Below are 72,089 nucleotides of genomic sequence, written 5' to 3'. Positions count from 1 at the left end.
TGCAGAAGGTGTTGGAGTGATGGCTGCTGGAAATGGGGCCTGTCTAGATCTGATAAAAAATAACTTTTTTCAAATAGTGATGGGCTGTTTTTTACATCAGTAATGTCCTGACTATACTTTGTGATTAGTTGAATGCACCATTGGTGAATTATAGTACCAATTTCCTTCCGAAACACCAAAATCAGTGCATTATTCCAAACTTTTGGCCGCCAGTGTAAGTTTTCATTACTTTCGACTCGTCTTTCCTTCTCCCTCTTTCTTTCTTTTCTCTCTCTCTCTCTCTCCCTCTCTCTCTGTCACACACATATTCAGACACATAGTCACACCTGGTCTTCATCATTTAGTGTGCTCTTCAAAGAGTGGATAATGCCCAAGACTAGGAGAAAAAACACAGACCTAGACAATCTGGCATCCAACAGATTTCTCTCAGGTTGGCACAGAGGTGAAAGGTTTAGAGGCTTAGACAGATCTTCTCTCTGGACTACTTTGTGTGTGCGTGTGTGTGTGTGTGTGTGTGTGTGTGTGCATGCTTGTGTTTGTTCCTGGTTTCATGTAGGATACATTAGGCATATTAGGGTATGTGATCTGCTTCCTCCAGTGTAATCATGTTAGGACCTCAGGAAAGTAGTTATTAAAGGTCACGGGAGTGGTTGATCGATATTCGGACCCCTAGGGCTTAAGGGGCTCCCTGAACTCAGTGTTAAATTTTGTATGTCTTACTTTTTCTACTTATTTATGTTTTCTTGTTTGTAATTGATTTTACAATAAACTTTTATGTATCTAGTATTTTCTTTATAATTTCCATGTTAAGCACTTTGAATTACCACTGTGTATGAAATTTTCTATATAAATAAACTCACCTTGCCTTTCCTAATCTACATTATCTCTGCAAAGGATATGATTTGAGCTTGCATGTCCTACAGTACATATCCAGTTTGTTGTGGATGACCAAATACATGCAATGAAGGTTCAGAAATTAAATATGACACAGATAAAAAAAAAATCACACTTCCTTAAAATGACAAAGAAAAAGGCCCCTGTGAATTCCTCCCATATAAAAAAAGATATCAACTAATTTATTTTCAGATAGATTTATAATTAGATATATTAAATATGATTAGCTTTTCTAAGAATAACATATAGTTCAATAGTTCAATTACATTAATGCCAAAGAAAATAATGTATAGTTGCTTTGTCATTTAACAAACATGGTTTATACAAAGCAAAACAAGTTTTTAAAGTTCAAACTCCTTATATTTATTCTGAATTCATAATATGTACACTATTTAAAGATCACTCAGTTGATGGGCATTTGTCATACAATTGATATACATTTTTTAAACTGAATTTTTGTATTAATAAACAACAACAGAAAAAGACTGAAATATATATTTGTGTGTATCTATTTATGGGTTTAGTTGCAAACAGAGAGTTTTGTAAAAACAAATCTGTATTTTAAGGGCAAAAGAATAAAAATGCTACAGTAAAAAAACATTAATTTGTTAATGGGTAGTTACCTTAACATATCCACCTTATTTTGCAACATGGAAGTAACAGCGGCTGCATTTCTGGTGAATGTGAGAAAGTTCTGCTGGCATTGACCGCAGTGTAAATGACTAGAAGGTTATAATACCAGAATTAGTGATCTGAGCTTATAAACTATCACACAACCACAAGACGTACAGCAGAATTATGTTCCAATGTCGGATAATTTTCTAACGTCAGCATTTATAGTAAAAGACTAGGTAAATCATTCACTTGTTGCTGTGTGTTGTTGTATTGAAGAGACGGTAATAAAATCTGCTTCCTTCTTTACCGAGATTATGATGATCCAGTTCTTTCTCTGTTCATATGTAACTGCATAACCTCTGATGATACCTTTATTTATTTATTTCCTAGGCGATGTTTCATAAGCCATGCTGAATGTTTGATCTGTGTGTCTGTTTACTATACACTGCTAAGAAAGAGAGAATGCTCTCTGACAAGAACAGAGAGTAAAATGCATTTTTTATTTTGCCAAGATGAAACAAGATGCAGTTTGGTGCAAAGAAAGTTGAAGCAGCATTTTTCCAGCATCTTTCTTATCTCTGCTGGTTGTGTAAAGTTTGTGGGAGGCATGTCAGACAGCGCCCAGGACTATCTGTGTCAGTGTGTCATGGTCTCGGTGAGTCCGCTGGTTTTTTCCATTTGTGTTTATGTTCTCTTTCTGTGTTCCAGGTGCCACTGGAATGTAGAATCAGCATTTCCATAGGAACCCTGATTGTTTCTATGGGAACGCTGATTATGCCAACTTTCAGCTGACAAGCGTCATCTGATCGTGATTTGTTTTCTGTCTATATGTTTTCGTGTTCATTGCCAGATTGTTGTTGTGTGTTTAGTTACTCACCACTATCTCTCTCTGCCCTAGTCGGTCCAGTTGCATGTTCCCCTTCTGTCACTTACTCAATGGGTCTTCCTTGGGAGAATCGCGTACCTATGAACTTGAGAAAAGGCCAATGAGAATAAATAAAGGGAAACGGCGTGCGTCTGTCAGTCAGATTTTTTCTTTGGAGCCGAGCGGTTGTTTAGCAGCTAGCTGAAGTCTCACCACTGTTCCACTCACCTCGCAAGAAGCACTGCTGTTGGAACCTACGGCGTATTTCCAGCGGCGTTCTCTCTCTGCACCTCATGGCCAGCCTGCATTCTCCCTTGAGCCCCTGGAACTGGTTGAGGACATTGCCGCTGCATCGGAGAGCATTCAGGCATCTGATGCAGAGGACTCGACTGGGCTGCCAACATCGGGTCAGCTCGCCCAGTCTGAGGCCGACGCGCAGATGGCCAACATGCTTGCCCGGGCTGCCGTGAGAGTGGGCTTGGACTGGAACCCTCCGTCCTCCCCACACCCTTCACGGCTCGACGATTGGTACCTCGGATCAGGGCGCCACTCCCAGCCACACCCCCCTCTGGTACCTTTCTTCCCGGAGGTGCATGACGAGTTGACGAGGTTATGGAGGGCACCTTTTTATGTCCGAAACCGAACCCCTCACTCATTCACTCTCACTACCCTTGACAGTGGGGCGGCCCATGGGTAAACGGAGGTCCCCCGTGTGGATAGAGCAGCTGCGATCCACCCGTGTCCCAAAAACACCACCACCAGGCGGGATCGCCCGGTACTCCCCTCCAAGGCCTCAGGGGTGCTGGAAACTTAAGGTCTGTATATGACACCTTTTTCTAGGGGCGTTGGGGAGGGTTGACTTCCTGTCAACTCACAATCTATCACATTGCTGTTTCAGTGTGCTAACACAGCAACCTCCACCCCCCCACCATCACCAGTTGAGTCCCATCCTGCATGGGGGTAGGCTCCTCGCCCCTACCTCCTATCTCTGGCAGGATATGACAGTTCCGAGCCGATACAGTTGCTTCTAGCACGCAGTAGCCTGCTTGCACCTCTGTCAGCAGATCACGTAACACGGTATAGTGCATGGTGCTTTTGAACGGGACCCGTTGTGTCACTTCATTCGACACAATGTTGAGTGAGTGACAGAAGGGGAATGTCACGGTTACTGTTGTAACCTCTGTTCTCCGAGGGAGGGGACGAGACGTTGTGTCCCTTCTGCCACGACACTAGACCTACCAATGTAAACGGCCGTACCTTATTCTCGGCTCCTCAATGCAAAAACCTGACTGACTAACAGACAGCTTCCCTTTATACCCGTATGTCCGGGGGCGGGATATACAAATTCTGTCTGCCAATTTCTCATTCGCCTTTTCTCAAGTTCAGAGGTACATGAGGCTCCCAAGAAAGACCACTTGTATCACTTCATTCGACACAATATCTCGTTCCTTCCCTCAGGGTGATGTAACCGTGATGTTTTCTGTTTTGTTCGCCAGCCTTGCCTTAGTGCCCTGATTGTGGTTACCATCCTGTTGGTTGCATCGAAGACTTGACGCTTCACCTGAGTATTCCTCATCAGTTATCTCTCTACACTGGATCTGCTCTTCACACTACTAAGACACACACAAACCTACAAATACACTATCCTCCAGAGGATTGCTGTGTTACATACATATTAAATAAAGTCTGTTACTGTGCCTCTGCACTTGGATCTCTGGTCTCATTTGTGACACGGTGCCTGATTTTATGAATTCTGCCAGTGCAACAGTGTGTGATTAAACAATGGCAAAATGCAAAAAAGAGTTTATGAAAATTTTAATTAATGATAATAAAATGTCAACATTTATTTCCAGCCTGTAATATAAAGCAGCATAAAGTATTATTTTTTACAGCTAAAATAGCTGGAAGTGGTTTATACCAGAAGTGGTCCAAATTCATGGTTGATAATGGCGTCGCACAAGTTTTGCTGAAAAATAAAATGTATGAGGTAAAAATTATAATATATTTAACAAGAGTATACATTTACTTTTTTGTAAACTATTGTTAAAAATGACAACTGGGGTGTTCCCAGAAGTCCCTGAGTGACCTATTACATTTCATTATATTTTATGGGAATAAATATAATGATTTTGAATATCAGTTATGTACTTTGTGGTGTTCTGAGTTATTTTTTATGTAGTTTAGTTAATGTTTATTGCATTATTTTAGTGTCACATGATGGTGTTTTGTGTAACACTGTGCACTATCTCTACATGTGCATTAATTATTGTTCCTTGATAAATTTTAAGTCATCATGTGGCCATTTGTGGTTAATTTGGTGATTAACAATACATTTTAAAGTGAAAAGCAGACTTTTATAGTTCCAAAAGGTTAGTATAATAAGTTTATATAATTTAATCATATTATTGGTAGTAAACCATAAAATTTTTACAGGCATCATAATGACATCCCATAAAGCATGAAACATTGCCACCGTATTTCTTACAGTAAGTTTCTGGCAACCACAGCTGCCAGTATTTGACCGTAAATGCAACCCAAAAAATGTTACAATGCGTAGAGGTCAGATATCTCTGTATTCGCTGTCTCCGAGGTGAGTTTTGTTGAAAGTGTAGCTCATATCAAGTTTTTTTTTAAATGTTTTTAAGCTTTATTTCCAACTTTTTGTTCATTTGGTTTGACTTTATATATTACAGACATTATTGTTTCATTAATTGTGGGGTAATTACCATGCATGTTGAAAGAATTTAAATATTAAAGGGTGAGAGGAGATAACGCCCAGTAAGGTCTACCACTATCTTGTTCATCATAATTACAATGATTCGGTTGAAAGTAATCAGATCTTATTCTCAACCTCTTTTTTGTGGCTCTTTATATCATTCAATCTTTCCTTTTTTATCTAAGTGAGTCAATATGCATTCATGAAAAGTGAAATGGGGAGTTTTAAAACAGTCCGCTGAGAGAAGCTCTGGGGGGAAAGGGAGAGAAAGGGAGAAAAGGAATCAGTGAAAGAAAGACAGAGAGAGCACTGAGAGATGTGTACTTTGTGTTTTGCCAATAAAAAGCTCTAATCCCTATACAGTCCACCCTCATCAGGCCTACAGCCTTTGCATCTCCGACTATTGTTGCTCAAAGAGCAAGAGACAGAGCTAAGGAGGGAGAGAGAGACTAAGACCAAAAGAAAGATTTGGGGCTGAGTTTGCTTCATTGTCAGCCTCCTACCGTTTTCTGTCTGACATAGTTTATTTAGAGCTTATCTCTGTTCTTTCACTGTCTTTCTTTCTCTCTCTCTCTCTCTCTCTCTCTCTCTCTCTCTCTCTCTGTTTCTCACACACTCTCTGCCTCCCTCTTTTTCTCATGTTGTGGGGTTAGAGGTTGTTTGGACAGTCACAACGGTTGTTGGACTCATTTAAAATGAGGTTCTGATGAGCTCTTTGACATGAATCAGTCAAAATAAAGTTACCAAATGGTGAAACAAACAGATTTTGAATTAATGGAAACATATTTTTGTACTCAGTGGTGAGTACTAAACAGTTGCACCACTTTTGCGTGCAGTATTTCAGTGCAAAAACCTGTGTAGAAAAATTCAGTTTGACCAGGCGCCAAATGCACTGGAAATGTAAGTGCAGCGTAGTTCCAGCGGGAAGGCTAGTGGCTGTACATCATCGCACCATTAGCTGGGTAATTCCCAGCCAATCACATGTAAGCCATTGCTTTATAAGTCAACTCACAATCTATCACATTGCTGTTTCAGTGTGCTAACACAGCAACCTCCACCCCCCCACCATCACCAGTTGAGTCCCATCCTGCATGGGGGTAGGCTCCTCGCCCCTACCTCCTATCTCTGGCAGGATATGACAGTTCCGAGTACAACTTTTTTGATGCCAAAGAAAGACATTACTTTTCTGTTTTATATTCATCAAATAATTGTCATCTTAAATTTCACGCAAGTCTGTGAGTCTTCCTGATAGAATATATCTTTACGCTGTGAGTATTACATTTGCAAGGGCAAACGTCTCTTATTTATGTAAATTGGCTTATTAAAGGATGCAACATATTTACAGAAGTCAGTACTATTTGCCAGGTGCAAGTAGCGTTGCACTATTACCACACACAGAAAGCAGGCAGTAAATGGATATATTTTAAATATGTCTGTGCATATTTCTTTGTGACCATAGCAGTAGTTATTCATTAAATGATGATCAAATAATGGAGAAGAGTGTTATAACAGGAGAAATCTCCATACGAGTGTTCTAGTTGAGCACACTTTCAGCAACTTAAAGAGATAATTATGATACTTGGACCGAGGCATGTTTGTGTTATTACCTGTTTTTGTCATGGTCCTGTCATTCTGTCAATCTGGGTTTTGGTCTGAAAGGACAGTGGCATTATCTGCCCATGTCTGTCTTTGTGTGAGCATGCAGCCTCTATTTTATTCCCTGCTGCACGATCTTCAGTCTGTTGTGTTTCATGTCTGGAGCGTGGTGTCTAGGTCCTGACTTCCTGTCAAGTTTGTTTTGGACTGTGTTGGGACCCAGACATTCATACTCCTTGTCTGTCTGTTATTGACATGGGTGCATCACACTTGTGTCATCTTGGCTGCATGCACTCACGTCAATAATCTATGTCTTTGTCTATGTCTTTAAGTAATAATCTTTGTCGTGACCGCACACACGTGTTGCGCCCGGGTAGCAAGCAGTCTTCATGTTTGTCCTGAGGTTCGGTCACTTCAGTAAAGGTGTCGGGGGCAGGGGCCTGGGTAGCTCAGCGAGTACTGATGCTGACTACCACCCCTGGAGTCACAAGATCGAATCCAGGGTGTGCTTAGTGACTCCAGCCAGGATTCCTAAGCAACCAAATTGGCCCAGTTGTTAGGGAGGGTAGAGTCACATAGGGTAACCTCCTCATGGTCGCAATGAAGTGATTCTCACTCTCAATGTGGCACGTGGTAAGTTGTGCGTTGATCGCGGAGAGTAACATGCACCTCCACAAGTGGAGTCTCTGCGGTGTCATGCACAACGAGCCACACTGTACATAATGACCAAACTCTCACACAAGTGTCTTCTCTCATCTTGTTTGTCGATTGGCTTAAAATTTACAGTTTATATCGCCTCATAGGTTTGGCGATGTGCGGTCAGGCCATTTGGTTGTTTCGCCTTTTTGTGAGAACACTCAGCTTTATTATTGTTTCTGTATTGCCCCGTGCTTCTCTGTCTTATGTCACACCCCGCCTCCTTGTTTGCTTATTATAGATTCATTAGTAATATCTGCCCTAAATTAACCCACTTGATTTCTCTCCCTATTTTAGTCTCCTTATGTTTGCTGTCTAGTACCAGTTCGTCTTGTTATCTGTCGGACCTGTTTGTGTTTCCCAGTGTTCTTGTCGGTCCTGATCACCTTCCTGGTTCCAGTTTGGCCCGGTTGGTACTGTTCCCTGTTTCACAGCAACAAATGTGACAGATTTGCATAATTTCTTTAATAAATCATGTGCTTAAATAACACAGAGAGCAAGAGTAAATAAACAACACTATCAGTGGACAAAATTATTTTAAGGGAATTCCCCACATGGACTGTTGGAGTGCTGGACAAGGTGCATCATCTAAACCACATGTTTTTTAAACCAATTGGATCAAACAAACTCTCAATTACAAGATAGCTCCTCTTTATTAAATCATCATATCCATGTGTGTAATTGGTAAATAAATAGGGGAGGCAATGGGGTGATGGTAACTTTGTGAGTAAAAAACAGAGAATGAGAGACATAAAATGTGGCTCTCTATTCGCCCCCTCAGTCATTAGAAGTGAGAGAAGTTCTCTCTTACCACCTTAATTTTAGTCTGTTTCATCTAACTCCCTCTCTCCTTTTCTCTCTCTCTCCCTCTCGCTTTTTCTCTCTCTACTCTCCTGAAAGCAGCAGATTGCATGTCACTTTTCTGTTCTCTCTCTCTTTCTCTCTCACTCACCCTCTCTCTTTTATCACAATTTCTTTTTGATGTTGGCCTGATCAGTGATGTTTGAACTGAAAAATCCAACAACTAAAAATAGACCTTGAACAGGCTGAAAATCTTTAATCTGCTGCTGTTTCATAAAGAGTGTGTGTGTGTGTGTGTGTGTGTGTGTGTGTGTGTGTGTGTGTGTGTGTGTGTGTGTGTGTGTGTGTGTGTGTGTGTTAAAGTACATTAGGAATCCTAGTGTGTAAACATGCATAATAATCACAGATTAATTCTGGCTGAGACAAGGTTAGAGTCAAAGGTTATGAGTTTACATAAACGACAATAATAACTCTCATCTGTCTAGTGGAGGAGCCAAGATTCTCTGTCTCTTTCATAACCATGAAAATTAATCATTCAACATTAGCAGCATGCAGGATATGTGGTAGCAGTAGAAGCTGGATTCATGAGAATGACATCTAAAGCATCAGAACTATCCAGATACATTATACTGTATAACTGCAGCAACATCTAATATATTCAAGCAACAGAGTATGAGAAAATAAAATTAGTGAATTCTGCAACAGAAGAACAAGGAATCACAGAAGCAGTGTATAATGTAACAGCATCAGAATGAGTGTGTACAACAGCAGTAATGTATGCTAAAAGCAGCTAAATGTGCATATATAAATCTTTTGGATACAACAAGTGAACAGCTGGTAGACTCGCAGGGAAACCTCAAATCAAATCTTCCTCCTCCCACCATCTAGGCAAAGCATTTATCATTTCAAATCAAACTATAGGATACACTGTACATGACATTCACCCTCAAGAATTTATACACCTCAAGGCCCCTGGTTGACTCTTCTTCAAAGAAAAACACATTCACAAGGACATAAATCTCACACACAATCATGCTTACAAACAAAGTACTTGTCTATGCAAAAATTGTAAACACTGTATGTAGTGCAGTTTAGAGTTGCATTTACTTTCTGCCACGTGATTCACTGTAAGTTCATTTGCAGTATTTCTGATGGCCATTCATCTTAGTTTTACTGTACATCACACCCTTGAGGCCTTTGCACACCAAACACCAATTTTCGCTGCAGTTTTGTTACGACAAACATTTATAATAGAAACAATGGATTCTTATTAAGCCAACACTGAAAAAAGTGCGGTTTACTTAAAAAAACCTAGGAAACAATTTACACACAGAAATTGTTAGTAAATTTAACTGACCATATTTAAGAAATGGCAACACACAATTCTTGGTGACTTTAATCGGAATTTCTCAAATAAAGTTTACTTAATGTTCCAAGTAAACTATACTTTTATTTTTTTTATATATATTTTACTGAAGCAATGTACCACTGAATTAATGGAGAAAGAAACAAGATCCAGAGATGTGCACGCAGACTTCAACACTGTTGTCAACACAATGATGTCACAATCAATAAACATATTTTTTGATCATGAACGGGTCATTTTGGGTAGAAAACGAACTTCAGTCTTCACTAAATAAGACGTTTCTAAAGTGACTACAAAATCCAAAATAAAAACGGTGTAAATCAACTTGCAAAATTTGAATCAGTGCAAGCTCATTAACTATTCAAGCCTGGTGCATGCCAGAAACACCAACTTCGAACAGTAAAGCAAAATTTACTTATTTAGTGTAACTGTAAAATTTACTCAAATAAATATGACAACATTTTCTACTTTAGAATTGGTACATGATGATGCATTGGAAAGATAACAAACAATCATAAATAGTATTTACTTATAAGCTAGAGCATTACTTTTAACATGTTTGAATTGAGTGCAAAAGTAGAATTTACTTTATATTTTCAAGTTCACACTTTAACTTATTCAAAAAGTTTTTCTGCTATATTTACTTCATCACAAAATATATTTTTTTCAGTAAATTTACACCTGGTGCAAACATTTGTGTGCTGTCAGAGAGAGGTTAAGTGTTTTCTTGCCAAATATTATTAATATTAATACTATGCTGTGACTTGCAGTGCACTCTGTGTGCCAATGTATACCAAAAACGTGATGGTTTCTTCACAAAAGTATGTTATCGTTATTGCTGTGCTGTTGTTACCAGTAAAATAATGGGTCAGACTGAAGACGGGTTTTGTGTTTAAATGTCATAATGTTTAAGTGAATGGATTTTAAACAAATGTCCATTATATAGATTCTTGGAGTGTTTAGATGTTGTCATGTTTAATATGTAACATGTAGGGTTTTGAACAAATGTATAAGACAAGTTGATTTACATGGCAATAAGATCAGTATTGTTCCAATTGACAACATTTGTTTCAACAGTTATTATCTGTGTGCATGACGCAGTGATTTTAAACCTTCAGACTGTGTCTACATGATAACACTGTCAGTCAACTTGTCCAGCAGGTGAATTGCAATAGTTTGTGAAAGTGTCTCACATTTTTTCTTCTTCATTGAGCAAATCAACCACACACTCATCACGAAAGCTGCTGCAACTTGTAGAGAGATGCGTTTATATTATCGATTGTAACACTAGAGAACTCGTTTTGCATGTTTTTCATATTGTGACTATATTCCATGATAGTTATTTTAATTTGTGATGAGCAAAGGGCAGACCAGCTGAAAGGTGCTTTGTGCTACCTAACGTACTGGGATAAAATTGCTGCCGATTGGCACCACCTATTGTTAAGGCGTGAATTTGCTAATGGTGAATATTCACCTAGCTTTTAATGTGTCCTCTGCGATTCATTTTACATTACCCTGTCGCCTCTGGTGTGCAAAGGCCTTTATTCAATATACCTGGCACCAGTGGTGCAGTAGTGTCTGAAGAGGTGGGCATACTGTGAATTTATGAAAGACCTAATCAAAATAAGAAAGATAGGTGTGCATACGACGTATACCTGCGTATGCCCTAGATTACACTACTGCCTGATCCACAGTACTGTTTGGAGCAATACAACACAATATATGCACACACATGCATAATCTTATGCATACAACCAGAAATATACACACGCTTCAAGCATATATGGTTGTAGCAGTCATGGAGTGTTCTTACCACTCACTGCCAACAAGCCAGTAAAATATACATACACTTCAAGCTCTGTTTAAGAAAGTCATTTGCACCAAGTCATTAGAATCTTGGCTCAATCACAGATGTAAGATATTTTGAGCAGCAAATTCAAATTTTAATGGTTTTAATCTCTCTCTCTCCATGTTGTGGCAGTTTTTTGTCATGCTCTTTTAAGACTGAGCACTATTGTGTACAGTGGGGTCTATAGAGTCTGGCCAGTAATACGGTTCTCTCTCAAGGCTCAGTCTGAATCTCAATAGGAATGTAGGGGGCAGATTTAGTCCTAAATCCGTTGGTAAACATCACACCAACGCTGCTCTCTGAGTACCAACAGGTCTCTTATAATTGTTCTCTCTGTGTACTTGTGTGTGTCAGTGTGTGTATACAGCGGAGGGTGTTTCTTTGTTTGTTCTGGTGACTCACAGTTCTTGGCCAACTTGCTAATTGAGTTAGGTGCTAAGGAGAAAAGAGCACATAGAGAAATGGATTCATTCTGATTTTTGATCAGTCAAATTATGTGAACCTTTAAAATAATGTGCAAATACCATGGTACAGTGATGGTATCAGATGGTACAACCATGATATGTTATATGATGTATTGAATGATGCATGGTACTTCAACGGTATTTCAACGAATACCAAAGTATTTCCATGGTACATTTCTAACCGATGATTATAATTCCACTGCACTTTGAAATGTGCCACTGAATGATTACCATATTGGTAGTTACACTTCAGGGTACTTCAAAGAATACCATAGTATTACCAAGGCACATTCCCTAAACATGGTAACACCATGGTACTTTTTGGTAGTTTTTGGATAGTGGATGCTTTGTTAGCAGGTCTGCAAATGATTTTCCCACTTGCCACATATTAAATGATAGTGCATAGGCATTCTCTTGTATACCATAAGAAAGAATAGAAGCTTCAGGAAGCAGTTAAATCATCAAACGACTTAACATTGCAACCTGCAATGAAACCAGCATGGCTTTGACACGCATTCACATGTGAAAGCCACAGTCAAGCTGATAAATAAGCTCTAATGGTATCTCAGACATTGAGCTACAATCACAAGCCATAGACGCATAACATGTCTGTTAGCCATCAATGCTGTGTATGTCCGATGTCTCAGAGACATGTATTAAACTCTTATCAGTGGAGAATGTGGCATTAATTTAGGGTGTCTGAGGGGGAGATTAGGAGGAGATAGAGTTGGGCTTTAGGGTGAGCGAGAGCAGGGGAGGGGTGCAGAGGGCAATGGAGGGCAGAAATTCCAAGGATGCCTGCTGGATCAGGGATGAGGGCTGCTGTGTTTGGATATGGATCAACAGCAGTTGCACAGACCTGGGACATGTGTCCATATGCTGCTTCATATGTGTCTTCTTCAGATGAACAGCTTTTAGAGGGACAGTTCACCCAAAAATGATAAATTACTCTCATGATGTTCCAAACTCGTATGACTTCCTTTCTTCTGTGGAACACAAAGGGAGATGTTAGGCAGAATGTTGGCCTCAGTCACCATGCACTTTTATTACATGGGGGAAAGATGATTGAAGATAAAGATTCTGCGGATGTTTTACAGATTTTTCATTTTTGGGTGAACTATCCCTTTAATTACAGCCCATCACCAGGCATGACGATGCATATCGTATTATTGTACTGTAGTTAAATCTGAATATATTTCAATTATTTGTAATTAGAGTCTTCTCTGTGACTCTTGATGTGTTTCATTTTAATTAAATTGAAGGTGGCATCATTGTGATCTCCCCCTGCATTTTGTAGGTTGCTTTGGTATTGCTTGTCTCAATGACAGATTTATAGCCATATCCTTGCACGAATGCGTCCTCAAAGAAGACACATGTATACATACATACAAATTCAGGGGGATCTCTGTTAGATGAGTGGACACTGTCTCTTAGAAGGTTAATGGAAACAGGAATGGGAAAAGATGCTGATAGGAGATTATATCTGGAGCATAAATATGGGCTCTCAGGTATATGCCATGAAATCATTTCTGCTCTTGTGCTCTTTTATTCTCCATTTTTTACAGCTCTGTGATGAGGAAGCTAATTGATTATTCATAGCAGTACTGGCAGGTAGCCGTACACAGATCTGTCTGTACTGTACGGAAATAGAAGTTGTGACACAGATATGCCAATTTTTTTCTCTGTATTGGACAGAAACTCTAAAGTCCAAAAGGAATACCTTTACTGTGGCACATACTTTAGAGTCAGAGAGCATTACATATAGATCTGTGTGTGTGTGAGTGCATGTCTATGATGTGTGTTTGATTTTGTGTGTGTGTTTCTATGCCATGGTTTAGAATAGAAGAATAGTCGTATACCTGGCAGTGGAACATGACTTATGGACAGTGCAGAAACTGAATGTATGGCGAGGTTGTCAAAGCATCTTTTTTTATCTTTTGTACAGTGTACAGTAACAATGCAACTTTATAACTAGCTGCATTAATATGTGTGGTCAAAAGTTTAATTTATATGAAATTTGCAACTGCTTCAATCGCAGTTCATTGCAATCAGAATTTTAAGTCAAAACTATACATTTTATAACAATCATTTTACACATGTACTGTTGAAATGGACCATGATGAACACATAAATGCTTTAAATTGAATGTATTGCTGTTACACACACACACATATATACATGCTCAGTGAAATACTAACTGTCAATATGCAAAGGTAGAAAAGAAAACAAACACAATTGCTATCAGCTCCTAAGGTTATCAGTAAAAGCATGCACACCGATAAGAACTGAACTGGCCAAAAGATACACCAAATGTGGCGGTGTCTGTGTATTTTTTCTCTCTCTCTTAACATTTCACACGATTTAAAAGCACATGTGGTGTACTGATGTTTTAAATCTAATGCTCATCCTGTTTTTTGTTTTTTATTCCCTTTTCTTCCAATTTGGAATGCCCAATTCCCACTACTTAGTATGTCCTCATGGTGGTGCGGTTACTCACCTCAATCCGGGTGGTGGACGGCAAGTTTCAGTTGCCTCTGCTTCTGAGACATCAACCCACGGGTCTTATCACGTGGCTCAATGTGCATGACACCGCGGAGACTTACAGTACGTGGAGGCTCATGCTACTCTCCACGATCCACACACAACTTACCACACAGCCCATTAAGAACGAGAACCCCTAATCACGACCACGATGAGGTTACCTCATATGACCCGACCCTACCCTCCCTAGCAACCGGGCCAATTTGGTTGCTTAGGAGAACTGGCTGGAGTTACTCCGCATGCCCTGGATTCGAACTCGCGACTCCAGTGGTGGCAGTCAGTGTCAATACTCGCTGAGCTACCCAGGCCCCCTGCCCATCCTGTTGTTTAAGGAATTTAGCCACATCTGTAATCAATGAGAGAGTTTTTGATTTGCGATTATCTCCCGCCACTTGCAAAATCACACTACTCTCTGATGTTGTAAAACATGGCCAGTTGGCGCTCACATAGGACCTTATGGATTAGAGCCATCCACAAAAATTGTTTTCACAGTTTAATACTCAACATCTCCTGAAGGGAGGCCCTTGCCCTCACCTCTGTTCCATTGTGTATGTTGTAGCCAGAGGCTGGGGTACACAGTTAAAGGGGTGAAACTGGGGAGAGAATTCTTGGTTTGAAGGTTCAGTCGGCTCTTAGGGTGGGAGGTCATCCACCCTTTCTGTTCATCAGGTTTCAGAATGTCTGACTGTGAATTATGTATCGCCCTTGGGCCTGCTTTTCCTATACTGCCTGCTCCATTCAAACTCTCTTTCTTTTTTCTCTCTTGCACACATACACATTCATTTTATTTAATCATCAATCTCTGTCCTCAGACCACAAAGCAGTGCTCTTGTGCAAGGTCACATGATCCTACAAGTCAGTCTTTCAAGACCCCATGACATCAGAATTTAAGTTTTGTGGCTTTTAGTCCATATCTGTTAACTTTGAGGTCATCTGCTATGCTAGTATAAAATTGGACAAACTAAACAATAAGCAGATATACACACTTAACATTTGCGGTCTTTCTCTTACTGGAAAATGGATGACAATTGACTCATCTTGTTAGCAAATTTTTGTTCAATGAAATGCTCTGGACTGTGTTTCCCAAAAGTATCGTAAGCTAAAACAGAACGTAGAAACCATTGGCGCCAATGGTCTCTATGATTAATTTAAGCTTGCGATGCTTTTGAGAAATGCAACCTTGTAATTTTAAAAAGTGGTAACCTGCATTTATTATCTTAAGGAGCTATTCAGACATGATCTGACCATTACATTTGTTTAAGCCATTCATGGGTTAATTCCGTTAGGTGTTGCTAGTGTTGCATAAATTAAATACTTCAGCATTAAAAAAGGATGAAACCTTTAAATATCAAATCCTTTTTGGAAATACATCAACTCAGGAAAAAAAACTGCACTTGTGAAAGCATTCCATGGGGCCTTTAATGTCCTCTTGTGATCCCTCTCTCTTTGTCTCTTTTTGCTTTCTCTTTCCTCTCTCAGCATGTATGGTTGTAGCAGTCATGGAGTGTTCTTACCACTCACTGCCAACAAGCCAGTAAAATTCCTATAAATACCCATTTTGGGGTCAGAAGTCATCACTTACAGCTCTGTGTACGAACTGTCAATCAATACTATACATTTTCTTTCTTAAGGCTTTGATAGATAGGATGTTAGTGGTGCTGCTATTTACTGTGAGGATACAGTTTTGAAATAGGCTAACAGAGGTTATTATTGAATGGGTGATGTTATGTCTTTAACCCTAGTGTCAGGAAAAAGAGTGCAGATGTGACTGAGAATCCCTCTCAAGACTCCTCATGTTTGCATGCTGATTTTACCACTCCCAGGATAAAAGCCCTTCTCTTACAGCAAACACAGATGGACAGCTTCTGAAGAACTATCTGTCTCTCTCCCTACCTCCCTGTCCTCACACATACACACACTTGACTGGTGATTAAGAAGAAGTTTCTTCGTTTTATGGCCCCATAACGTTCCCTCTGCAAACATGTTTGCAACTTTAACAGTAACTGAGTCTTTGTTTTGGTAATTTTTCTATAGAATTACAGCTGTCTTCGACACTTGGCACTCAGCTAATCAGCCTTCTGGAGACACATGCATGACAGCTTTATGATGGAACAATAAACACATATGCACTGTCAAAAACACACAAACCATATACACACTCACACAGACCTGTACCGATACACAAGCAGAAATACCTGATCACGCAGACTGTTATTACATGCACACTTGCACTTCTGGTTTCTGCTGAAAAAATTACAGCAGCTTGAGATGTCTGAGGATAAACTAATCAAAACATAAAAGGAAAAAGTAATAGGCCTTAGGTTGGGGAATATAAAATGCTATTTATACCTGAATATATGTAAAACAGATATCATGTTTGGATAGAAATGATCAGGATAATGCTTTTTGCCAACATGATGTTATTTAACAATCTTTTAGTCAGTCTTACATCTGAAATGACCTACAACCAGATCCAAAATGTTTTCCTTGTCATGCATAATAGTAGGCTTTTCCCCCTTGAATTCTGAATTCTTTTTTTACTTCACAATACCCCACTGTAAAATGTGTTAACATGCAATACTTTCTATTTCTACCCAATCAAACTCTTTAAATTAGTTTTAATCCTAACAAATATGACTTTATATCTTGCGATTTCAAATTTATTTCTCTCAATTGCAAATTTACATGTTGTAATTTTGACAATATTGTGACTATATCATGCAGTCTATATCTAGTTTATGTCATTCAATTGTAACTGTATTTCTTGGAATTGCAAGTTATACAGTCAGAATTTAATTTGTATTCCTTGGTGAGATCAAGGCATCATAGTATTCAAAGTCAGAATTACCTTTTTTTGCTAAAAGTGATATAGAATAGTGAAATTGATGACAACAACAAGACCCACCATCTCACAGATGACAGATGACGTGAGCTCCAACGTCTTCTCTCATTGGTAGTATCTGCGCAATATTGGTCTGCATTTTCATGCAGAGTTAAACTTTTCTCAACTTTATTGCATCATATTGCTTTATTGGTCGTTTGTACCGAGATACACCTCTTAAGAGCTAAATTGTGCCAAAAAATGACTATTGTGAGTGGGGTGGCCAAAGGGGTTAGGCCACGGCCAACCCTGGCCACCCCTAGCTCCTCCACTGCCAAAATACGGAAGAGAAGCTCGCCATGAATTTTTTCTGAAAATTCACATTTGAGGTGTGTAATATGAATTTCATTGGAAGTGTGTAATTTATGTTGTAGAACAAAACGTCCACGTATCATCAGGTAATGTTTACCACCGTTTATCTTATTTCATTTATAAGTTGAAAACCCCCATTTAAAAACCCATAGGAAAATCTAGAGGAATCCCAATGCGATTTAGTCTTCCGAGTTTGCCTACAAATTGACTTCAAAGCTTAACATCCAGAATTTGCTGTTTTTAATTGTTTTTCTGCTGACTCTCTCCACACTCCATAGCTTGGTTTGGGTTCGCTGAGCACAGCTCATTTGACAGTGAGTAAGTTGATTGAATATTAGGGTTCGGTGTGGGAGGCGCCTGCGGCTCCAGTGCCCCCCTCTCTTTCTCCCTCTCTTAATGCAGTTTCTCTCTCTCTCTCTCCCTCTCTAAATTCAGGTTCTCTCTCTCTCTCTCAATTCAGGTTCTCTGTCTCTCTCTCAGTTCAGTTTATCTCTCTCTCAATTCAGGTTCCCTGTCTCTCTCTCAATTCAGGTTCTCTCTCACTCAATTTGGGTTCTCTCACTCAGTTTAATTTTTTTCAATTTAAAGTACTTTATTAGCATGATTGTGTTTACATACAATATTGCCAAAACATTAATACACAAAACAGATAATGAAAAGACAAATAATAATAATAAAATAGTAACAAATAACAATAAAAATAGATTTAAAATAAGGTGCCAGGTAATTCATAAAATAGAATAAAAACTATAAAAACAATATACACTATACAATATAAAATAAAATAAGCCTTTAACACGACAAAGGTTTTTCTCCCTCTCTCAGTTCAGGTTCTCTCTCTCACACACTCACTCACTCTCTCTCTCTCTCTCTCTCTCTCTCTCTCTCTCTCTCTCTCTCTCTCTCTCTCTCTGTGCCCTGAAATAGGGGGGGGTGGCATTGCACTCGCAGCAGGGACGCGGTTTGAAATCCGATCCTAGTTAATTTTTTTCACTCTCTCCAGAGCCTGGTGCTCCAAACTGTTAGTGGGAGTCTGTGAGCCAAGCTTTCACACACAGCAACAAACGCCCCGCACCTCACAACCAACCCAGCGGCGCAGCGGAGCAGTTGTGCCCGGACAGCGCAGCGGAAAAGAGCAGAGCGCTTCATTAGATGATGAAATTTAGTGTGATTTTTAATACATCTGTGAACGCTTTTCAGCGGTTTAAGGACTGGACAGAGTTGGACAGTTCAATGCTGTGTGGTGAATACGGCTTTATTCTGAAACAGTCGGCTGACTACACGCCTGTCAAAGAAAGATTTTCTTGACGGAGCCCAACGCTTGGATTTGTAAACTTAAGTTTTGTCTTCTCTTTCTTTTCTTTTCTTTTCTTTTCTTTTCTTTTCTACGGAGTTGGCTCCTGAATGTAATTCACGAAACATCTGGAGGGACCTCGCAACCAATCTTTCTCAAAGATTCAATCAAAATAGCCTACTTAATTGTGACCTCGAAAAGGATTACTTCCAAAAAGGGAATCTTTGGTGAGAACTTTGCTCTTATTATTACTATTACTACTATCCCCTAAGAAGATAGCATTGTAAAGCATATTTCTTGTTGTTTCCTTGTTTCAGTTACACATGTTTGTTTAGTTTTAGACAAGAAGCGCCCTTTTTTTAAATTACACTAATGATTCAATCAAAGCCATTCGAAATGAACGTTTTAGTTCAGAAGTGAGCTGCGGTTCTGGTGACGTGGTGTGTGCTCGTATCGCTCTCAGTCGGACAGGTGTTGCACGGAGCGCGTGTGTATGGATGACTGACACCGCGTGCTCGAAAGCTGCTTCACCAGTCCCGAGGAAGAGCCGCACCTGTGCGGAAAATACATCTCCAATAGGATTAAGATACAATGTTTGGAGTGTATCATTTAGATATGTTTTGACAGAAATAGGCTGTGGACAGACTATTAGAGTTATGTAACCGACTAATTTTCCTCAAATGAGTATATGAACCTGTATTTCGTAGGCAGCGGCAGGTCTTTGTCATGTAGGCTAGTAGGTGTTCTTGACGGTGCTGAAACGCCGTGGGATGTGAGGCGACGAGGAGAAACGCTGTCAAGGGCGCTTATTTTAACCGATATAGCCTATAGTGCTCTCCAACACACAACTGTTTTGAACAGTGCAGCAGGCATTGTAGATATCCCCTGACTTTAGCCAAATACATAGGCTATATAGCCTGTTATAAAATACTTGTGTTTTCATCTGTTTACCTGTTGCAAAATCACTAACTCGTTAACTGTCGCTCAGCTGTTGTGAAAGACTACCCGAAGCACTTTACAACTTGACGTGTGACGCATTTTAAAACCAAAATAACATCAATTTCTTCTGTGGCCACCTCAGCCAGGCTTCATTTGTGATATTTTTAGCTCATATTGAACGGAACCTCGCTGTTTTTCCCCCCACCTTACCATCTGAAACCAACTAATTAGCCACCTCATGTAGAATGACCACAACTCACTGGATAGAAACTTTGTAAACTGCTATTTTTCCCCTAATATAACTGGTATAAAGATTTTCAGCAGATATATTGTTTATATCTGCTATTTTATGACTTTACCAGGCAAATGTATGATAAATGGTTTCTAGCTGCAAGTTTCACCTTGTGAGAAATTTGGTTGTAGAACAAATATGTGTAGAAACCAATATCACCACTTTTACAAATTTGCCTCACTTTTGAGGAGATAATTATTATTTTTCAGTAATGTGTCCCCTGTGTTTTCAGATCATTTGTACAGCTCATCTAGAGCTAGTTACAATCTCTCAAAGATATCTCAAAGGTATTAAGAGTCTTCACACAACTCAGCCATTAAATAACTCAGCTGTTAAATTTGACTGGTCATGTCATCAGGAGGAAAATATGCTCCTTTTCGAATGGACGCAACAACTAATTGTGACCTTTAAATGACTGGTGCTGGCTCAAAATCAATACACTGCTCTTAGGACTATCTTGCCAAAAAAGAAAAGAAGACTATATGCCATTAAGTCTGTCTATCTACATAAAGCTATATTTAGACCCAATAGCTGTTGTCAGGATTAAAAGAAACTTCACTTAACAAATAATGTACACAAGATAATTTTGAATGCAAGTACAATGCTGTGCAAGGGCTAAAAAAACAATGAATGAAATTGAACACACAATAAACAATGGACAATGCAGAGCTACTCACAAACCATTTAATCCCTCATGTTTTTAATTACCCTTGTGTTGCTCTTTTGCCATGAATAATGGTTTTGTGGACGGTCTCATGCCGGACCCCAACTTTTAAGCAGAGGACATGTTGGGTTTTATTGTCTGGAAAGGACCGAAAAATCAAATACTAAAGAGTTTAGAGGGGGAAAACGACATTTCAGAGTGACAAACACGTGTAAATGGAATTTTGTACTGATTTGTACATTTGGAGTGTGGAAATCTGATGTGTTCCTACATGGAGATGTTTAATAGAACTCAGAGTGGGTTAGTGAATTTATTTCTCTCCTATGTGTGCAATGTTCTACATTAAACACACACTTGCACGCACACACACACACACACACTCGCACACTCACACACACACACACACACACACACACACACACACACACACACACACACATGTTGTGTTTCCATGTTTTATGGGGACTTTCCATAGACATAATGGTTTTTATACTGTACAAACTTTATATTCTATCCCCTAAACCTAACCCTACCCCTAAACCTAACCCTCACAGAAAAATTTCTGCATTTTTACATTTTCAAAAAACATAATTTAGTATGATTTATAAGCTGTTTTCCTCATGGGGACCGACAAAATGTCCCCACAAGGTCAAAAATTTCGGGTTTTACTATCCTTATGGGGACATTTGGTCCCCACAAAGTGATAAATACACGCTCACACACACACACACACACACACACACACACACACACACACACACAGAGCTTTTAGGGAGCCGTAGGAGGGCCAGTGAAGTCCTCAGCAGAGGATTGCAGCCCAACTCTAATAGAGACACCTATGGTTTCAGCTTTTCATCTACTGTCTCTCTGTCACTTTCTCTTTCTTTCTTACCATCTCTCTTTATCTCTCTCTCTCTCTTACTCTGTCTCCCTCCTAATCCCTATTTTCATTGGCTGATTTAGGCTGGGCCGGCTGTTGAATTGGCTGCACAATTACTAGAGATTACTCACATTATTTAGTCCCAATTTTTGCGCAAGGTGTGACTAGCGTATAACAGGACTCCATTAAAACCCTCTTTCACTGAAAACATTATACACATTATACACACATAAATGCCCAGTAAGTGACAGCATATTCCCATACACACCCTTGTTCAGTTCTGTAGTTGTTTTGTTGCCATCAAAGGAGCTTTCAAAAACAGAATGTTGTCATCTCTTAAATTTTAAAACTTTAATATTAGTATCGCCGACTAAGCACTCTAAAAGTAAGAGACAAGGAAAGATAGATACAGACAGACTGTAAACATAGAAGCTTGTCTTGATTTATTGACTGGACTGATAACCAAGTCAAATTCTTCAGTTATCCCATAGATAAACACTGATTGTTTTGAGAAAGCTGAACTTCAGAATACCACACTGTAGCACATTGCTGAGATCAGTCATGTAAGACTCAATACCAAAAAGCTGGTAATATACAAATTCTAAGAAGCACAAAACAGCACATATTGTGTTTGTCAAAATTACTCAAACAGATACAAGCAGGTGTAGGCATGTATGACAATTTAAGTAGACTACATCCAAAACATGTTATTGGAAGATTTGCCCTACTTGACTCACCTGCTAGTGTAAGGGATAATGTACTGTCAGCTGATCTGGTTATTATTGCAAACCTTAGTCTTGTATTACCCTAAATGAGTTTATTTTGTGCTATTGCACCAGTAGACTGTATGTTATTTCATTTATTGTACAGCTAATTACCAAATAGATAAAAAAAACAACACAGGCATGAAATATTGTTTTATGTTGAGTATAAATAGAAAAAAAAAATTATTACACGAGAAGAAAAAGACCATAGAATGATACAAGAGATATGAAACTAGCTCAGCTATGTAGGAAAATGGTCAATTAAACAGTTTAGTGGTCATTTGAAAATAAAATGTGTCTGCAGAATGCCATGAATCATGATTGATCGTTCAGGATGAAGTATCCAAGAGAGTCTAAAAGGAATATTCTGGGTTCAATACAAGTTAAGCTCAGTCGACAGCGTTTGTGGCATAAAGTTTATTACCACAAAAGTTAATTTAGACTTGCCCCTCCATTAAAATAATTAATTAAAAAAAGCGCAAAAATCTGGGTTCCTTCCTACAATGGAAGTCAATGGGGCCAATCAGTAAACATTAAAATACTCCCTATTTCAAAAGTTTAGCCACAAGACAAAACAATATAAATGCTAACATGATTTTAGTGTGATAAAATAACTTACAAAACTTTTCTTTGTAAAGTAATAGCCAGTTTTACATCTCTGTTGCCTTGAGAATGTAATGTCATTGAACTCTAAAACCCTAAAACGACTGTAAAATTGATGATTTAAACAACTTTACAGGTCAACTAATACACAATTTTTAACAGAAGAATTAATATAAGTGCTTTTATAAAACTATAAGATTCACTTTTCTGCCTTTAAACCTTCCACAAATTGGCCCCATTCACTTAGATTTGTGCTTTTTTTAGAAAGACAAAGTAGGACGAGTCAAAAGTAATTTATGTGCTAATCAACATTATGCCACAAATGCTGTCAACTGAGCTTAATTTTTTTGAACCCGGAATATTCCTTCAAAATTTGTAATAATATATAAGACAAGTCTATTTCTATCTATGAGAATATGGTAGCAGACCCAAAGTTTGTTTCTTCTTAAGGCCTCTATCCCCCCCACACTCAAGACTGTTGCTGTAAGATAGTATGGCTCCAGAAACATTCTCTAAAAACACACCTGCGATACACACTCCAGAAATACACTATACAGATACACTCCACAAATATACCCTTCTCTCCCACAAACAGCCAGTGCTGATACACTATCAGCACACACCACTATGCACACTCCTGCTCAATGCAAGCCAGGGAAAACACTGAGTTACTCAACACACCAACCTGGCTTCAAAGGTCCTTCTCTTTTCAGTATGTGCTGACCAAGAACTGAGTGTCTGCTCATCAGGGGAAAGAAAAACAGCACTGCGCCAGCTTTAGAAGTGTGCAAGTCTCAACTGCGGCCGTACAAGAAGAATGCCGCCGTTTCAAGTTAGCATGTGTGTGTGCCTGTGTCTAAATCATGGCTGTTCTAAAATAACAGGAGTTCAAGTTTAAAGAAACACAGAGTTTTCACATATTTTTGACATCTTTGAGTGAAAATCTTTCAGTGGGGCACCAAACCATACAGCCTTCAGCTCTGTATGTATGTGCATTTAGCTAAACCTCTATACATTCCTTTTATTGTGACTAATGTAAACTCTATGTGGCATGGCGCAGACACGTACACACTCACAAGCCACAGTGTGTGAGGGGAGCATATGTTTTTTTTAGAGAGATAAGTGTGTTTGTGTTAGCTTAGTGAAAGACTTGTTTCAGAGTAGTCCGACCAGAGTGAAGGAGAGAGAGAGAGAAGAAAAAGAGAGTGAGTAAGAATGCAAAAGAGAGTTTACAACAAATCCCTGCTTCGTCTAAACTAGAGCAGGACATATAATTTCAAATCACTCCATTTTATGCAGTTGTGTGTGGTCGTCACACTTTATTTTTCAATTTACAGTAAACACGGAGAGCTTCACACGTCAGCAAGGTATTTCAATTGAGTGGGCTGAGTGTTCTATAAATAACAAGCAACAGGCCTAATGTTTATTGAAAATTTGTGACAATTTTTTACTTTACACCACTAAAAAATATGAAAAAAAGTGTTTGTTCTGAGTTCCTTCTCCTGAGTTCCTTCTTAGAACTCTTTAGTAATGAATTTCTAAATGCTCTTTTGTTTCAGGTGTGGGACCAGCATCGTTTTGGACAGGTGTGTGTGGCAGCGCTACATTGACAGCATGTGTGTAACGGTAGAGGATGTCTAAATCTGGTCTCCGTAGTGAGGACACTCGTCCCTGCGCCGCTCCGCCCGGGATGGTCACACTCTGTCTCCTCCTGTACCTTACGGCACTTGTCTTCCCTCTGGTATACAGCGCCCGTCTGGTGTCCCCAGAGCCCACAGGTCAGACATTACATCTCATTCTACATGTCTCTCTCTCGCTCTCTCTCTCGCTCTCACACTATTTGCTGGGTTCACATGGACTTTGAATACTTGGGAATATTTAATTTTCAGGTCTGAAAAAGTCCTATAAAATCTTAACGAGATATTTTATCCAACAATAACAATTCTGTAATTATTTACTCACCCTCATGTTGTTCCAAACCTGTATAGCTTACTTTCATCTTTGGAACACCTGTTGGTCTTACACCCTGTCTACACCAGATGTGAGCAACATGTCACGTAAAAATCAGTAGAGCTCATTTTAATTAATGATTTTGTCTACACTCGAAACGTCCGTTGAGTGCATCGCATCTGTTGCAGCGCACCTCGTCCATTGCTGCATGCCGTGTCTTGCCAGCAGTAAAAGAGTGTCTCCATCCACTTTTCACTGCACGTGCTAGCGCAACTACAGCCAACAACACAAATACATTTTTTAGAATGTTTGTGTTGATGTGTCAAGTGTAGACAGCCTCAAGCCATTGCGTTGCGTTGCGTTGCATCAACGGATGCGCCTGGTGTACACAGGGTTTACCATTCACTTTCATTGCACCTTTTTTACTTACAATAAAAGTGAATGGTAACTGAGGCTGCCATGCATCTTAGCATCTTCTTTTGTGTTCCACAAATGAAAATCATAAGGGTTTGGAATGCATGAGGGTGAGTAAATAATTACAAAATTTTCACCCTATTCATTTACATTTATGCATTTGGCAGACGCTTTTATCCAAAGCGACTTACAATATTACAATTATATACAGACTTACAATTATTACAGGGACAATCCCCCCGGAACAACCTGGAGTTAAGTGCCTTGCTCAAGGACACAATGGTGGTGGCTGTGGGGTTAGAACCTGTGACCTTCTGATTAACAGCCCTGTGCTTTAGCCACTACGCCACCACCACTCCCATTTAAAAGTCATGGAAGTAGTAGTGACTACACATTTTTGTAGTTATGCTTAGCTGTAAAATATTTAATTGGCTCTATATTTTGTGCTTATGTAGAGAACAAATTGCTCGCAAGCTACGAATAGTGATGTTCAGTTTGTGAGCAAATCATTCTTTTAAACAGATTATTTTTAATGAATCGGTCAAACCAGTTCACAGATTGGGTTGAGCGATTCATTATCAAACTGTTCTGATTTAAACTTTATCACAAATTACTGAAAAGGTCACGGAAGTCATGGAAATTCATTTATCAAAAAGTAGGGGAACTGTGTATCTGAGCTCTCATATGCATTCTTATTTAATGCGATCTGCACCTCCTCTTATGAATTCCATAAACGTTCATCAAATATTTAAACTAGGTATAAATTGCTCTGAGCTTATTCAAAATTCACAAACCTGTTTGGACACACACCTCTTCCATCTCAATGCAAGCGCTCCTTAAACATTTATTTCAGGAGCAATCTGTGAACACTTTCACCAAGATTGCTGTTTATTACTGTTAATTACATACTGAAAATGAACAGTTTGTCAGTAAATCAGCATTTTTAAGAGGCTCAGTTTCCTGTACTTAACAGGCTGAGTTTGTACTGTGGCACAAAGTGGGCATTGTTGCAATGAACACTTGTGTAGCTGATATTATGTAAACACACTTTGTCCTTGCCATTGATTTATTATCCCGCAGTTGACGGATGAGGCCCTGCAGAGCAGATTACATGACAGTAAAGTGTGTGTGTGGTGTTGTGTGTGTGTCTAAGCGAGAGAGGGAGAGAGAGAGAAAGAGAGAGAATATGTTTGTGTGTGTGTGTGTGTAATGACTGAATAATGGCTTATCACTTCAGGCAGGTAGTACCTGAATTTTCTGCATATGTGGGCAGGCATGAGAGCTCATGTTTTGGTGTTGATAGAGGTGTAGATTGTTTGTTAAAGACAGGTTTTTTGGCTGAGTTCACCCAAGTCTCTGTTTTGTTTGGATTTAAGATGGGTCTTCCAAACAAGTTACAGTCACTTATGAAATAAAAAGGAGCTTGATTCGTTCTTGGCCCATTTCTCGGCTGTTTGAGTGTGTGTTGGGAGAGATCGTCTGATTGCAGGTGGATCTGATTTCTTATCCTGATAGCTGGTAAATATTAGGAGACAGAGATAGATTTACAGTTAATGTTCACACTTGGTCCAAAGAAAAGAAAGCAGAATGTCTTTAGTGAACCCACAGCATTAACAAAGAGGAATTGTTATGAGAAAAGAACCAGCAAACACTTTACCTCCTTTTTAATTCTAACCACCAAATCCACTTTTCTCTCACTTTTTCTATGCTTCTGTTTGTCTAATTCTGTCAATATCCAGATAGAGTGAAAAAATCTGCATCTGCATGCACACAATTTCTTTCAACGTCTTAATATGTGGCCTAATGCTTGATGCTTTATAAAGTGTGTTAAATGTCATCTTAAATGTCACTTAAATTCTTCATTATGCTTTAAATACACATCCTATTCCAGTTCCCTCTGATTGCATACTATCTATGGTCTATAACCATATTTAGACCCTATTAATGTGTGTACATGAGTGTTTTTTTTTGTGTGTGTGTCATTAGTTGGGTTCATTCACTTCATTAATGCTCTTTGAAACCCGCTGCATGTCAGCAGATGAGTTATTAATGAGCAAAGAAACAGTTTTTGGCTGTAGCCACCTGTTTGCTAAAACATTAAGTCACAAGCTGTGCGTTACAGTGATTTCACCATAAGTAAGAGGTGTTTTGAAGCACAGCGCAAAGTGTTTCTTGGCATTTTACAACAGATTCAAATGTGACTTGTCCAATAAGAATGTAGAGTCATAACAATCTACTTTATGAAACACACACAAACTTCATTACAGATAGCCTACCTGCACAGTAATGCACACACACACACACACACACACACACACACACACAGGAGAAGCACGCACACAATTGCTGGTCTGTCAGCCTGTAGGATGGGTCTTAAATATAATTATTAGTTCCCCTGAAGGAAATTTCTTAGATACTTAAAATTCATATGTGGTAGAACATACGGCTGAATATGTGTGTACGTACATACATGCACTGATCAGCCACAACATTAAAACCATTGACAGGTGATGTGAATCAAATAGATTATATCATTACAATGGCACCTGTCAAGGGGTGGGATATATTAGACAGCAAGTGAACAGTCAGTTCTTGAATTTCATCTGTTGGAAGCAGGAAAAATGGGCAAGCATAAGGATCTGAGTGACTTTGACAAGGGCCACATTGTGATGGCTAGATGACTGGGTCAGAGTGTCTAACAGCAGGTCTTGTAGGGAGTTCTCGGTATGCAGTGGTTAGTACCTACCAAAAGTGGTCCAAGGAAGGACAACCGGTGAACCAGCGACAGGGTCATGGGTGCCCAAGGATCATTGATGTGCATGGAGAGTGAAGGCTAGACCGTCTGCCTGATCCCACAGAAGAGCTACTGTAGCACTAATTGCTGAAAAACGTAATGCTGGCCATGATGGAAAGGGATCAGAACACACAGTGCATCCCAGCTTGCTGCATATGGGTCTGCATAGCCAAATACCAGTCAGAGTGCCCATGCTGACCCCATGTCCACCGCCGAAATCTCCTACAATGGGCACGTGAGCGTCAGAACTGGACCATGGAGAAGTGGAAGAAGGTGGCTTAGTCTGATGAATCATGATTTCTTTTAGATCATGTGGACGGCCTGGTGCGTGTGCATCATTTACCTGGGGAAGAGATGGCAGCAGGATGCTCTATAGGAAGAAGGCAGGGTAGCGGAGGCAGTGTGATGCTCTGAGCAATGTTCTGCTGGGAAACATTGGGTCCTGGCATTCATGTGGATGTTACTTTGACACGTACAACCTACCTAAATATTGTTGCAGACAACGTACACCCCTTTATGGCAACGGTATTCCCTGATGGCAGTGGCCTCCTATAGAAGGATAACGTGCCATAAAGGGTAGGGCTAGGGTGTTGGTCAGGGTTAGCCTATAGTAATTATCATTAGCTTTATATAAAAACAATAGAAGTCTATGGTATGTCCCCATTTAGATAAGTAAGCATGTGGGTGTGTGTACATCACTTTGTTTTATTAATTGTATTGTGTTTTAAATACATTTTTGTGGCATTATATAAAATATATTTTGTGTGAATGAAGTACATTACAGTGTATGATGGTGGTGGTGGTGGTGTGTGTGTGTGTGTGTGTGTGTGTGTGTGTGTGTGTGTGTGTGTGTGTGTGTGTGTGTGTGTGTGTGTGTGTGGTGTTGTTCTTGATTTCCCCCTGCTCTACAATAACACTTCTAGCAGTCATGAACAGATGGCAGAAGTTATGCTCTGTACGACATCCAACAAATACACATACACACAAACACAGACATGTACACTGCTCCTTTACCACCCATGAAATGAACCACTGCCCTGGCAATATTCCTACATCTAACACATACACACATACCCTTCTGCACACACTCATCCACAACAAACCAATGCTTGATGTGTCAAAAAAACAATCTAATCTGTTCATCACCCTCCTCTAGTTAGGGTTAGATTTAGGGTTTGGGTTTAGGTTAAGGTTAGTATACTCTACTATACTGCACATTTCAAGGAGTTTAGGAACACTGTTTCCTGTTTGACTGCTGATTTCCCTTCTGGGATGCTTATGAATAGTTAATAAAGCATTAATAATGCATTTATGACAGGGTAGCAAAGCTTATACCACACACCGATCAGTCTGTTACTGAAAGTGAGCAAGTGTTGGTTTTGTTTAGCCATAAGAGAGATTTCTAAACTGTTATAATGTTACACAGGGACAGCTAGCCATAAGAATTTTTTGGTTTCAAATTTTAGCTGTTTATACTGTGTGATAGACTAAACAGTATGTCAAATGTTTAAGGGGATCTGTTTTTGTTTATAATTTTAAGTTATAAATGGTATTGCTTATGCATGTTGATACACTTGGATCGTGTGTGTGTGTATGTGTGGGCATGCTTATGTGGTTTACGAGGACAATTCTTTGGGTTACAAACTGGTAATTACAAGGGTATTATGCTATAAATGTGCTTTATGAGGACCTCTCTAGTGTCCCCATAATTGAAATAGCTTAAAAAACATATTAAACTATGTTTTATTGAAAATGTAAAAATTCAGAAAGTTTTTTTGTTAGGATTAGGTTTAGGGGATAGAATATATAGTTTGTACAGTATAAAAACCATTATGTCTATGGAAAGTCCCCATAATGATAGGTAGACAAATGTGTGTGTGTGTGTGTGTGTGTGTGTGTGTGTGTGTGTGTGTGTGTGTGTGTGTGTGTGTGTGTGTGTGTGTGTGTGAGAGAGATTGGGGATATATCTGAGCAGCTGTTGCCAGTTGCTTCTGGGTATCATTGGCTGGAAAGAAGCAAGGCAGAGGATTAGTACTTTTCCTGCTCAGTAATACCTCATCTCTCTCTCTATCTCTCTCTCTCTCTCTCTCTCTCTCTCTCTCTCTCTCTCTATCTCTCTCTATCTCTCTCTTTGTGTATATAAATATAAACATTAATACACAAAGCAGATAATGAAAATAAAATATAATAATAATAAAACAGTAACAAGTGACAGTAAAATATAATAAAAATAAGGTGCCAGGTAAGGAATAAAATAAAATTAAAACTATAATAACAATATACACTATACAATATAAAATAGAATAAGCAAAAACACACCTATCTGTCTTACAATCTCTCTCTCTCTCTCTCTCTCTCTCTCTCTCTCTCTCTCTCTCTCTCTCTGTTCTCTGGAAAAAGCAAAGTTTCTCATTTCTATTCATACTAAAAGAGGGGGTGAGGGGGGAAGGGCAGGGTCAATGGAGAGGTGTGTGTGTATTTGTTTGATCGGTTGTGTTTTCCTTGAGGGAAATTTGAGGTCACAGAGTTGAAAGAGTAAAGTCTCACTCAGATCAGTTGTTATTCAGTCAGTCTTAACAATGTCATTATTACACATTGTTCAGACAGTTAAAACCTATTTGGCTGATGTCTAACACCACGCATTTTGAGTAGCGTTAAACCGATAATTGTATAAACAATTATAGAGTAACTTTAGACCGATATATTAGCCAGGCCAATTAATCAGCTGATAATTGGCCATTTTGAGATTGCTTTGGCCTAAAACCATGCCCAATTGTCTGATTAAAATATATATAATATATAATTCCCCTTGTGTCAGCTCCAAAACCTACGAATAGCTTAGTCAATGCATAACACACATTTTCTGTTTAACTTATTATTTTATTGGATTTTAAGTAAATAATTTATTTATCTCCAGCTATATTTGTGCACCTCTTTAAATTGTATTATGCATATAATCATCATTATATCAGCCATTTGCTACCCTGCTATCTAGATATCGATGTTGGCACCAACTTTGAAAACCCATAATGGTCAACAACTAATTTAGAAATTTTCTTTGGAAACTTTCATTGAAAAATATTTAAAAACTGCTCCTTTGTAAATATGACCATATTGTTTTGTTTCTTGAATGGGGGTTAAGGGACCATTCACAATAAATGCATAAAAAAGCTATATGCAGCACAAAAAAATAGAACAGAACACAGGTGACTCGAGAGACGTTTTTGACAGTTGAAGTTCTTCTTAACTTGACACGACATCTAAAAAACCAAGCACGAGACTCTGAAGCAAGACAGTGTGCGGCGGTCAAGACGTTGTGTAGGGCATGATTAAATAGGGAAACAATTGAAAAACAATGTGTACAGACACAAAAACGCATTGGGTGTGAATGGCCACTAAGTTGTGTCTTGGTCTAAATTACACTATGAATAGATATGGAAAGAATGCAACCAAATATTGAAAGGATGTAACCAATGTAACTGTAACTTTTTGGGTGAGTAAATTATGAAAATCAAGAAAGGGTCCATGAACAACATGGATCAACCACTATTGTTTATTAGAGGGTACATGTCCTTTTGTAAAATGTATGTCTAGAATAGACACTCCATCATATTCTAATGATCATGTTAGAATAATGAACACTTTTATTATCATGAAATATTTCGGCAGGTTATTTTAACCCTACTTTCTGAAACAATTACTTTAGAGATAATAATTATTTGAATAAAGACTTGTGTAATGTTTGTGATATATCCAATAATTTTGCAGGTGTTTCTGTAAATTAAGAGCATATGTTGCATTGATTTTACAAGGCGCTTCAGTGTGTGTTTTGGAGTGTGTGTTCTGTACAGTGTTTAGGGTTTGAAACTAGGCCAGTTCGTCTATGGAATGACAATTAAGATGGTCCGGTCCCTGATTACAACCTGTGTTTGTGTGTGTGTTTTTTTCTCTGTGTGTGTCTGTCTGTGTTTGAGTGTGTAGAAATGTGTATGTATTTAAAAACCGTTGAATGAGATGAAAAAAGAATGTTTTAACAAAGAGATAAGAAAAGGTGTGTATATGTGTGTGTGCGTGTGTGTGTGTGTGTGTGCGTGTGTGCTGAAAGAGTTTGGCTCAGACACTTGATGGGGCCTGAATGTTCTGAGGGTCTAGCTTCCGTTACTAATTAGTGCAGTGGGGCGAAAGCGTTTGTGTGTGTAGACAAGGCCTTTTTGGATGCAGCAGCTTTCTTAAAATTTCCTCAGGGGCATACTGTCATACAAACTCACAAACGCGCATGCATGCTTCAACCAGACAGAATAAAAGAGGTAACAAGCTGCAAACCTCTCTCCGCCCACCTCTCTTTTTGTCTTAATCCTAATCACAGATCCTGTCTTTCTCTCATTCCCACCACTCACATTCAGAGGAGGAATTCAGATTACAATCACTTTCTAGAGGTGTTTACATCCGGCACCTGTGTCTTATACATTTAGTGGACACACACTTTAGCCATTAGGCTCAAAACAAACTACACAAGTACGCAAATGCAGACACAAATGCTTGGCCAACAGATTGCAACTGTGCTTGCCCATCTAGAACATACTATGGGACTATTCAGGCCAAACTTTTTTGAACTATAGCTGAAGTTTGCAATGTCTGTGACACTAGGGTCACCAAACAGAATTGCACAAATAAATGTTGTTCAAGCAGATTTCCATATACCATTCAGTTGAAAAAAACAAAACAAAACTGATTGTCCCAACCCAAACTCACACCATTGGTTGAGCCAATGTTGCTTTGTCAGGCTGGCCCGAGACGCTCAAAGAAACAGATACATTTTGGAAAGTGCCACAGAGGCATGGGGAAATAGTGAAAGATGTCAGTCAGGCACATGTTTGCATTAAAAACAATTAAAAACTGCACATAACAATTTTTTCAGTGTTAAAAACAACAATTAAAAAAAAAAATGTATGCATGTTTGGTGTGAAACCCCTTAGGGTACCTACACACTGTGTAATGCTGCAAATCCATTTTAGTGGGAATGGTGTGACACAAGACTGTAAAATAAAAATTGCAAGGGTTTAACATTCCGTCATGTTACCAAAAGTTGAGAAGATTTCAGCTTTTCCCCTAACACACTCTAATGTAGGCATCCGCTGTCCAATGAGAAATTTAATCCAATTCTCTGTATTCGCTTTTGGTCTGGCCAATGCACTGCAAATGTTCTAATGTTTCTGTGCCTGTTAACAATTCTCGGTACTCAAGGGGGAGATCAAGTAACCTTCAATTGTGTTATTATTCAGGTAGCTAGCTATAAACATGTTAGCTAACTTGCTCCAAAAAATGATCTTCAAACTGTTGCTTCGCCATGACAGTAGAAAACCTGAAAAAGAAAACTGGCCGTAGAAGAAGACAGTTTACAATAATTTAGGCTTAGCAACTTTTGTGGCAATTTTGAGAATGCAACAAGTAATTGCAATGTATGAATTGGTGTTCGACACATTTCAGAATGCAGTGACACATGAAATGGAGCTTGTGTAGCTAGAAGCGTTTGCATTCATGCAATTGCATAAAGTATGTTTCAGGGATTATAGTATACGAGGTTGTAAGTCTTTATAAAAGACTAAATATTGCCTGAACTACAGTCCCCAGAATGTTTCTATATTATCCCTGTAAAACCTCAGCGCTCACACTGGCTCCATTTTCAACACGCTCTCCTGGGGAAAATGGAAACACACAGTAGTCATTTAAGATATTTATTTATAACCCCCTTCCCCCCACACATTAATGTCTTTGACTGGACCAAGCATACATTACACAAACACACATACACAAAAAATCTAATACACTCCCTCTCTTTCATAGGTTCTAGAATAGACATACTCACACACACACATAGGCTTTTATTCACTCAGAGAGTCACCATCTGATGTCAGCACTGTAGAACAAACTCTAGATTTGAGTGGTAGAGAGATAGAGGGGTAGAGAAATGAGTGAAAGACAAAATGGGAGGTAAGAGATGAAGGTAAAAAAGTGGGATGGAGAATAAAATGTGACAGCGTCAAGAGAGAAACTCACAAGAAGTGATATGAAAAGTGATCAAAGAGGCATTAGCACTTAATGTGGCCTTCAGACAGCCTTGGATGGATTGGTGTTTTTTGGGCTCACACTTAACCGTGTGTGTGCATGCGTTTACATTTAGCAGGCGATCTATAATTCATACGCTTGAATCTGTATTCCACTCGAGCTTAGTCTCGTCTGCAAGCCGTCTGCCAACACACTCCTGACCTCATACACACAAAAATCTCAATGCATATCAAATACATCAACCCTTTGTAAGTCTGTCTTTGTAGAGATGAATGTCACTTTGAGAGAGACAAACTTTGAATAGAGAGAATGAAGGAGTGCTATAGAGATGCTTACAGGATAAAACTGGGTTTGGCGGAATAGAGAAAGGGATTGAAGGATAGAGAAATTAAGGAAATTCTGTCAGGTAGAATATTTAATTCGTCATGTTGCATTGCTTCAGCTCAGCAGGGTGTGTGGCCAAATCGTTTTTTATTCTGAAAACAAGACAAAATATCTTTTATTTTGCTTCTCAAGCTTCTCAGCCCACTAAGTTTTGGAACAGAGCTATTCTCCTCTATAATATATGCAAATGACAACAGTAACTATCTTTAATTACTGTTAAGGGTACTTGTGCACAGCATATCAGAATTTACTCCATTAATGCATGTCTCTCGTTCTGTTAGACTGGGTGTCAAGTGAGGTGGAGGTATATCTGGAGGACTATGTGGCAGGAGTCGGAGACACTGTGGATCTCTCCTGCACTCCACATGACTTCCTGGTCCCCGTCGTGTGGCAGAAAGATGGCGACACTGTGTCAACTAGCAACCATACGCGGGTGGTGCAAAAAGTGCTCCGCATCATCAACGTCTCCTATGAAGACTCGGGGGTGTACTCCTGTAGACACGCCCACAACAGCATGCTACTAAGCAACTATACCATCAGAGTCACTGGTCAGTATTTAACTGTGTCCGAAATCGCTCACTATTCACTATCGGCCATTTTTTTGTACTGTCCAAATTCTGAGTTTGTGCTATACATATTTTCCCTCATTCTTACCCACAATGCACTTTCATTTGAGTGTACAGCCGATGTAGAGGTTATTGTTGTTATTGTTATTTTATTTTGCCACTCATTCCAAATGATTTCTTTCTTCACTAATTCACTGAGGTGACATTATTAACTCAGAAGACTGCGCACTGTTGAAATTATTCAAATATTCGGTTACATGTAGGTAGCGTATTAGTCTAATAATCAGTGGATGTTATATTATCCATAACTTAAGTACTGTATTATAATCTCATGAGGGTGATATGCACACGTCATCTCTTTTCTGCGCTCAGAAATGCTGGCCAGTTTGGATGGGAGTGTGTCAAGAATCAAGATAATAATAATGTACTCTTGTTTAAATGTGTTTATTCTTGTTGGCAGTTTTTTATTATGATTATATTATATTTATTATCATTATAATTCAATATCATAGTATTATTTTATTATATTTATTATCATTATGGAAAATATACCATAAATTAAACGTCAAACAGAATAAAAATGTAATGTAGGCCTATATATACAATTTTATAGGAATAAGAACTATTATTATTGGTGTTATTTTGATTATTATTATTCTGAATGTATAAGTTGTTTCTGCGACAGCTCCAGCAGCCCTACACATGGTGTTCTAAATTCACTCATTTAGTTCACTCCTTGCTGACATAGTGTACTCACTGCCATCCACTATATGGGAAATAATGAATGAGTGAATGGGTTAGTGATTTCAGACACAGCATTCATCTCTTCTCAACTCTCTTTTGTAATGTCTTCAAGTAGCAGTGTTGTCTTTTTTTATACAGTAGAATTTTGAGCACAAGCTCAGGCGTGCAAAGCATTGATTGGCCACTTGCCAATCAAACTCGTTCCCAACAGACAAACAGGTCTTGAGACATATTACCTATAGGCAGATTTTGGCATTCATCATACTAGCATAATAATACATGCACAAAGAAAGAATGTTAAACAGTCTGCTTGTTGTTTAATATTCCAGGGGGGAGTTACAGAACTCTTAGTGTTTTAGAATGTGATGGGGGCCTTACCTGAATAAAATCAGAGAATTATGAAATGTGGCTTCTGTGGGGAAAACAAGTGTTGAATGTAGAGGAAAATGCAATATTTTAGTCATTACAGATTTGAATCTGTGTACAGTACTCTCTAGATTGTATCGTGTGTCTGTGTATCACATACCCATATGGCCCACTGAGTTAGCAGGTATTGTTACTTTTTAGTTTATAGACTTTTAAAGTGTTTCATGTTTGGAATTAAGTATTAGTGGATTACTGAAAACTGTGCAGTTTACATTGTATGCTGCCTAATATTTAAAAAGAAAAATATTTGAAACACTACTATGCATGAAAAATGCTTTAAACAGTAGTATGCTCCATGCATGCTTAGTTCAGTGAGTGGCTTTCAGTTATCATATTGGAAATTTAAATATGAATTCAAATTTTGGGTAAAAATGTCTGATCCTTTTGCCAGTCCAATGAAATAATTAGTCATTAAATTGATGTAATTATAAAGTTGTATTTATCACACTGGAAATGGAGCTCATTTCATTATGCCAAACACTACTGCATGCAATATGCGCTTTTAGTATACTGCAGATTTTGACAAATGTTTCTTTGCATGCATAAAATTTAAATACTGCACTAAATACTACTGCAAAAGTATGAGTAGGATGGTTGGATGCTATTCCGAACATAGCCACACCCATGCAAATATTCATGCTTCAACAACAACAATTATCATAAGAGAAATAGACATATTACATGATAAAATGCAGAGTTTTGTTCTTGTGAAAATGTGTGTGTGTGTGCGTGGGCACGCGCGTGTGTGTATGTGTGTTTAAACAGTAGTATGGAGGGATCTTAGGACCTGTAAACTTGAGGACACCAGCTGAGCTGCTCATTGAAAACTAATGAGAACATAATTATCTTGAATCACCTAATCATTTAAAGCAGATGGGAGAAGGAAGAACTAAGTGAGAGTTTTTGTTTTGTTTTGTTTTTTTTACGCACATGTGTTTGGCATTATGCCTGAGCAAATCAGCTCTCCTTCTCTCCTCTGACTGGAGAATTCTTTTTTTAAACGGGCACACAATCTGGACCAATTACTGCAATTCGATAAAGCGTCCACAAGACAGCAATATCCTGTTCTGCACACTTTAACACAGAACAAAGCTCCCAGACAAACTGACAGGCAGAAACATACAACAAAGAAACATAGGAACAGAACTTAAAAGGAATTGATCACTGGAAAATAATTTTCTCAGTTTTACAAAACCAGTATTTCTTCTGTGGAACACAAAATAAGTTATTTGCAGAGTGTTTATTTTGTTCTTTTTCATAGAATGAAAGTGAAAGGTAACTGGGGCTGTCAAGCTCCAAAAATGACATAAAAAGCACCATAAAAGTACCATTAAAGCATTACATATGACTGAAGCTGGAAGATAGCTTTATGTAATAAAAAGACTGAAATTTAAATTGTTATTCATTAAAAATCTCTCCATCAACCTAGCTCAGTAATCTTATTCGCATTCACGTATATTCAGATATGCCACCTTAAGACACATCGTGACAGCTTTGACATCAGTGACATTAAAAATAATTGGTTCTTTTGTGTCTTGTCATTGATGTCAAACCTGGTGTGACGCATCATATATTTTTTAATTTTGGGTTGTTCTATTCCTATTACATCATGTAACTCCACAGAACAACAACATACCTCAAAAACTCCTAAACATTTTATAAGATACAATCCACATCAGCCAATGAAGACATTTAAAGCCACACAATAATATAAAATGTGAAAATATATCTAAGTTTCTAGTAAAACTAACACTGTAAAAAATCCCACACACAGAAAGCTTCAGTGTCCCAGTAACAGCATATCTTTAGCACTAAATAGGCTTAGTGTTGGATATCACGCTCCACTGGTATTTTAGGAGTGTACCCTACAGTGTTACCTGTGTATATGCTCACAGAGGAGGAGCTGAAGACAGAATAATATCTTTTTCAGGGAAATAGTGCTTTTTTCATCCTCTGAATTAGTTAATTTAGAAGCACTATACGTGTGTTTGTGTGTGTGCGTGTGTGTGTGTGTGTGTGTGTGTTTGTGCGTGCGTGTGTTTCTGAGCATGTGTGTGTAAAAATACAGAAATCTCCGGGACGTTTCGCTTACTCAAACATCTGCCATCCATTTACCGCTGGGTGTGAGAGCGTTTGAGTGGTGTGTAAGTGTGTGCAGTAATTGGTTTTGATTTGTTATCAGTTTATTTCCCTCATTCTGCGGATCATATGAATAGGTTCATTGTTCATAGAGAAAGGCCACTGTGCTGTGTGGTAATAAGATCTCTCTCTCTTTCTGTGCCACTGTCTCTCTTAGATTCCTTGTCTTCTGGCGATGATGAGGATTATGATGAAGAAGAGGACGATGCAGGTAATGGAAATGGTGTGTTCAGCCTCTCATTCCTCATTTCATTCCTCTTTTTTTAATTTGATATTTTTATGAAATGTCTCCGTTGCGTAATATATGCATTAGATCGCATCACTCTTTCCTGGAGTTATAGGTTGCATCTCATTTCATCAGCTACTTTCTTCCACTTAATGCTAAAACACAAAATCTCCTGAGAGAGAAGAAGAGGATGAGAAATAATTTAAAGTCTAACTGTGTCATGTGAAATGTGACAAAAAAATTTAGAAAATGACACATCTTCAGCTAAATTCGTATATCTACAGAAAAAAAGAAAGAAATTACTGTACATCTCTCTTTTGTAGTGAGGTAGGGGGAGGGCTCGGGGTTGAGGGGAGGGCATGAAACGAGGGATTAAGCAAAAACCAGAAACCCCTTTAGAGTTTAATGACCAATAATCCAGCTCTAATTAAGAAAGAGAGAGAGCGAGAGAGCGAGAGAGAGAGAGAGAGAGAGTTCAGTACATTTGAGCAAAGAGCTGTGAGGTCTTGCCTCTTTGAAATATTTGAGAAGAGCTGAGGTTGTGTGTGTGACATTCTGATGACATCATTCTGTAATATCTTAATGATGCTGCGCTGGTTACCCCTCGCAGTTTGGCTGACTGAAGCAAGCTGTGTGTAATATCAGCTGTATGGAGTTGCGTTTTACTTTGATGGCTGATTTTGGCTGTAGAATAAAAGTAAATGAAAAAGTTAGGTCACAGTAGATTTGTGGTCCCCTCTTCAAAGCGTAGATTATCTGTACTGAACTGCATAAAAAGTGTAAGCAAGGGCAAACCACACATACATATGTATTGGCCAGGACCACTGTTGGGTACAGACCCCTGTTAAGTTGCCCTGATGGTTTGACTGGCATGCATTCTCAGCGTGCCATCTGAGAATGTATTGCAAACTAGAAATATTATGTTTTTGTGCATTTGTGTACCTACTTAACCATAGTTTGGGTACAAAAGTGTCCCTAAATGTGAGAAAATCTGAAGAAAAATATTTATAATTTAAAGTATTGTGTACCTTTAAAGTTGCATTTATGTTTTGTTCCTTGGAACAAACAAAAAAACTTGTTTGACTTCTTAAGGGTACAAATATGTACCCAAAATGTGGTGGGGGCAGTTTGGAGGGGAGAGGGAGGTGTTTTGATGTCACAAAGTGGCAAAACTCATGAATATTATTTTTTAGTGTCATTTATGCATTTACATTTATGCATTTTTCAGACGCTTTTATCCAAAGCAACTTACAGTGCACTTATTACAGGGACAATCCCCCCTGAGCAACCTGGAGTTAAGTGCCTTGCTCAAGGACACAATGGTGGTCGCCGTGGTGATCGAACCAGCGACCTTCTGATTAACAGTTATGTGCTGATTAACAGTTATGTGCTTTAGCCCACTACACCACCACCACTCCACTCAAATAATATTTGACTGTTTTGATAAATAGTAATTCTTGATGACCAATTCAAGTGCTCTAATAAATATTTCACATGATTAATTAGATGTTTTTGTTTAAAAAGCTCATAATGTGCCTGAAATCAACATGTGAAATCAATCGACATAGATAAGAGGCACGCTTATAGGAAGCTCAATTAATACAGGTATTCCACTCAAATGAAATGCTTGTGCATAAATGCTAGTTAAAATGGGGAAACAGTGCACCATTTTGTTTTTCATCTTTTGGTCACACTTTATTTGAAATTATTCTTGTAACTGTTTGTTTATATACCAATGTAATTACTGAATAATAATTATTTTACATTACATGTAAATACTCTGTAATTATTTTATGGAGCTGCTGATACTTAAATATTGTTATTATGTGTAACACGGACATTGCTAAATGAAATGGTACCCTTCTTTTACCTTTTTGAACTTTATTACCATGGAGTAAAACACTGGTGTGTTGATTGATGTATGGGATCATGAAATCAGACAACCTCCCCTCGAAATCCAATCTCAAGTTGTCAAAGAGACGTATATTATGACCAGGTCTAAACGGTAATGTCTTGTCTGCCCACTTGTGATCGGATCACCCAAATGCATCTTAATACCTGGTGTAAACAGGGCATAAACATTTTATAATCCACATTTGGCTGGACAGTCCAAAAAACTTGATGCCATTTTTCTCAGTTTCAGTGTTGGCTTAGTTTGCGTTTTTCCTTTGTAAGGCAGTATGGTATATGCCCATGGAAATAGTTATGATAATGTGTGTGTGCATGCATGCAGGCATTATGCAGTGCTCCGTGTCAGAAATGCCAAAGGAAACGCCAGCCTGCCAATCTCCCCTCAAACTTACAGCAGATATCATCTATACAGTAGGCAGAGAGAGAGAGAGAGAGAGAGAGAGAGAGAGAGAGAGAGAGAGAGAGAGAGAATTATATAGCTTCTTTGTACTGTTGCATTTTCAGCTAAATGTAGATTACAAAATGACTACAGTTTTTCCCAAGTCAGTTATTGATTGTGCCACACTTCTTTTTTCACTTTCTCTCTTTAGTTGTTCGTGTGTGTGTGTGTGTGTGTGTGTGTGTGTGTGTGTGTGTGTGTGTGTGTGTGTGTGTGTGTGTGTTTGTGTGTGTGTCTGGAGAGAAATGTGGCGTCTGTGGATTTAATCGCCACGTTCACGGGTTGATCTGATCTGGAGTTAATTGTTTGACAAGAGATGAAAGCATGTTTACTAAATCTCTTAAAGACACACTCACATTTACATGGTACAAGACCAGGCCAGTCTGAAAATGGAAATAATGACTTTGTTTTGAGTTGTATTGTTGTAGCTGAAAGATGATACTCTAAGTATTTATGCTCTGATATTTTGCATTAACTACCAGGAAGCCTAAACACAGCCCTGACCGCATGACAGTTAGTATTATAAACTGAACTTGTGGAAAAATTAGACAAAGGAAAACTTGTCTGTTATTACGAAGTTAATTATAATTAGGAATCCACATTGTGTGTCATAGCTCTGTGAAGGATTTAATGCTGGGCGTCTCTCAGAGTTCTGTCTGTAAGAGCATTAACATGCCTCACACTGTAAATGTGTGTGTGTTTGCTTCTACAAACACATTTTTATTCAGTCTGGGAATTAGGCAGCCAGTCTGACGCTGCCACAGAGTGCGCAAGAAAATCTTTCCATAAACATTCACCCACACGAAGACTCCCGGAGAGGGAACACCCTACCTACTGAAAAATAACGGCACACATCAGCATACACTTACAGTGGCCACAAAAATTATTTGGACACTAAGGTCACACTTGAAAATGTATGAATGTCATTGCACTAGAAACAATATATTAAACCAAGTGGCAATTATTGTAGAGAAAGATAGCACAAGAAGTTTATAAGTAAGTGTCAATTGCATCAGGAATGAGGACCCAAAGGCAGGAATGAGGCAAAAAAATTACGATTTATTAAATAAAGTTATAGAAACCGAGAAAGCAAAACACTCTCAAGGGAGAAAATAACTTAAGAGAAAAAAAAAAACAAACTGAAAAACAAATTACAAACCAGACTGGAGACAGAGCAAGTAAGTAAGATAACAAGGACTAAACAAGAGAGAGTGATGAAGGTAATGAGGAGGCAGAGGCAGGGAAGCACATGGCAGACAAACCTAAAGCCATGTGCTAACACAAGAGACTGAAACACACACAAGAGCACATGGTGATGAAGGACCAAACACAGCCATGTGCACTCACACAACACACAAGACTGACAGAAGAGCGCATGGAAAGAGGACCGAACCTGAAGCTCTGTGCTCACAACGGACAAGACATGGAGCATGAGTGTCCGGATCCCGAACCAGAACAGAAACCGAATTAGGCCGAGTCAGGACCCAGACACCACGCTCCGAACATGAAAACACAAACACTGAACATGAGTGTCAGGATTCTGTTAAAAACATTGACTGACAAAGTGACTGGATCCTGACAGTAAGAAGAAAAACGTTTAGACACTTTCTGGTTGTCAAACAGATTGTAACATTTCCATAGTTAATGTGATAAACTACACCTCTGTGTTCTCTGCTTGGACACTTGTGTGAACTTGAGGAGAACTGACTTCAGACATCCACTAAAATGACTTTGGAAGCAGCTGGTTAAAAATAATTGATGAAAAGAAAAGCTTTTTCTGAAAAAAAGTTTTGACATCACTTGTTTACAGATGCCACTTATTGATCTTGTGTACCTAATGCAATGACATTCAGATTTTTTTGCATGTTGCCTCAGTGTCCAAATACTTCTTGGTATAGAGGATAGATCTGTTTGCCAATCACTTACTCGTAAGGATTCCTGTATTTTCAAAATTTTCAACTGAATTTGGCAAACTGTCAAAACATCTGCTGTGAACCATAAAGCAATTTTGTAGTATATTTTAAGCAACATACAATTCTATTCCTGTCTTTATCTTTCTTTCAAAACAGAAGCTCCATACTGGACCCGCTCTGACCGGATGGAAAAGAAGCTTTTGGCTGTTCCTGCTGCCAATACGGTGAAGTTCCGATGTCCTGCTGCTGGCAACCCGACACCCACCATCCACTGGCTGAAAAATGGGAAAGAATTCAAGGGAGAGCAGAGAATGGGTGGGATTAAAGTAAGGCAATAGGAATTTTGATAAAGAATATGGCCTTCCAAGCCTTTTTTTTTATTATGTTTTTTGTGTTTAAATGTTTGTTTAGGATTGCATATAATAGAAGTCTGCAATTATTAACAATTTACACTATCAACATCTGCTCCTTCAAGAGCTCTCTCTCTCTCTCTGAATCTTATATACATGTACAGTTGAAGTCAGACATTTACATACACCATAGCCAAATACATTTAAACTCAGTTTTTCACAATTTCTGACATTTAATCATTGAAAGCATTCCCTGTCTTTGGTCAGTTAGGATCTCTACTTTATTTTAAGAATGTTAAATGTCAGAATAATAGCAGAGAGAATGATTTATTTCAGCTTTTATTTCTTTCATCACATTCCCAGTGGGTCAGAAGTTTACATACACTTTGTTAGTATTTGGTAGCATTGCCTTTAAATTATTTAGCTTGGGTCAAACATGTTGGGTAGCCTTCCACAAGCTTCTCACAATAATTTGCTGGAATTCTGGCCCATTCCTCCAGACAGAACTGGTGTAATGGAGTCAGGTGTGTAGACCTCCTAACTTGCATATGCTTTTTCAGTTCTACCCACAAAATGTATATCTGATAAAGGTCAGGGCTTTTGTCAGGACCACTCCAATATCTTGACTTAATCCATTTTGCTACAACTTTAGAGGGATGCTTGTGGTCATTTTCCATTTGGAAGACCCATTTGTGACCAAGATTAACTTTCTGGCTGATGTCTTGATATGTTGCTTCAATATATCCACATAATTTTCCTTCCTCATGATGGCATCTTTTTTGTGAAGTGCACCAGACCCTCCTGCAGCAAATCACCCCACAACATGATGCTGCCACCCCCATGCTTCACGGTTGGGATGGTGTTCTTTGGCTTGAAAGTCTCATCCTTTTTCCTCCAAACATAATGATGGTCATTATGGCCAAACGGTTACATTTTTGTTTCATTAGACCAGAGGACATTTCTAAGATCTTTGTCCCCATGTGCACTTGCAAACAGCAGTCTGGATTTTTTATGGTGATTTTGGAGTAGTGATTTCTTCCTTGCTGAGCAGCCTTTCAGGTTATGTTGATATAGGACTCGTTTTACTGTGGATATAGATACTTGTCTACCTGTTTCCTCCAACATCTTCACAAGGTCCTTTGCTGATGTTCTGGGATCAATTTGCACTTTTTGCACCAAACTACTTCATCTCTAGGAGACAGAATGTATCCACAAGTATACCTCCTATCAGAGGCTAATTGGCTAATTTTCTGGAATTTTGCAAGCTACTTAAAGGCACAGTTAACTTAGTATATGTAAACTTCTTACCCACTGGAATTGTAATATAGTCAGTTAAAAGTGAAACAATCAGTCTGTAAACAATTGTTGGAATCAACAAATCACTCGTATCATGCACAAAGTAGATGCACTAAGCACCTTGCCAAAACTATAGTTTGCTAATATTAAATCTGTGGTGTGGTTACATTTTTTTTATTAATGACTTAAACCTAAGTGTATGTACACTTCTGACTACAGATGTACACTGTAGTGAAGAGGAACAGAAAGTGTGTGTGGTCTTGTTGTTATTTCTGTTTTTGTAAGTGTGTGTGTGTGTGTGTGTGTGTGTGTGTGTGTGTGTGTGTGTGTGTGTGTGTGTGTGTGTGTGTGTGTGTGTGTGTGTGTGTGTGTGTGTGTTGGAGGGGGCCAACTGATTCTTGGTTTATGTTTTTAATTTAGCTGATTGCTGTTGCTCCTTAGCATTGGATGATTTTCCCACCACAATTAAATACTGTTATTAAAGTTATTAAACATAACTTTCCTTAAGAGTCACTTATGCTCCCTGTTTCAAGATAAAAATCCCAAATGAGATTTTGAGATGAAATGGAAACAAATGGCCATTCACACAAAATGTGTTTCTGCATCTGTCTGCACTGATTTTTTATAGTTTTTCTATTTAAACGTGTGATAATAGATTGACATTTTTGACCATTGTGCAGTGTCTCACTGTTTTTTCAGCATATTGTGCTGGATTGGCTAATTTTTATTGCTAAAATGGGTATCTTAAACTGATGTCTCCTCATCCCTTAAATGGCATAAGGAAAAAGGCATTCTCGTCTACCCTAAGTTTCAGAATGTCGCTTTCTACAAAAACCCTGGAATAAACTTTTTTCTTAAGTGCATGTCAACGTGCTCAATGTCACAAACCAAATACTGTATCAAAGTCTGCAATCAAAAGTCAGGGATGATCTAAAACATTTCTTATCAAATTCTTCCATGACCAAATAATGAGCAATGCCATTGAATAGCTCTTTAATGGTTCTGTATGTCAATAAGCCTCATTTATTTACATTTATTTTAATATTTTAGTTGTAACATCTGAAACAAACTGATCTGTTAACTCTTAAAAGAACTCCACTAAGAAGTTATGAAAAGCAAAGTCTTTATGACATTTTCTTCTGTGTCTCTCTACACACACAGACACAAGCATGCACATTAAGATTATTTAACATACACTTACTTTGCATTGACTTGTTAGCATAGAATATAACCAGCGTCCCCTAAGAGAGAAATTTGGAAACAAAACATTGAACTCTCCACCTCTTCATGGCCATAGTGACCACCCTGCCCTTACAAACTCACTCATGTATTCACACACCAGGGGTCCACACTGACTCAGGGTCATCCTTTACATCAGACCTGCACTCTGAATCAAAACATTCACCACTTGCATAGAGATGCCTGACAGCATCATAATAGCTTTATTTAACACACACATACACAGAGGCTTGACAGCTCACATTGAATGTCTTCTGTCTCTATTAAGACCAAGGCTAAAAGTCATAGGTCTTATATTTATCCGTGTCTGCAAATGACAGGACTGAAAGCTTGATAACACTCTCAAAAATTGGTTAAAGGGCAGTTTACACAAAAATGAAACTTCTGTCATCACTTACCCACTATTGTGTTGTTATGAACCAGTATGACTGGTTAGGAACAACATGAGGATGAGGAAAAGAAGTCACAATTTTCATTTTGGGGTGAACTGCCCTTTATCACCTTTTTGTGTTATTTTGCAGAAACATAAGGAGTTTCAATGATTCCCTGGGAGATCAGGGTATTCCATCGAAAAAACTATTTTCTGCATGGAACAATGATGCCGTGATTTATGTTTCAATTGGAACTGGAGCCAGTCATAAGTTTGACTACTTCTCTGGCCGACAGTCAGAGCTTGTTAATTGCAGACTAAATGCAGTAAGATTACCGAATGAGTTTTAAATGCAAGTAAATGAGTCACATGCCATACTCTCGTTGTTTAAAACTATCCATGGCTTTGTTTAGACAGTTGACTTTCCCACAGCTTTACCCTTCAAATGACCACACACACACATCAATGCAAACACACTCAAACAAACACTCTCACAGACACACACAACCTAGACACTTTCTGTCCCTAACTGGCAGTATTCTTAGGTCAGAGGTCACCTCTCTATTGAGTCATCAGAAGGGGGTGGTTCTAAGAGGGTGTTGCCGTGGCAATTTAGAGACGTTGATTGACGGGGGGAGGCGTGGCTTTTTTCATGCTCACATATGGCAGCCGAAGTCGCATTGTTAGAATGCTAATCTGTGGCACTGTGGGTTAGTCACACCTCGCGTTCACATACACACTGAAGCTTTGTGAAAACAGTGTGTGTGAGAGCGTGTATGAGAGCCTCTTGCAACATATTCAACAGCTCAATTGATGAGTGAGTGCACGAAGACTGTTACGTCTTCTGGAGAGATGACTCAATTTCAGTCTGCGTTCTCTGCGGCAGCAACAGTTCTTTAAATTCTACATGCTTAAAGCGTTTTGCATGTCACTAATGAAAACCTGAATCCCTAATCCACTGACAAATGTACCTTTTTGTCTGTATGCCACAGCAGCAGTGAATTACTTTATTAAGTTGCATAATGTGCCTGGGTAAATAAACAAACGTTTTTGTATGGAAAAAAGGTTGATGTTTGAAGGTCAAGTGTGTAATTTATCGATGTTCAAATACTTTCGCCTTTCCCGGTTTGCAGTTTATTCTGCCTAAGACAGGACTTAAAACTGGCTGTTAAGGGGCAGGTTTATATGAAACATAAAGCAAATAATAGGGGGGGGACTAAATCAAATAATCAAATAATTGCACAGCAGTAGAAACCAATAAAATTGATGGGATCATTTAATGATGAAACATTTCCCGTCAGACTCTCACTTTCCACCTAGAGAGACACAGAGAAACAGTTTTGTCATTTTAATGACTAGTCCTGGGGTCAGTTGAGGTTTTTGCTTCCTGTCTCTGAGGGTCAAATTAAACAACACCGCTGTCAGAATGAGCCAGCATCAGCTTGACATAACCATAAATCACATACACACAAACACACACATATATGCAAGAGAAACCTGAGCTTCTTGTCTCCTCCTGGGTCAGTGTCCCTTTTACTTTTAATATCCCCAGAATTTCGGCTCAATCCACAAAACTGATTTTATGTCCTAACACAGTCTGACATTAGAGCTAAAGAGGCCTAATAAGTTAACAGAGTAATGCTTGGAGGAAATTGAGCGGTAAAGTTCAGCTGATTATTAATCCTCCTCTTGGGTATTTCTCGCTCAAGAGGAATTTACTAAAAATGAATTGCGGCTGCAGATAGCGCTGTTTATTTCCACACGCTGTCTGTATTGTTTTAGAGCCTGGAATTAACTGAAATTACTGCTACCATGACCAATTGAAAATGTAAAAAAACATGTCTCTATTGTCAATATTATTCTGTTTGTTTGAGTGTCCCAATCGCCTGATGTCATGTCCACACTAATGCGTTTACATTTGAAAACGTATTCACTTTAAGAGCTTTCTTAAAGATACATTTTGACTTTGTACAACCTTCATAATGCATTCCATCATAGGCAACAAAAAATGTACACGGGGCAATTGCGTTTCAGCTGTATATGAATCTTCTATTTTTTGCGTGCGCAGTAGGGGGATTTAAGCATTTTTTATACGTTTTAGTGTGGTCGTGCAACTTTTGGAAAACACAAATGTACCCGGATTAATGTAGACCTAGCCTGACAGTGGCAATATTGACAGAACCAGTGGTGTGAGTTTGTGGTGCAATTATCTGTTCAATTAATGGTAGACACTGGGAGTATTCGCAAAAGCTGTTTGAAAACAACGTTTATTTTTACAATCCCATTTGGCGCTAGTGCCTCAGAAATGACACATTTCAGCTTTAAAAAAAGGAATTCGTGCCTGGTTAAACTGGATTTCTGATTTTTAGTAAATAAGAAGCAGGTTTTTTTATGCTGAAATGCCATGCACAAAAGTGGTGCAACTGTTTAGTGAATTAGCCCCTAAGTTTTTCAGTATCAGAATCGGCAAGGTAAAGCATGTCAACATAACACTTTTCTACTACTATCTTTTGATGAATGATGGGATAAAATGACTAACGACACTCTTTCTCACTGCCTCTCTCTCCTCTCTTTCCTTCTTGATAAAGTGCTCGGCTAGATTCACGAACAGCTGAGAATTCTTTAAGGCTTTTTTTTTTCCTGTGGACACATTGAGATAAATGTATCACACACACACACACACACACACACACACACACACACACACACACACACACACACACACACACACACACACACACACAAAATACCAGTGTCAAGTAAGATAGAGTCCTAATTTAACTCCCCCTCCCTCACACACACACACACACACACTCACTCTCTCTCTCTCTCTCTCTCTCTCTCTCTCTCTCTCTCTCTCTCAGATGTACACTTACGCACATATCTCATACTGTTTAGCGTGTCAGTCAGCAAGCTCCAAAGACTCACTGACTGAGAGTGCTAGTGAGAGGAGTGTGAGGAACCTGGAGACGAGGGGGAGGAGAAGGAATACAGGGGGCATGGGCACATTTGCCAACTTTCTGAGGCATGTGTGTTTGTGTGTGCGCGTGTTGCTGCTCAGGCGGTGTTACCATGTAACTCTTAAAAAACATAGCCCATAATATTTACACAGCTAGATTTATTTCCACTCTGACCTCCAATGTGCAGAGAGAGGGAATGAGAGAGAGACAGAGTGAGAGTGACAAAAAGGGACAGAGAGAGAGAGAGACATATATGCAATTAGATTGTGGTCTATGAATGAGTTGTTGGTTCTGTGTGTGTATATGCATATGCAAGGAGGTGAAGGGTTTGAGTAAACATAAAGAGACTTTGTGACCCATCGGCACATTTTCCATGCCTGGTGATGTTGGTTTGCCATAGAAATGGTGCTGTTGACATGGTGTTTAGGTGTGGCATACATGGGTAGCTACTCTATCAGCAACAGGCCAAGCCCCATGGTTCTTACTAATAGCATAATACTGACATGAGGAATTCAGCACATGCTTTTCATAGACTAACAGAAAAACCTTAGGAAAGACTCAAAAGGACCTCTTAAATAATCTACCACTTTATGAATAAAGTAACTTTCCATAAATGCAATACACTTTGATGTCACATTAATGTATTTTAAAGCATAATATGCACAAATCCAATGTTTTTGTTGTGAGAACTTTTAGGTAATATATATACGTTTATTCATATTTTATATTTGTATTTATTTTTTTTATGGTTTTGCTAGAAAATTACAAAATCACTCAAATTAGGGGTTTAAACTTTTCCAACTTTTGGTATCAGGGCTGCGAACACAGCATAACACAGCTCATTTTATATTTAGATTGACCTCCTGATTTCTAAAGGATAAGATGCTAAGTATTGCCTTTCACTAACAATTTCTTGCTAAAGTAAAAAAAAAAAAGAACAATGTTTGACTTTCATGCCATATTTTTTACCCTATAAATTGAAAGCACATAAACTTCTCTGTTTCTCTTTCTCTCTCGCCTCTCTCTAGTTGAGACATCAGCAGTGGAGTTTGGTAATGGAGAGTGCTGTTCCATCTGACCGAGGAAACTACACATGTGTGGTGCAGAACAAATACGGGACAATCAAGCACACTTACCAGCTTGATGTGCTAGGTATGAACACACACCCACACATACAATCTTTAACCCAAACTCACCTTCATCTGTCTGCATCACTCACCGCCTTCCATCTCTTGTCCAATCAGAACGCTCCCCTCACCGGCCCATCCTACAGGCAGGACTCCCAGCCAATCAGACGGTGGTGGTGGGCAGTGATGTAGAGTTCCACTGTAAGGTGTACAGTGATGCTCAGCCACACATCCAGTGGCTCAAACACATCGAGGTGAATGGAAGCCAGCATGGGCCCAATGGCGCCCCCTATGTCAACATCCTTAAGGTACAGCATTTAGTACAGGGTTCTATTCTGGCTAATCTAAAAAATTTATAAACAAACCATTTTTCCATTTAGGAGAGTGATTTCACTTTTTTTTATACATCACATACTTTTATTATGAAATCTTTATTAGCTTGAGCATGTTGGTTCATAACAAGATGGTTAACAATATTTTAAGAAAGCTAATTATTAGCATTTCCATTCATTTCAATAGTAGTTGCTCGGCGAGACCTTTTGTTGTCAAATTCTATTTAATTAAATTAAAGCCTTCCAAAAAATAGGGGCACTGGTATACTTTAATATAAAGAAATATTTATGATTCAGCAGTAATATTCTGAATGGAGAAACAGGATTTTTTCCTGCAGAATGGTGTAGTTATAGCATCTAGCAGCAGATACAACACATTTTTGAGAAACAAATCCAACTGCAGCTTAAAATAAGCCCCATATTAAGTCTCACGTGAGGTTTGAGTGACTTTTAAAGCACCTCCCTCAAACTGTTAATCGCACCCATGTTAGCATCTCACTATAGGCTCTGCGACAGGAGAATTAGGGGTCTCTCACTCTGTTTTTCTTCTCAGAGAAGAGAGAGAGAGAGAGAAGGCAGACATCTGTTTTGGGCTAAGCTAACCGCCGCGGTGGCGTCGCGAACGGAGACAGCCATTAGCAGTGCTGCCCCACTCACTCTTCAGAAGAGAAGGAGGGAGGGAATGAGGGAAGAGGCTCCCGAAAAAGCCATGGAAAAAAAAATTGTGCGGGAAGCAAGGGAAGGGCAGCGTCAGCAGGCAGAGGAGGGGAGAGTGTAGGCTCGCCAGACTGCAATGCTATTTTAGACTCCCTCATAATTGAAACAGTATTTTATTGGGAGCCTCGCAGCCGGCTTTTCCCTTCCCCACAGTCTCATCTGCGCACCCTGCAAAACCTTGCTACACAATACATTTGTTGGTATCTTAAAAGAGTGGTAGAACAAGACGCAGGAGTCATTTCAAATAATTAAGTGCGTATATTCACGTGTAAACGTGTTCCCCTCTGACTAAATGTGTATGTGTCTCTGCAGAGTTTTGTCAGTAAGGTTAAAGAGGCCCACGATATGCTGACTCTGTATAATGTGTCAGAGAGAGATGCTGGCCAGTACTGGTGCAGAGCCCACAACTTTTTAGGCATGTCAGAAAATGCATTCTGGCTCACAGTGTCCCAGCCAGGTAAAGCTCTCTCCAAACAGCATACTGTCAATCAAGTCTTTGGTGGTGGCGTAGAGTCAATCTCCTTTAATCTCTCTATATTTCTCTCTGCTCTTCTCCCACATATCATACTCCCCTTCTCACACATTGAAAACGGTGACCTGATCCAGGGATTTGTTATGTAAGGCGAGTGTGTGTCTGCTTAATTTAAGTGCTCGCTTTTTCTTCTTCTCCAATCAATACAACAAGGGCTTGTTTAATAGGAACCGAGTTGGTGCCACACATACTTATTGATTTCCCATTCACTTTACACTGCCACTCACATACCAATGCTCCTTTTTAGTATTTAAACACACACACATCTACACACCAGTTTTGAGAAAGCTACTTTAAAGCAGTGCTCATAGTTTAAATCTGAAGTGTGTAATTTCTGCGCCACCAAACGGAATTGAAAAAATATACAGCTTTTTGAATACATGCCCCTTCTGTCGTTGATTGAACAAACAGAACTCATGCCATTAGTCGAGTCAATCTTATGATCTTTCTTGAGATGGGTCACTCAAAACAAACAGAGGACTTATGACTGTCTCTGCATATTTAGCTGGGATAGGAGAAAGTATTTTAACACCAAAACAGTTACATACTTCAGCTTTAAAGTAGTTAAGTAACCACAGTTAACTACTTAGAAAAAGTAGTTACTGTAAATACACTACAAAGTACTGACAAAAAGTAGCAAACTTTAAGGCTATTCAAAGGGTTAGTATCTTTTTAAAGATCACGATTTATCTGGCAAAACAACAATGAAGATCGCAATCAGGGTGACAACATTAAACTTACACAATTACAGATATATTTATATTCAAACATAGTGGAAAACAGCAGCATTTAATGCAATATTTAGAAACAAATTTTGAGTCCCACGCAGGCACTCAAATGAATTAGCGAATCGTTTTGAATAGTTGATTTACACACTGACTATGTTTACATGAACAAAAAAATCGACTTATTGCAAGAAAGCGTTGTGGTTTACATGCACTGTTTAGCAGCAAAGACTTTACTACCATATACATGCAGTTTGGTCAGTAAGCAGCTTTCTCCACAGTAACATAAATTCCCTGCGACACTTGTGTAAATATCAAACATGGTATTCCGATATTCCAGAGTTGTTGCTGTTGTTGTTTCCTTTAACTTTGCATTGCAACCTGAATTGGAATAGTGTGGTTTCCTTCTTACGTAAATCTTTGGGATTCCCTAAATGTACCAGCGCATATACGCAAACATGAGGGACAGTCGATATTTTACATTGGTGTGTATAGATGGGTATAGTTTGTAGTGTGTGTGCTTTTCCCACTGTACCCCGAGAAATGTTAAAGTCTTTCCGCTTTTGTTGAGTTGTTGTTTGGCTGCATACTATTATGTTTGTCATCCGGTCTGTTCAGGCACATGCACACTCAAAAATATCCATTAGAACGCTACTTATGTGTTTATATGACCACATTAGCTGCGTTTTCCAGGAGAAACCTGTGTGTGTTTTACCGTTTTCTCTTAATCCCTTAAACGGCTTAAGGAAAATGCCGCTTTCTGCAAAAACCCTGGAATAAACCGTTTTCTTAAGTGCATGTAAATGGGGTCATTATGTTTACATGCACTTTAGAAGTTTGATTTCAGTCAGATAGAATAACACCATAATTATGTCACGGCTCCAGTGAGTTTGTTGGTTTGTTTTGTATGTTTAGTCATTTTCTGTCGCTCATGTCTTGCAGGTGTTGCCGATATGCATGATCGGTGTTTCCATGGGAACACTGATTGTTCCCAGGGGAACCCTGATCATGCCACTGATTAGCATACCGAGCAACACCTGTTCTCCCCTAATTCACTCCCTTCTTAAGACCTTCGTGTTCTCGGTATCTTTGCTAAATTGTTGTTTGATGTTGAGTTCTAACCTCACACTCTCTGCATAGTTGGTCCTGTCTCATGTATCTGTTGGTTGCCCACATGTCGGGTGTATGGTTGCGTTCCAGTATTGCTGCATGTCAGCTGGTCTTCCACGGAGGATACCTCGTCTTTGCCTGCGTGTCGGGATTTAATTTCGCTCATCTCTGCTGGGCATTGTTCTGCATCTCACTAAGCTTCAACGGAGGATTCTACGAAACTGTTCTTGACTTCCACCACGCACACACTCATCCTACGAACACACTCTTCAAGGATTTCCCCTTGCGCAAATATGACGTGCACACCAATGGAGATTGCTTCCAGCTGCTGCAGCCGGGGTCGGGATTTTGTACAGTCCTCCACCCAGTGACTACTCATTTTTATTGTTAAATAAATCCTTTGAACTGTTCCTCTGCTCTTGGGTCTGTTTGTCTCACTATCATTCATTACAGAACAATCTAGCCAAGTATAGACCCAGTGGAGGAATCCACTCTTCGCTCCACCCTCTCTCAGCAGGGACTTGCTGGGACGTCAGCAGGATGAAATCTCAGGATGCTTCCTTAATGGCTCCGGCAGTTCCTCTGGCTCCTGAACGCTTTGAAGCCTGCATTTCCACTTCAGCTCCGTATTCAGGCAAGGTGGAATCCTGCAGCGCATTCCTTTCACAATGTTCCCTGTTCTTCATGTTACTGTCCTCCACTTTCGCTTCAGATACGATGAAGGTGACCTGTGTTGTTACATTCCTCACCAGAAGGGCTAGCGAATGGGGCACTGCCTTTTGGGACAACAGACATCCCTGCTGTGCTTCCTATTATGCCTTTACTACAGAACTCCACTGAGTGTTTGATCGCTCTGCTCAAGGTCGGGAGGCCGTGAGGGTTTTATCTGGACTGTCTTAAGGAGATCAACGAGTATCAGATTATGCGACTGAATTTGGCACCCCAGCTGCTTCTTGTGAGTGGAATGACCATGCTATGTGTCATCGTTTTATGCATGGTCTTTTTGATGACATTCTGGATGAGATTTATTCTTTGGCTTTGCATGCTTCAATGACATGGTAGATTTGGCTCTCTGAGTAGATAAATGCCTGACCCTACACCGTCGCCACCATCAACGGCTGATCCTCCAACCCATTCTGACTCTCCAGCCAACTCTCCAGTCTCACAGCCCAACACTGAGCCTATGCAAGTCGCTAGAACTAAGAGCTCATGCAGGGAGAAAGAGCAACGACTCGTTAATGGACTGTGTTTTTACTGTGCTGCCTCTGATCATCTCTCTGCTTCCTGTCTGGTAAAATACATCGCTCGTCAGTAGGAGAGCGGTTACTGGTGAGCGCAACACCTTTGGACAAAACCCCTGGACTTCAGACACTTCTCCCGGCCAGGCTGCATTATGGATCTGGCTGTCACATGGTATCCGCCTCAGTTGATTCCAGAGCCGAAGGGAAATTTATGGACTTCGATTTGGCTTCTAAGTCTAAGACTTCCTATGGTCTAGTTGAAAAGACCCATCACTGCCCACACCCTAAGTGGCACGCTGCTGTCCGTCATCACTCAATCCACAAAGCCGGTCACCTTCGTCTCTGGGAATCATATGGAGTGGTTGTCCTTTGTAGCATGGGGGTATGGTCATGTGTGTCAGGCTTGTCACCTGGGTTGTGAGTACTCTAATACCTGTCTCTAATTGTAGTGATGGCTGAGGGAGACCTGAAAAGGCATGCCAGAGCATCAGTGTGGGAGAGGGAGAGTGGCTCAGAGCAGTGGTGTCAGAAGAACCAGCACCTGTTTATATTGAGAGCTCTATTTGAGTATGCCACCAAGAGCCATTTCTTTGTTTTATTTGCTTTGAATCTGAAGTGTGTGAATGTTCGCTGTCTTCTGACGCCTCCATTGCCCATGAACTTAGATCGTTTCACAGTGGTCATGCCACTGATTAGCATAACGAGCAACACCTGTTCTCCCCTAATTCACTCCCTTCTTAAGCCTGTCATGTTCTCAGTATCTTTGCTAAATTGTTGTTTGATGTTAAGTACTAACCTCACTGTTTTATCTGTTGGTTGCTTGCGTGTGGGGTGTGTGGTTGCCTTCCAGTATTGCTGCGTCTTCCAGCTTGAATACCTCGTCTCTGCCCACATGTCAGGAGTTAAGTTCACTCATCTCTGTTGGGCATTGTTCTGCATATCACTATGCTTCAACTGAGGATTCTACTAAACTGTTCCTGACTTCTACAATGCAAACACTCATCCTAAGAAAACACTCTTCACAGATTGCCTCTTGCACAACTACGACGCTCATGCCATTGGAGATAGCTTCTCACTGCTGCAGCCAGTGTCGGGATTTTCTACATTCCTCAACCCAGGGACTGCTCATTATTACTGTTAAATAAATCCTTTGAACTGTTCCTCTGCTCTTGTGTCTGTTTGTCTGTTTGTATCATTTGTTACAAATGAATCTCTTTTAAATGTCATGTAAACACTTAAGTCTGATCTAACTTTTCCCAATTTTTGCTAAGTTGGCTACAGACCTAGATAATCCAAATGTAGCTTGGCTTCGTCCAGCATGTCTACACATTAATCGGACCATAATTGTGCTCATGCTCTAAAAGACAGTGTTACATGAGGTGCATTTAACACTTCGTCATTTGTGTCAAATATACTTGGACTGACAGATGAAGACTGTTGCTTGACTATGCAAAAACCCGCTGTAGTTCGATGTAGTGTTTTGTCATGAAAAAGCTACACTGTTATGAAACAAACAACTGAACTACTGTCACACTATTGAAAATATTTAGTTTGTTGCGTCAATACTTTTAGTTAGACTTACTACTAAAAAAAGAAGAAAAGAGAAAAATAGATGTCAGTTTTAAATAAACTTTAAAGCTGGTTCTCATCTCTGGGTGCATTTTTTTTATTTTATTTGCACCTCAAACAGACATTCTACTGCTGCTAATGGGGCATTACATTTTCCGCCATGGTTTAGGGGTTTTACTTTGCTTCGAGGTCATCTCCCTCACAACCAGGAGTGTGGGATTTCTTGGATACTGGTGATGGGCTGACTGATCTTCCTCTCCGGTGCTGGGTGCTGTTCTCCCCTGCTCCTTTTCTTAAGGGTTGTGGTTTATGAATCTGTCTCTCTCTCTCTCTCTCTCTCTCTCTCTATCCCTCCATCTCTCCCTGCTTTTCCAGACTGCGGGTATAAATACTACAGATAAAGAGCTGGAGATTCTCTACCTGACCAATGTATCTTTTGAGGATGCGGGGCAATACACTTGTCTAGCGGGGAACTCCATTGGCTATGCTCATCACTCTGCCTGGCTTACAGTATTACCAGGTATACTCGTCTCTCTCCATGATTTCTCACTCTGCTTTTGTCTCTATTTCCTGTGTTCCCAATTGTGCTCGCATGTTTTATTAACTTTGAAGTTAACTGAAGTTCACTGTTGAATTTTATGTGTTGTTAAAATTATATTCTCTATGGACTATAGACAATAGATGGCAGATTTTAACAGTCTCATTTTCATTCATGGCTAATTAAATATGATGTCTACCCTGAGTAAGGTCCATTTCTCTTGAACAAGAGCCCGTTAGTGATTCTTTTTAGATTTTAACATGGCATATGCAGACGAAACATCATTTAAAAATCATTGAATGGGATAATGGGATTTTCTCATAGACTGTTTCCACTCGATAACACACACGCTCAAAATGGAAGTGTTTTTCTATTTGCACAATTCCTTAATTCTTATATCCGTACAACTTTGCAATTGGATAAACAACAGAATGCTCATCCTGTTATCCCACTCTACATTCTGCTGTTTATAATTAAAATTGCTTCTCTTGTGTAGAGCTGCAGAACTCTATCGGTAAAGCTCATCACACAAATGCCAAATAAGCCTCCCGGAGAGATGTTTGTACCTGCATGTGGTTGCGATAGCATGTTAATTAGTTTGAAAGGTGGCTGTACATTAACTACAGGCTTTCCGCTTAATGACCTAACTTCAAATAAAGAACAATCAGTAGTGATTGACTTAAGATTGTCTCTAATGTAATAAATTACAGGGTTTTGTTCTTATAAACTTGTTTTAAAGTTACTCTCACTCCCCTTTGAGTTTTTAAATTAAAGTCCTGAGGCCACAGTGAGCGGGGAATTAATGTTGGGGAGGATTTTGTGGTTAAAGGTTTTGGTTACTTGTACTAGCGATAAGCAGGGATAAAAATGTGCTAATTAAAGTGGCCATTAATATTTATTTTGGACCGGGAACAGTATTTTGCATTATTTTTATAAAAATATATATACTTTTGTCCCTATGCCAGTGTTAGACTATCAATGTCACAATTAGACTCAAACCATATATTATTTTGCTGTTCCTAATAAAACTTTAACTAATGGCCAATTCGCAAGTAATTAACACATATAGCAAGCGTTAATTGTTTTTGGACCCTGACGATAATTAGAGAACTTCTTTTATAGTTTTATATGATCATCACTCATAGTATAGGACAATGATACACTTTGCTCATGCCTTAAATAGTGACGACATCATCATCACATTTTCATGCGTAATCTTCCTGTTTGTTCTTATGCTCTGTGCCAGCGGTGGAGATGGAGAGAGAGGATGATTACGCTGACATTCTCATCTATGTGACGGGCTGCGTGCTCTTCATCCTTACGATGGTCATCATTATCCTGTGTCGTATGCGGATGAACACTCAGAAGACGCTCCCCTCACCGCCCGTGCAAAAACTGTCCAAATTCCCCCTCAAGAGACAGGTAACAGAAAGTAGATACAAGATTTGATCAAACCATTTCTCTATTTCTTCTTCTGTCGGTTTCATTCAATTTCTCTTCTCGTAGCATAAAATTATCATGAATGCATAAATTACACACTTAATAGAGGGGTATTTAACTCAGTAAAGCTGTTAAAGAGTGTGTAGTGTTTGAAATGGTTCTCCAAATACTGAAATCACCTATATTGTGGGAATCACAATGTTTTTTGTTTTTCATAAAAAAAATAAAAAACAACAAAAAAAACAAAAAGGGTTCTTTTACTGGAAGGTTGTGGGTTCAGGATAATTTATAGTGGTTATAATGAGCTTTTTATGAAATCAGAAGAAGTCTGTTGTATGTCCGTATTTAGAATTTATGTCCCTATTTAGCTAGGTAAACATGTGTATAGAGGGAGAAAGAGATGTCATAGATCTGATGCGTCAGAGGGATAATCATGCCCTCCCATGACTGCCAGTTTTTAGATCGCATTTCACTCCTGGTGAAACTCATGCTCTCTCTGTTGTTTTAAAGATTTTAAATTGCAGCAGCTGCAACTGAACTGACACACCAAGACATATACAAACTCAGTCTCTTTCTTTTAGTCTCTCTAATCTCTCAGTCTCTCTTTTCATTCTCCCCCAAATTATTGTCTGCAATCAAAGTCTGACATGCTCTTGTTTCACACTGGAATCAACATGAGCTACATAATCATGTCTCAGTGTGGCTATGGTTTCCTTCTTTTTTCCAAAAATGTGTGTTTGGAGGACAATTGTATGTGTGTGTCTATTTTGAATGATGCACGGCTGGTAGTTTTGATTTTAGAAAAGATTGAGAAATCAATGAGACGGTTTAGATCTTTCTACTGCTGCTGACACACTTTCTCTGGGTGTCATAAAAGACTCGATAAGTAAAAGGCAGTGCTTGCAAGACAGCAAAAGAAAATTATAAAAAATTGAAGAAAGAAAGAAAGAAAAATGAACAAGTGAGCCGAATGAAAGAACAAGTGAGCTGGTGGCCTTAACAATATTTTTAGAATGCAAAACAACAGCAAAACCCCAGATTAGAGCTGTGTGGGAGTGCGGCAGCAGTGAAATGTTGCTTTACACACTCTTCTGTGGTCTATTTTGTGGAAATCTGACAGCTACAAACCTGTCTCTCTCTTTGGAACACTCATCTGAGGAACAGACACCATATTTTTGTCTGCAACACAGCTGTTGAAAGTACTGTAGATGTTCTGTTTTCTCAGACTATTGCTCTTGCTTTTACACTAGATCGTACTTTGTTTCTCTTGCAGGGACAATAACATGCTCTTTTTATTCTTTACCCAAGCAGGTGTCCTTGGAATCGAATTCTTCCATGAATTCAAATACCCCATTGGTCAGGATTGCCCGCCTGTCATCCAGCGATGGACCGATGCTGCCCAACGTTTCTGAGCTCGAACTGCCCTCTGACCCCAAATGGGAGTATACTCGTACAAAGTGAGTTAAAAGCAGAAGTGAATGTCAAAACTATCACCTTTAATGTTTTAAATTACCAGGCAATTCCAGTGTCTGTAGAGTTCTGTTCAATGCATTACATTTTTCCCTCGCTGATTGTAAGTGATGATTTGGTTGCAGACTAACACTGGGAAAACCGCTGGGAGAGGGCTGCTTTGGGCAGGTGGTGATGGCTGAAGCCATTGGGATTGACAAAGAGAAACCCAATAAACCTCTCACTGTTGCTGTCAAGATGCTCAAAGGTGGGTGTGAGTGTGCATTTAGGACAAACTCTAAATGGCGCAAGCTGATACGTTTTTTGAACTTGTTATCTGTTAGCCAATTAGCTTGCTAACATGTGATATGCCATGCCAGTCGGCTCACATGTTGTGAACTGATAAGTCCTTTGGCGTGTAATCGGGTAGCCAATCAACATGCGTACTCTCTCTTTGCCTATTATTTAAATTTGCTCAGTTTGCAAGTAAGCGGTTTCACAGAAGCTCACTGCAAGAATTTTCTCTGAAACCTCATCTTCCGCTGCTCCACTTGTCTAGACCTGCCACATGGGCATTATATATATATCTAGCTGTGCAGCAGCTATATGTGCATCAAGCAGCATGTCTTGTGTTTTTCTATTTGTGCAGCAGCAGCATCTTGTTCACATTCTTAACTCAGTATGTTCTAGCAATAGCAGTTCTTACAATAAATAATATATAATTACATTTACTGTAATTATTATTTTTTTCATTATGGTAATGAGAATGGGGGGGATGAGTGTAATATCACAAGGCAAACATTTTTTTTCTAAAAATATTTCCTTTAAGCAATATGTAATATCCTATTTCTTTCTGATAGCTCATTTATTAATCTGAAACAACTGCTTTCTTTCAGATGATGGCACAGATAAGGACCTGTCGGACCTTGTGTCTGAAATGGAGATGATGAAGATGATCGGAAAACACAAGAATATCATCAACCTGCTGGGAGCATGTACACAAGACGGTCAGTGCACACATATGTACATTCAGCACAATAAAGTTTATGATTCTTATAGACATGCAAAAGAGATTTTTCAGACTTAATTTTGTTTCTGTGTGTATGTAGGTCCTCTGTATGTGTTAGTGGAATATGCTTCTAAAGGGAATCTTAGGGAATACTTGCGTGCAAGAAGGCCACCTGGGATGGACTACTCATTTGACACCTGTAAGATCCCAAACGAAACTCTGACTTTTAAAGACCTGGTGTCCTGTGCCTATCAAGTCGCTAGGGGTATGGAATACCTGGCCTCAAAGAAGGTAACACATTTTAATACATCTTCCAATTATTTTGTATTTTATCTTAGTTTGTAACTTTTGTTTTATAGAAATAATGTAAAATGATAATAACATTATAATGTTTATTGTAACACTCTAAGAATTGCGATTTTCCCAATTTTTATGTCATACTCACCATTTATCAGACTTCAACTTAAAAGATGGCCCTCCCTCTGTTTGTGTTGCCAGTGTATCCATAGAGACCTAGCGGCCCGGAATGTTCTAGTTACCGATGACAATGTGATGAAGATCGCAGACTTCGGCCTGGCTAGAGACGTGCACAACATAGACTACTATAAGAAGACCACCAACGTAAGTCGACACTAATTATCAATCTCAGAATGCTTGATGGATCGTGCTCTTGGGTGGCATTGGACCAAAGCAGAGGGGATGTGGTTACTTATTTCAAATGTCAACTTCATTGGTGTCGAATTAATGCAGAGTTTAGGAACAATTACGATGTAATTTATGAATTACCCGTTGAATGATTCCTGGAGTTGGTGAGTATTGGCGTGAACTGGACAGGATTTGGAAGCACAATACTGTTTAACTTTAAATTGAAGAATAAATGGCATGTGGAACAGTATGGTGCTTTGAGGCGGGTTTTGATGTGGGGTGTGGTTGGTGAAGTATGTGGGTATTCGATGGGACAGTTGGAGATTAGAGTGCATTGGGGAATGGAACGCTATCAGGTTTTTACTGATGTGGTCTACTGAAGTGTATTTGTATTAGATAGGAAAGTAGGAGATTAAGCTGCGCCCCTGTTTGTGTTCAATAGGCGTATGTGTCAGCACTGCTGTTGTTCTGACTGATCTATGTCCTTTCAGGGTCGTCTACCCGTCAAATGGATGGCACCAGAGGCGCTGTTCGACCGTGTCTACACACACCAGAGTGATGTGTGAGTTTAAATTGCCACTCATACCTCTTCTTTTTCCCCATCACTCAATCTTTTCACTCCTTCATGCCATCTGTTTATATAGTCCATCAAACGGTAAAGGAATGCAAGTTAACACTGTAACCCAGCATGATAGCATTAAAGCCAGCTGAGTGAGTGTGTGTGAGCTGGTTATTGCACAGCATGTATATTTGCACAGCAGGATTTGATACGTATGTTAGTATATTACACACCGTCTCTCAGTAACCGAATACACATTTGTTACACATAGACATATTTGTACCTGAATCTGTACTTTCCAATGTGTTTAAAACACTTTAGTAACAATTCGGCTGAGACAGCAGTAATAAAATAATACCATCTGCCTCTGCCTATAGGCTGTACTTTTGCTGTGATATATAGTAGTTATCCCTTAATTCAGTTGGTCTGTTTTGTGTGTTGTGTGTATAATGTGTGAGAACTATGCTGAAGTGTGTAAATGAGATTTGACTGTGACATAAAGCTAATGACGGGATAGTAATATAATGACGATCCAATCATTCAGCTAACTGTGTGTGTGTGTGTGTGTGTGTGTGTGTGTGTGTGTGTGTGTGTGTGTGTGTGTGTGTGTGTGTGTGTGTGTGTGTGTGTGTGTGTGTGTGTGTGTGTGTGTGTGTGTGTGTGTGTTTTGCTGGCTAGCGTTAGCTGGCTCATAGCTCCTGTTGTCTCTTAGCGTGGCTAATTTGATTAGCACTGCTCAGTGGTGGCGTGGGAGGAATGGGGCCAAACAAAAGAGCCCTGACTTAACAGAGCAGCTTGTGATAACACACACCCACGTACATTCGCTAGTTTAATAGACTCACATCTCGTATCACAGACATACATTATGAGCTTCAGTGAGAACCAACGAAACTGCTCGCTCACATCTGCCAAGTATCTACACCCCAGAGAGAGACAGGAAGAGAGAGACAGACAGATAGATAGGGATAGTGAAAGTGTTGTTACTCCACATCAAACTATTTCAAGCAGAATGGACATATATAAACAGTTTCCTTGCTGGTGTGCCCACCAGGATTCTTAACTCGTTTAAAGGAATATTCAGGGTCAACACAAGTTATTATCTATTGACAGCATTTGTGCCATGATGTTGATTACCACAAAAAATTACTTTAAAAAATAAAAGCAAAAAATCACAGTTACAATTAGGCACTTATTTTGGAAGTTAAAAGGGCCAAATCAAATGATGTTGATTTTGTGAACCTGGAATATTCTTTTAACCAAGCAAGCCTCCCTTCATCAACTAGCTTTACCAAAAAAAGATTAAACCAGCATGTTTGCTGGTGAACAGTATGGCTGTGCTAATTCACAAGTAAGACCAGCAGCAGACCTGCATAAACCCATTTGGACCAGTATGGAATTTCATGCTGGTTTAAGGTGGTCTTTTCTGATGGTTTCATAGTCTGTACTCATTCCATACTATATACGTCTGATTGTCTCCTGTACTGTATTTGCTCTGAACTTTGACTTCTCTTTCATCACAGGTGGTCTTACGGTGTGTTGTTGTGGGAGATTTTCACACTGGGTGGCTCACCATACCCAGGTATCCCAGTAGAGGAGCTCTTTAAACTGCTGAAGGAGGGCCATCGAATGGACAAACCTGCCAACTGCACTCATGAACTGTACGCCCATGATTTTCTTGACGCCTTTTTCTTTTCCATGACATTCACTTCAAAAACACTTGCACTATAACAATATAATATTATAATGAGGGAAATCTTCTTAAAGGTAAAGTGTGTCATTTTTTAGATGTTAAAATACTCAGAGACAACAATAATAAAGCAATTAGTTGGTTTATTCCCATTTTATCAAAACATTGATGTGTGTGTGTGTGCATCCTGACCAGCTTAACACAGCAACAATGGCTCAACCAACAATGACTTCTCTTCTCATTTACTCACCCTCATGCCATCCCAAATATATATGAATTTCTTTCATCAGCAGAACACAAACAAAGTTTTTTAGAAGAATATCTCAGATCTGTTGGTCCTTTCAATGCAAATGATTGGTGGCCAGCTATCTGAAGGTCCAAAAAGCAGATAAAAGCAGCATGCAAGTAATCCATAAGACTCTTAGGACATAAGGTCTTCAAAATCGATATGATAGGTGTGGGTAAGAAACAGATCAATATTTAAGGATTTTCTTTTACTATAAATCTCCAGTCAATTTCACTCGTAGATGTGAAATTGAATCTAAAAGGTTCCCACATATGAATTTCAGATGTGAAATTGAATGTTGATATGTATAGTAAAAGACTTAAATAGTGATCTGTTCCTCACCTACACTTTTCATGTCACTTTTGAAGATATGGATTTAACCACTGGACTTGTATGGATTACTTTTATGCTGCTTTTATATGCTTTTTGGAACTTCAGAATTCTGGCCACCATTCAATTGCACTGATAGTATCAGCAGATCTGCGATATTCTTCTATAAATCTTTGTTTGTGTTCGACAGAAGAAAGAAAGTCATACACATCTGGGATGGCATGAGGGTGAGTAAACTATTTGGGGAACAATCCCTTTAACATGGACACATGATAATGAAGCATATTTTTATCATGTTATTTGTGCAGGTATATGATTATGCGAGAGTGTTGGCATGCTGTTCCTTCCCAAAGGCCAACGTTCAGACAGCTGGTGGAGGATCACGACAGAGTTCTTTCCATGACTTCCACTGACGTAAGAGCTCTTGTGCATTCAAACCAAGCACCTTAACTGTTATACATTCATCAATTGCACCCAATTCTGATGTGTGTGTTTGTGTGCATATGATCATTTTAGGAGTATCTGGACCTGTCAGTACCATTCGAGCAGTACTCTCCTACCTGTCCAGACTCCAACAGCACCTGTTCCTCCGGAGACGACTCTGTGTTTGCTCACGACCCCTTACCTGACGAGCCCTGCCTTCCTAAACATCACCACAGCAATGGGGTCATACGAACATAAGCACCCTAGAGATGAGTGGTGGTTTAAGAGTCATAGGGATATGCTTTGGAGGAAGGCCTGGGACCTTTCTGAACATTTTACTGGACCAGTCTCCATCCAGCATCAGTGTTGATCTCATGAAACAACGAACGAACAGCTTCAGAGGTGCAACTGTTTGCAGGTCTGAAGGATGGATTGTGCTCCTCTGGCTCCTCCTTATCTTCCAAATCATTGTTCAGCTTTTTGGCTTCAAAAAGAGAATTCCTATTTTTGTATTCAGCCAGTTTCATTTTTCCTTTGTGCTAGACAGTCTGAAGGGTCAAACCATTCCGTGCCTACCAAAAACAAACAACAGAGACAAATTGTTGGACAGGAAACAAAAAGAATGGATACACACTCTGTTGCTGTGTTCTAAAGTGGCAGTGGCAGATTCGTCCTGTCATAGGTGAAGTCTCTTCATGCTTAAAGACAAATTAAGTATTTTTACAGCAATATCTGACTGGAGTGAAAATTAAACCCATGGCCAGTCTCTTCTCTCCACTCCGTTATTTTCTCACAAATAACTTTTTTCATCCTTTTTTTAATGAGAAAGATTAGAAAAGGGAGAAGGGTCTCCAAGATGTGAGATTTGATTATAAATATAACGGTGTGCTTTGTATGTATCTTTAAAATGTTTTTATTGTAAATATATAGATATAAATATGTATCATATTGCAGTAAGTAGCAATGTACTTTAAAAATTCATGAAATAATCTACGAACAATGCATTGCAAGTGGGCATACACTGTTGAGATCATGTAAACATTCAATCTTAAAACAAGCAAAACAAAAGCTGTATTTGAATTTACATGTATATTTGTAAAGCTATTTATAGACTAAAGGGGTTTTAAGGGGTCTGAAATCATAGTCTGGGTTTTGGTACTGTAATCAAAAGATTTTTCTTCTTGAGATTTACATTTCTTAAGTTATTTACCACAGAAGTGCAAGATTATTTTTTTTTTTCAACTGGTGGGTTGTACTTAATTTTTGCTCTTTTACTTCGTCCATCTCTTTGTTTACAGAGACAAGAATGTATGAAAAATGAATTGGCAATATCAGCAGAGTAAATCGATGAAAAAGAACATGAAATAAGTATGCCAAATGTCCCTCTGCCCAGTATTAAATTTCATGATTAAAGGACCACAAGTGCATCTCCTCTTGAGGACAAAGGGTACTACTTTTCACCAATTTCTGTATATTGTTAAAACAGTTTTAATTATCCACATTTGGGCTTCCATGCATGCAATTTATAGAGACATCAACAGCTCACTGTAGTTTTAGAAAAGTACTGGTCTTCTCTAAGGCATGGTGCTGTGGTCCTTCTAATCTAACGCTATATGAAGGAATGCTATGAGGTAAAATCTACAATGGCATAAACTGTAATAGTAATAGATATATGGTGAAACCATATTATGAAAGTTTGTTGTAAGGATGCTCTTATTTGCTCTTTTGCTAAATGAAAATGTATAATGTTAACATTTTTGAGGTAATCCTCTGGGTCGGTATGATTGCAAAGTGCCAAAATCTTAATCTTCCTCTATGCTGTTGGAGTTTTATGTTAATGAGTACAGAACCTTTATAGCTATTCAATTCTATCGTGCATGCTTGTCAGATGAGTGTCTGTGGCCCCAGCGAATCTAAGCAAAAGCATTGTGGGATAGCTTGGTCATGTCTCAGAGTGTCCTTGGACAATTGCATTCAAGCAGAAAGCTGGCAAAAACATATAATGGGAATGAAGAAAGAGGAGACAGTAGGATGATTCGCTTGCTGCTAAAATACGACAACTGTAGATTTGATACGAGATGACTGTAAAGAGTGGAGCGGTCTCTCCCTCCTGCAAACCATTGAATTTTTGTACTTGCTAAGTGCCTGCGAGGGAGTTGAGTGGCTGAATATTGTGACATGGTCTGAATGTACAGCCACAATAATAAAAGATATAAGCAGGGTCTTTCAAAAAAGTTATAAACAAATTATTTGTTAGGCACTTTGTTACCTTAAAGGGACAGTTCATCCAAAAATAACAATTCTTATCATTTACTCACCCTCATGTTGTTCCAAACCCAGACTTCTTTCTTTGGTGAAATACAATAAGAGATGTTAGGCAGAAAGTTAGCCTCAGTCCCTATTTACTTACTTTCCATTGTTTTTCCACACAATGAAGGTGGATAGTGACTGAGTCAAGCCAAATCAGTTTGAAAAGATCTGTGGGAGAATAAATGATTACATAATTTTCATTTTTGGTTGAATGAACCCTTTCATTCTCACATTGGATTTTCATTCATATTGATGATATTGACTTCTTCCAGCTGTAGGACGTTATGTTCTGGATACAGTGTTTTGCTGTTTGTCCCTTATGTGTGTATGGAATTATTTGTTTACTGTTTGGTGTGGGACAGCAGGGCAAGTGTTCAGTCTTGGCTTCTTCTTTGGTACAACCTATAAACTTTGGCTCACCTCTATTTGCCCTTGTGTCCTCTGCTCTACTACTGATCGCTCTCTTGCATTGTTTCAAACATATCAGAACAATGTTGCTGGTCCTTTTCCCTCAATGAAAAATCTACATTATTTATTTCTTTGTATTTATGTTTTATTTTATTCATTTTTTATTTTTTTTTTTGTCTTATCTATCCTTAAAACATCAGTTTATTTTAATGACCTTAATGTTTATTTTATTCAAAAGGACGGCATTCCTTGATGCTTTTGTGTTTTAGGATGGAGGTAGAGCCATGATGCGTTAAGGGGTTGAAGAAGGTTTTCTTTAATGTTTACATGAACTTCCATACAGTTTTCAAGGACTATGTTTTTTCCAGCACTTTTAAAGTGACTGGATGATTAGCAATACTGGTGTGGTGTCAACACTTTCATTCATTTTACAGTCATTTGTTCTTTTCTTCTTAAGCTCTATTTGATAGTGCCATTCAGCTCTTATTCAAATTAAAATATTACATTAATTTATAGATTTAAATTTGCAAATTGAAATTGTTTTATGTTGAATAGATTTATCTAGATGTGTTTTCTTTTTATAGGAATGAAAGCTTCTTTACAGTATTTTCTTACAAAAAGGATTGCATTGCATTCCAGGTAGATTTATATTTCTTTATGCAGTGAGGTAATATGTTTGCAGAATTAAAGTACCCATGTCATTCAACCTACATTTGCTTCACTCTGTGTTTAACAAAATAATGGAATAGTTGACTAACAGTTTTTTAATATGTTTTTTCTTTTCCATATTTCTGTATCTCTGTAACATTCCATTTATTTCAGTTGTGCCCCATACCAGCTGTTGAACCTCTTTACACTCTATCAGTCTGTGCCTGACAGAATTATGCTGTCAATCAAAATGTTTTTAATAAACACAACAAAACGAGCAGCCGCTTGTCACATTCTCATAAAATATCCATATGGCATCAAGTAGCAAACACAACTCATTAACAAATGTAACCTGTATTTACAGTTATGCATTTTTGGTCATATTTTCAGAATTATTAAGGATGAGAGCATGTCACCCCTAGAGTTGCGAGTACAAATCCAGAGTGTGATGTGTGACCCCAGCCAGGTCTCCCAAGCAATCAAATTTGCCCAGTTGCTAGAGAGGGTAGAGTCACATGGGGTAACCTCCTTGTGGTCACTATAATGTGTGGTTCTTGCTCTCGGTGGGGTGCGTTGTGACTTGTGCATGGATGCCGTGGAGAATGGCGTGAAGCCTCAACACTCGCTACGTCTCTGCAGTAATGCGCTCAGCAAGCCACGTGATAAGATGCGCGGATTGACGGTCTCAGATGCGGAGGATTGAGTTGAGTCACTACGCCACCACGAGGACATAGAGCACATTGGGAGTTGGGCATTCCAAATTTGGGAGAAAAGGGGAGGGGGAAAAAAGGATGAGAGCATGTCATGCAACCTGTCCAAGTGTTACAAGATCACATGGGATAATCGAATGTTGCTTCTCAAGTTCAGACACCCTAAAAGTGACCCTATTCAGCCGAAATACCGATAAGTGGCATCCTCAACCACACATTTTTGCATCAATTCCAGTGTGAATATATTTCCCTCTAGAACTTCTGATAGAAACCAGGATGTGTTGGGTAAGTTACTCAAAAAGAGTTATCCACTACGAATTACTAATTAATACTCTAAAATTGTGATCAGATGACCGATTACTTCTTGGAAAAGTAATCACATTACTACAGTGGCAAGAAAAGGTATGGGAACCCTTTGAAATTAGCTGGTTTTCTACATTAATTGGTCATAAAATATGATATAATTTTCATCAAAGTAACAAGTATAGACAAACACAATGTGCTTAAGCTAACAACACACAAATAATTATAATCTTTCATGTATTAATTGAACACGTCCCATTAAACATTCACAGTGCTGTGGAAAAAGTAATGAAACCTAAATAACTAGGTGTTTTGCAGCAACAACCTCAACCAAGCATTTCTAGTAGGTGCAGATTAAACCTGCTCAATGTTCAGAAGGAATTTTGGACCATTATTCCTTACGGAACAGCTTCGGCTCAGCCATAATCTTAGGATGGCTGGTGTGAATGGCTCTCTTGAGGTCATTCAACAGCATCACAATTGGGTTAATGTCTGGGCTCTGAATGGACGACTCCAAAAGGTTGATTTTCTTTTTTTTGAAGCCAATCTGTAGTGGATTTACTTTGATATTTACATTTACATATTACATTTATTCATCTGGCAGACGCTTTTATCTAAAGCGACTCACAAAAGAGGAAAACATAAGCGAATAATCTTAAGGAGACAGTGGTACAAAAGCGCCATATTACAAAGTTTCAGTAGCATCAGAATTGTATTCAAAACATATACAAGTGCAAATATATTTAGTGACTAGTTAAGTGCTCTTGGAAAAGATGTGTTTTAAGTCATTTTTTTTAAAGTCATTCCACCAAATCGATATGATGAAGCTGAAAGTGAGAGAAAGTGTTTTGGTACATCTTTGTGTTGGTACAACAAGGCGATGTTGCTTAGCCGACCGCAGGCTTCTAGTGGCTGAGTAGCTCTGCAGAAATTATTTTAGGTATGTTGGAGCAGACCCAGTGACTGTTCTGTATGCCAGCATCAGAGCCTTGAATTTGATATGTACATCAGCCGGTAGCCAGTGGAGAGAAACAAGGAGTGGGGTAACATATACTCTCTTTGGTTCATTAAAGACCAGATGTGCTGCTGCATTCTGGATAATTTGCAGAGGTCTAATTGCACATGCAGGGAGGCCTGCAATGAGAGTGTTACAGTAGTCCAGTCTAGTTATGATAAGTGACTGAACAAGCAGTTGTGTGGCATGTTCAGATAGGAAGGGTCTTATCTTCCTGATGTTGTAGAGTGTAAATCTACATGATCTTGCGGTCTTTGAGATGTGGTCCGTGAAATTAAGTTTGTTATCAATGGTTACTCCTAGATTTCTGACAGTTTTGGAAGGCGATACTGTAGTTGCACCCAGGAGTTCGGTTTTGGCTGGATTGAGCTGCAGGTGGTGTTCCTTCATCCAGGCCAAGATGTCTGCCAGGCAGGCAGAGATTCGAGCAGTCACGGTAGTGTCGTTGGGCTGGAAAGACAAGTAGAGTTGTGTGTCATCAGTGCAGTAGTAGTATGAGAAACCAAGTGCATGAATGATGGATCCATAGAGAAGAGAAGTGGCCCAAGCACTGATCTCTGAGGTACCCCAGTAAGTAGTTGATGTGGCTTGGATACCTCACCTCTTCAGGCTACCTTGAAGGACCTACCTGAAAGATAGGAGTTAAACCAGTCATATAAGCATGAAGCGATCATATGTGTTCCGCATCTGCTTTCGGGTCCTTGAATAACGTATAACGTGCGAGTAAATGCAGCCGGTGGACTTTCTGGCACCCTCCTAGGGTAATATGGTAGCCCCCTAGGGAGTTGGTGTCCTACGCAGACTGCGTAGTCTGCTTATAGGGAGCGGCGGTACTGAAGATATCTTAAGAAACTTGGGAATTAATTTTTCCCTCAATGATGGCAAGCGGTCCAGTCCCCGAATGAGCAAAGCAGCCCCAAATCATAATGCTCCCTCCACCTATACTTCATTGTTGGGATGACGTTTTCATGTTGGACAGTGCCCTTTTTATGCCATATATAGTGCTGCATGTTCTTCCCAAACTATTCAACCTTTATTCAACATTTACTTTCATCAGTCCACAAAATAAAAAGTCCTTGAAGTGTTGTGGGGTGTCACAGTGGTCTTTGGCAAACTTCAGGCACCCAGCAATGTTTTTTTTTTTTTTTTGGAAAGCATTGGCTTCCTTCGTGGTGTCCTACCATGGAAACCATGACTGTTTAATGCTTTCCGTATAGTAGAATCATGAACATAGATGTTAACCTGTTCCAATAAATCCTTCAAGTCTTTAGCTGTAACTCTAGAGGTTTTTTACCTCACTGAGCATTCTGCGGTGTGCCCTTTGAGTCATCTTTGCTGGACGGCCACTTCTAGGGACGGTAGCCATAGTACTGAATCATCTCCATTTATAGACAATTTGTCTAACTGTGGACAGATGAATATCAAAGCTCTTTGAAATAACTTTGTAACCCTTTCCAGCTTTATGCAAAACAACCATTCTTAATCTTGTTTGTTATTAGTTAAACATATCATGTTTGTTCATTATTATAGCTTAGATGAAGATCAAACCAAATTTTAAGACTAATTTGTACATAAAAACCAAAGGGTTCTCATCATTTTTCTTGGCACTGTGATTACTTTACTTTTAAGATACTTTCTAAAACACTTTTCACAGTAAAGTTCAATTAATTCTAAATAACGTCTATTTCCTTCTTCTTTGTTGTTGGCCCTTCAGCTGGCATAGAAACAGGTTCGGATCTACTGGTGTGGCAAAACCC

General features: G+C 39.1%; 1 protein-coding gene across 4 annotated transcripts; it reads left to right on the top strand.

Annotated features, from left to right (window-relative positions):
* The first annotated feature begins 18,617 nt into the window (after positions 1-18,617).
* On the top strand, positions 18,618-68,578 carry LOC127660488 (fibroblast growth factor receptor 3). 4 transcript variants are annotated; one of them, XM_052150757.1, is made up of 18 exons: positions 18,618-19,117; positions 24,592-24,810; positions 34,922-35,188; positions 38,673-38,738; positions 43,161-43,330; positions 50,248-50,371; positions 50,464-50,654; positions 51,708-51,852; positions 58,357-58,532; positions 59,859-60,007; positions 60,146-60,267; positions 60,896-61,006; positions 61,109-61,299; positions 61,507-61,629; positions 62,145-62,215; positions 63,733-63,870; positions 64,824-64,929; positions 65,032-68,578. In XM_052150757.1, exons 2-18 carry the CDS (start codon positions 24,666-24,668, stop codon positions 65,194-65,196), a joined length of 2,460 nt encoding a protein of 819 aa, XP_052006717.1. In that variant the 5' UTR covers positions 18,618-19,117; positions 24,592-24,665; the 3' UTR covers positions 65,197-68,578. The 4 variants fall into 4 exon arrangements, with proteins under 4 accessions (XP_052006717.1, XP_052006719.1, XP_052006718.1 ...); XM_052150759.1 differs by lacking the exon at positions 51,708-51,852 and adding an exon at positions 56,948-57,092 and having other exon boundaries at positions 18,619-19,117; positions 38,673-38,726; XM_052150758.1 differs by lacking the exon at positions 51,708-51,852 and adding an exon at positions 56,948-57,092 and having other exon boundaries at positions 18,619-19,117; positions 59,862-60,007.
* The last annotated feature ends 3,511 nt before the right edge of the window (positions 68,579-72,089 follow it).

Source organism: Xyrauchen texanus, chromosome 20, assembly GCF_025860055.1.
Source record: "Xyrauchen texanus isolate HMW12.3.18 chromosome 20, RBS_HiC_50CHRs, whole genome shotgun sequence".
Classification (NCBI taxonomy): Eukaryota; Metazoa; Chordata; class Actinopteri; order Cypriniformes; family Catostomidae; genus Xyrauchen; species Xyrauchen texanus.
This window is presented reverse-complemented; position numbering and strand designations above follow the sequence as displayed.

What these genes read in the sequence shown, in the direction of transcription:
- LOC127660488 (XM_052150757.1), top strand. Translation starts at nt 24,666, where the DNA reads ATGTCTAAATCTGGTCTCCGTAGTGAGGACACTCGTCCCTGCGCCGCT. An exon ending in GCTCACAGTGTCCCAGCCAG is followed by an intron (nt 51,853 to 58,356) that starts GTAAAGCTCTCT and finishes GCTCTGTGCCAG; the next exon opens with CGGTGGAGATGGAGAGAGAG. An exon ending in AATACCTGGCCTCAAAGAAG is followed by an intron (nt 61,300 to 61,506) that starts GTAACACATTTT and finishes TTGTGTTGCCAG; the next exon opens with TGTATCCATAGAGACCTAGC.